Source organism: Rhipicephalus microplus, chromosome X (genome assembly GCF_043290135.1).
Source record: "Rhipicephalus microplus isolate Deutch F79 chromosome X, USDA_Rmic, whole genome shotgun sequence".
Lineage (NCBI taxonomy): Eukaryota > Metazoa > Arthropoda > Arachnida > Ixodida > Ixodidae > Rhipicephalus > Rhipicephalus microplus.
In genome coordinates, this window is record NC_134710.1 from 501,221,335 (window position 1) to 501,293,423 (window position 72,089).

The window sequence follows — 72,089 nt, forward strand, 5'->3', positions numbered from 1 at the left end:
TTCTGGCACCATCCCTGCTTCCTGTGAAGAGGCTATCGTCATCCCTATTTTGAAACAGGGCAAGAACCCTTCCTCAGTTTAGAGTTATAGGCCCATTGCGCTTACAAGCTGCCTTTATAAACTTTGAGAAGATGATAAACCGCCGACTTTTACATTTCCTCGAAACACACAATCTGCTCGACCGATTCCAGTGCGGCTTTCGAGAGGGCAGATCCACCACCAACCATCTGGTGCGCATTGAGGAAGAGATCCGAGACGCTTTCGTCCACAAACAATACGTCCTCTCTGTTTTTCTCGATATCGAGAAGGCATGCGACACAACATGGTGTCTTGCATATAAGAGACCTGTCTCATCTGGGTGTGCGCGGTAGAATGCTTTCCATAATCGAGAGTTACTTGTCCAATCGGACATTTCGTGTCCATGAGGGCAGTATTCTCTCTCTCCCAAACATTCGTCCAAGAAACGGGAGTACCGCAAGGTGGTGTACTTAGTAGTACACTTTTTATTATCAAAATGAATTCCTCCATCCCCCGCAACATGTTCTATTACACATATGTTGATGACCTACAGCTTGGCTTTGAGTCATGCAACCTGCCAATGTGTGAGTGGTAGGTTCAGTTAGGTTTAAACAAGGTCTCCAAATGGGCAGAGGAAAACGGATTCCGACTGAGCCCACAAAAAAGCACGTGTGTCTTGTGCTCCCGAAAGGGAGACATGAACTCAGAACCCGACATTGAACTGAAGGGTCAAGGCCTGTCTATTAATGCGGAACACAAATTCTTAGGCTTAATCTTGGACAAAAAGTTGACCTTCATACCGGACATCAAGTATTTAAAAACAAAATGCTTAAAAGCCATGAATGTTTTAAAAGTGTTGTCATGTACTACGTGGGGTAGCCATAGGCAATGTCTCATGAATCTGTATAAAAGCCTCATTCGCACCAGCTTAGATTATGGGCCCGTTGTTTATCGGTCTTCGGCTCAAAGTGCTTTGAAGATGCTGGACCCCGTGCACCATTTGGGCATCCGCCTGTCTACGGCTGCTTTTCGCCCTAGCCCCGTAGAAAGCCTTTAGGTTGAGTCAAATGAGTGGTCGGTTCACCTGCACAGAACTTACATGTTTTGTGTATATTTCCTTAAGGTTAAAGCAGACAAGAAGTACACCGCATACTCTACTATTAATGATTTGTCGAGCTCCATTCTGTTTCAAAACAGGCATTCGATGAAGCAGCCCTTCTCGGTTCGCCTGAAGGGTCTAGCTGAGGAAACTGGAGTGTCACTTGAACAGTTTAATCGCTCCTGTAGCATACCCGCCACCGTGGCAGTGGTAGACTATAGACTGCGATGTGTCTTTCCTAGAAGTTGCAAAACATGCGCCTACTGCCGATATCCGAACATACTTCTTGGAACCTCAACACAAATACACACGTCCTGAGTTCTTCACAGATGCCTCCAAGTCTAACTCCTCTGTGTCCTACGCTGCTGTCGGGCCATCCTTTTCGGATGCTGGCTCTCCACATCTAGGCACAAGTATCTTCACAGCGGAAGCTAACGCGGTGCTTGTGGTGGCTAAACACATCAAACAATTACAAATACAAAAAACAGTAGTTTATACGGACTCCCTCAGTGTGGTAACGGCTCTGCAAACCCTTAAAAACAAAAAAACACTGCCCTCGTCTCAATTTACTCCTTTTTATGCACACTCCACACACTCAAACAACGTGTTGTAGTGTTCTGGGTACCAGGGCACCGTGAGATCCAAGGCAACGTGATGGCGGATCAGCTTGCTGCATCCGTCCATAAAAGCACTGCCACTACACCCATATCAATCCCGGCCCTTGATCTGAAGCCGTCTCTCAAACGAATGCTCAGGGAATACTGGCAGAGCTAGTGGGATAGACACACAAAAAACAAACTACACATTATTAAGCCACAATTTGGCCATTGGCCACCAGTATCAAAATTACGTCATGCAGAGGTAATATTAACGAGGCTAAGGATAGGACACACATACACGACACACACATAATTTTTGTGCGGTGGCGATCCACTATTGTGTGACAGAGGTGGTGAAGCACTAACAGTTCTTTACATTTTAATTCAGTGCAAACAGTTATAAACTCTAAGAAAACAACGCTTTCCTCTATTCTACCGGCAACATATACCTTTACACCCTGCAATGTTCGTCGGTATAGTCATAAATCATTGTTAGCGTTTTTAAAAGAAATTCGTAGTTTTCATATCATATACCCGGGCATTCCGTAGCACGACCTCTCCAGAGAGGCTTTCGCTGTGGTGGCTACACTCAACAAAGCATTTGCCTCACGGCCCTTGGACGCATGGGTGTGAACGAGTGAGGCATGTCTATCATCGTTTTCTGTTATCACCAACTTTTGTCATCTATTCACACCACACACACCTTTCACGGCATGGTCATGACTTTATTACTTGTATGTTTTACCCGCCTTATCGCGAGGAATTTTATGGCCCTTATACAGCCGCTTATCACAATTATTGTCCATATCATTAGTAAGATGAACTGGCGCTCTTTGGCCGTAAAATGGCCCTTGCGCCACAAAACATCAAACATCATCATGAAAGCTCAGCAAAGCGAAGTTCATCTCTACGCTCAATTTAGCGCGAGGGTGCTGGCAAGTGCCGCAAACATAACGAGCAAGCGAATTGGCAGCTTTTGCGGCTCCTTTTGGCACCTTCCAACCTTTGGTTTTCCCATTCGGTCTTAAAAATGCCCCTTTATTCTTTTCGAGGCTTGTGGATCAGGTGCTAGCCGGAGAGGCGTTCGCACTACAGTATCTTGACGACATCGCAGTGTTCTCGACTACTTGGCCAGAGTATGTGAATCATCTGTGGGAGGTTCTAAATAGGCTTGGCGAGGCTGGCCTAACTTTGAAAGCCCGGAAGTGCTAATTAGGACGCGTGTAAGTCGACTACCTAGGTCACACTTTTGGTGAACGGTATCGAAGCCCACTTGATTTAAAGATTGGGCCAATCAAAGACTTCTACTAGCCAGAAACGAAAACGGAGCTCCGTACTCTCTTGGGTATGGTAGGCTACTACCAACACTATATCAAGTGTTTCTCTCGAGTGGATAGCCATCCCACAGACGCGCTGAAAAAAATGCTCCTAATTGGGTAAACTGAGACGAAGAAAAACAAGATGCGTTTGATTTTTTTAACCCTTTCGGCCCTGGCGGTGTCAATAGACACCACCGCACAACATTTTTCATAGTATCTCGGAAACGTAACCAATACTGCTAATTTTTGGGGGCATAGTTTTTCAATAATCCCCACTGTAATTGACAACAATATTGTGGTAAGTTTGTGGAGGTAGCAGCCACACAGAAGTAGAAGCGCGACCGAGATCTTCCGTGAAGCCGAGGCGCGTAAGTTGAGGCGGGTAAGCGCCATTTTTGGGACGACGCACCGAAGCTGTTTCAGTGAGTATTAGTCTGAAAAGTAAGACGTTGGTTTTTATATTGTGTACATCATTGATTGGCGAGAAAAAAGAAGCCAGTTTTTTTCCAATCACTGGGCTCTTATCACCTAGTTTGATGCCGCGTTATATTATTCCAAAAATGCTTGTACCAGTGGCTCAAGATTTTGTTTGTGGTCTTCTCAGGTCCTAACTACTAGAAAAACGCGCAAAAAAGTGTATCCGACCAAAATTGAAAATCCACGGCTGAAAGGGTTAAGGTAGCTCACACCACCAAACCCGTCCAAGCAAGTCCAGACTACTGAAAACCGTTTCTTGGGTAGTGTGACGCAAGCGAAAAAGGACTGAGTGAGGAAGCCGAGCATCCCCTTTTGTACTTAAGATGAAAGTTGTCTGCTCGCGTACAAGCTTAAAGCACCACAAAAAAAGAATGCGCGGGTCTAGTTTGGGCTGTAGAAAAACTTTCCTGTTATTTGGCTGGTTCTGAATTCATTTTCATCATGGATTATCGCCCACTCACGTGACTTCAACAGGTATCCAACGAAAACAGCAGCCCTTTCTTTCCCTCTTTAGTGCCACTGCGCCGGTAAGCACAGTGGCACTAAAGCCTTGATTCAGGATTCATATGTGACTGCCGCAGGTCCTCGACAGTGAATTTTGTTTCCAATAGGAAAGTTCCTAAAACACTCTGCGTATGAGAGTCTGGCCTGACCGGGCTAGGCTGTTGTTTGTGGTGTTCGCGCGGCTGCTTGCTGTTTCACCTAGGCCCACGACTCTGACACGGAACTCCTGAAATCGGCGACGCCTGCAGTTTTCTTCCTATAGCCAGGCACTCCACGTTTCGACACATCAGCTTACGAGACCTCAGAACTCTGCGCACGACCCTAAGGGACGCAACTTTCGACTTGGACACCCACCACTGCGTCATCTGACCTCAGAGGGTTACAGGTCTTATCGCTGGATTCTTCAGGACGTGGGTAGCCAAGTACTTCGACGCTGCATTTGGTCCTTCAAAGGATCATTTGATAAATTAATAAATAGGCGTGAAACCTCAAACAGGGTGTCGCCCTTGCGGAAAAAGCAGATGCAAAGTATGCAAACACATTCAGACAACGACAATGGCGGAAAGCACCCGCTCGGATTTTAAGCACTGCATAAGAGGTGCACTGGACTGTGACTTGGATAACGTCATACACCTTCTGGAATGTGGGGTATGTAACATGCAATGCGTGGGCCAGGCAGACACTTCGTTTAGAATTAGATTCAACAACCATCAGACACATGTTCGTTCTCTGCCAGGCCTTTCACTTTCAAAACACAGTATGTTAAAAGACCACAGCTTCGATGACATCAGGCTTACACAATTGGAAAGCAATTTTCGAATAATCAAAGAGCGGAAACAATGGGAATTTCACTTTATCTACTAATTCAACACAATAAAAACGGAATAAATGAACAACGAGGCACTCTGTCAGCGTCACGATCACTAAAAGACGCAAACACCTCTCTCTAATCAGTATTATGCCCATAGCCTCCCATTACAACAATAATATTACCCCCTAAGAAAGCTTTTAACGTATATATTTGACAATAGAGAAATGATTTGCCACTTGAAGCACAGCCGGAACGCACAGATGAGTGTTCCCGGATGTCGTGCAGCCCCCCCCCCCTATTTTTTTCTTTTTTCTTAACTTCTTTCTTCTTTTTTTCTTCTTTTTCTTCACTGACAGAAGCCACTGCATATAATTAATATTGATGGTGGCGCCACAATTACCGGCTCTTTCATATCCTCCGACGCCACCAACATGCACTTGAAGCGCGTAAGCTCTCCTCACTGATTTGTCATAAACTTCAAAGGAGGGCAAGCCATCAGCGGATTGCACCGGAAAGTGAAATACAAAAATGGTGGTCACAATGTCCCCTTAAGGAAAGGGTGGGTGCTTGGTAGGTGTTGTTGACAAAGATGGCATAGCTCGTTTACGTTTGCCTTACTTTGTTAAGTTCCTGTTCCTTCCTAATCCCGCCATGTCCCTCTTGCTTCTTTCTAACGTTTCTTACTCATTTTTTCTTCTTTTTTGTTGTTAATATTTTTCTTCTGTCCCCTTCTGTACTGTCTCGAGAAGCTATAAGAAGACAAGAAAATGTGTAAATATTAATATGCCTTGAAAAAGACGGTGCTCCCGTCGAACTTTTGGCTGAATAAACAAGTTGTTATGTCAAAGCGCATATACTTTTATACTTGTAACCTTCCGGCAACCCAAGTTATTCTTCTGCATATATATATATATATATATATATATATATATATATATATATATATATATATATATATATATATATATGGGGTATGGCACAACGGGAGCGTTGTCAACAAGGATAAATATATTTGTAAAGTTTCGGGAGGGGTCCTCCCTTCATCAGGGGATGAGTTATACTCATCTCCTGATGAAGGGAGGACCCTCCCGTCACGTGTCGGCGTCGGCGGTCAAAATGAGCCTTCGAGCGGTCTTGCGAAGCAAGAGTGCGCAAATAAGCAAGGCGTCTTGCTTCTTCGGCCCGACAGATGATCTCGGATATGCAGGGATCATGGTGGTTTAAACACGGGAAGATGGTATTCAGGGTATGACGAGGTGGTCGAGCATATAGAAGAAAGAAAGGACTGTAGACGGTAGTTTCATGCTGAGCGGTGTTGAATGCATATGTGATAAAGGGTAGAATACTGTCCCAGTCCTTGTGATCTGATGAAACATACATAGACAGCATGTTCGAGAAAGTTCTGTTCGTTCGTTCAGTTAGACCGTTCGTTTGGGGATGATATTGCGTAGAGTGCCGAAACTTTGAAGCACAGACACGAAGCATCTCTTCCATCACGTCTGCTGTGAATTGTCGGCCACGGTCACTGATTACAATTTTGGGAGGTCCATGTCGAAGAATTACAAAGCGTAGCATGAAGGAAGACACATCGGCTGCAGTTGCCTATGGTAAGGAGCTGTCTCGCAGTACCGTGTTAAATGGTCGGTGCAAATGACTATCCAGTGATTTCCATCAGAATACCGGGGAAAGGGTCCAAGTAGGTCAATCCCGACTTGCTCGAATGGAGTCCTAGGGGGTGGCCCCGGATGTAATCGCCCTAAAGGAGCACTTGTTGGGTGCTTATGACGTTGACACTCGTTACAGCTAGACACGTATTGTTGCGTCGTCTGGCGCATTTTGAGCCAGTAGAATCTTTCTTGAAGACAACAAAGAGTTTTCGTTGTGCCTAGATGACCGGATGTTGGATCATCATGCATAGCCTGCAAGACATAAAGACGAAGACTCTTTGGAACCACCAGAGAATATCGTGAGCCGGTTTTGGTGTAGTTCTTTTTGTAAACTAGCCCGTCTCAGATGCAGAAGCGCGTAGGCGATGATTTTGGTTTGGTAGCAAGAAGCTGTTGTATGGTGCTGTCCCTTTGTTGTTCATCCTTAAAGGCCTTGGTATCGGGAAATGGTTGGTCGAGCGATGCAATGTAGGTATCGAAGGTGTCCGCGTCACATTCCGTCATTGGAAGCGGTAGTCGCGAAAGACAATCTGCGTCAGCGTGACGTCGGCCGCTTTTATAGGAAACCGTGAAGTCATATTCTTGTAGAAGAAGTGCCCAGCGCGCCAGCCGACCAGATGGGTCACGCAGATTGACCAACCAGCATAGAGAATGATGGTCTGTTACGACGGTAAAGGGGCGTCCGTACAGGTAGGACCGGAAGCGCTGCACTGCGAAGACTACTACAAGGCATACTTGCTCTGTGACAGTGTAGTTACGCTCGGACTTGCTGAGCGAGCGACTTGCATACGCTACGACTTGTTCTTGATTATCCAAGCGTTGAACCAGGACAGCACCTACATCAATACCGCTGGCGTCTGTATGAAGCTCAGTGGGAGCCAGAGGTTTGAAGTGTCAAAGAATCGGATGAGATGTCAAAAGAAACTTCAACTCCGAAAAAGGAGACTCGCATTCTGGGGTCCAGTCAAACTGCGCACCTTTCTAAAGCAGACACGTGAGCGGGTATGCGATATTGGCAAAGCCAGGAATGAATCGGCGAAAGTATGAACAAAGTCCTTAAAAGCTGCGCAGTTCTTTCACCGAGTTTGGTTGCTTAAATCCCTCCACTGCGGCTGTCTTGGCGGGATCCGGTCGTATGCCTTCCTTGTTTACTAAGTGTCCAAGAACAAGTGTTTGGTGCTCTCCAAAATGACATTTCTTTGAGTTGAGCACCAAGCGTGCTTTGCTTAGGCAGTCCAGTACGAGGCCGAGGCGTGTGTTGTGCTCACAAAATGTGTGCCCAAAAATTACAACGTCGTCCAAGTAACACATACACACTTCCCACTTCAATCCACGCAGAATGTTGTTCATAAATCACTCAAAAGTTTCGAGCGCGTTGCAGAGTCCAAACGGCATCACATTGAATTCAAATATTCCATCTGTTGGAACAAATGCCGTTTTCTCCTTGTCTTCCTCGTGCATTAGAATCTGCCAGTAGCCTGACCTCAAATCCACAGACGAAAAGTAAGAGGCCGATGATAGACAGTCGATAGCATCATCAATCCGCGGGAGTGGGTATACGTCTTTTTTAGTGATGGCGTTGAGATGGCGGTAGTCAACACAAAATCGCCATGTCCCATCCTTCTTCTTCACTAGAATTACTGGAGCGGCCCACGGACTACATGATTCTTGAATTACATTTTGCTTGAGCATCTCGCAAACCTGTTCATTGATCACTGCGCGTTCCGAAGGCGATACACGATATGGTTTCTGTCGGAGAGGTCTGTGAGATGTCGTGTCGATTCGGTGCTTTATACGAGAAGCAGGAAATGACGGTGGAACATGCTGAGCGAAATCGAAAATACCGGCATGTTTGCCCAGAATACTCGCCAGTTCATTACGTTCCTTCGTGCTGAGTGACTTATCGATCATAGCCATAATGGTGCTGTCTCTGGCATGCAGATTATCGCAACGGGTCTTATCCGGGGAATTATTGCTTTCTGCAAGGGTGGCAAGCGAGAATACTTGGTGTTCACGAATCTTTGCAAAATTCAGACCCTCGGGCAGCACTGTAGGTTCATTAGAGCAGTTAATCACTCATAAACCAGTATGCCTTTGCGCAACCGACATCGTGCAGTAGGGTATTAAAACTGTCTTCTTTGTGCAACTGAGATGCACGGGCTCCAGAGTGGCGTCAAATTTTTTCTCGCTTGCAGGTGAACAGACAACACGGACACATTTTGCAGACAACGGCGGCACAGTTGTGTCCACAGACACGCAAAGAGCACTTTCTTGAGAGGGCGAGTTTTCCATAAACGCAACTGGGATATCGGAATCTACTGTAATTTGTCCTGTGCGGCAATCGACAGTAGCACCACATAGCTTCAAGAAATCGAGTCCCAGAATGACGTCATGCGTAGTATGAGGGAGAACAGCAAACTCCGCGACAAAGTTCTGGCACGCCAAACTAACAGTCACAGTGCAAACACCAACAGGTTGTAACACCTCTCCGCTCACTCCACGAAACGTATCAGGACCGTCCCAACGAAACATAACCTTTCGTCCAAGAAGGCGGGTGAAGACTAAACTCATCACTGACACGGTTGCACCTGTGTCCACCAACGCCATTGTTGGTACACCATCGATAAGCACTCGAACCTTATTTCTATACATGGAAGCTAACGGAGGTATATCTCTTGAAATCGAAGACTGTCCGGCGACCTCACCTCCAACGGCCGCACCGGCTAGTTTTCCGTAGGAGGCGAGGAGTGGCAGCGCTGAGGAGATGGTGATCAGTTGGCACGAGGGGCAGGCGGTGGTGTCACACTGCGGTCAGAGGCCGGATATTGGTTTCGTAGCGGTCCTGGGATCTCGTAAGACGCGCTTACCGGGAATGTCGGTGCTCGGGTAACGCCAGAATGGTTAAATCTCGGTGATTGGTCGTACCTTGGTGGCTGCCGGTAGTTGCAATACCTGGCAATGTCTCCTTCGAAGCCACAGTTGTAGCAGACTGGTAGAGGACGCTCGCCGAACCAATGCTGAGACCGCTCAGCTGTGAAGGGTCGGTGACGAGCTTGTTGAGCGGGGACTGCCCACCTCTGTGTGGCGGGGCCGTGACGACCGCGCATTGGCCATATCGCTGGTCGGCCGCGAATAAGTCACGACGTGGCCGCGGATTTCCAGTTTCGCTGATATCTGCCACACATACCGATGGTGGCAAAGGAGCTGATGGCACCGCCGAGTAGTAGGGTGGATTGGTAGGTGGAGGAGGAATGGTTTCGTCAACCCTACCACCTTGTCGCTGCAGCTCTTCACGCACATTTGCCCGAGTAGTAGCGACAACGTCGGTGGGCGGGCTCACGTCGATGCTGGTGACCGTTGTCACATTTGCCAGCCTACCAAATTTCGGGGCGATGCGACGAGTCTTCACTTTTTCAAACGTGCGGCAGTGATGTTGGTGTTGGAGGCAGAGGTGAGGTCATCCCTGCCTATCAGAAAGTTGTAAACGTCTTCCGCTATGCTTTTCAAGAGGTGTCCAACCCTGTATTCTTCAGACATCTGCGGGTTTATAATCTTGCAAAGCTTAAGAACATCCTCTATGTAAGCAGTGCACGTTTCTCGAGGAGTCTGGGCTCTTGCAGCAAGAGTCGGCTCCACGTTTTTCTTTTTTGAGTCGGAGTCGCCAAAACACTTCTTCAATTCTTGAGCAAAAAGAGCCCATGTTGTCAAGGACTCTTCGTGGTTTTCATACCACATCAGGGCAGTGTCCGTGCGAAACAGCGCGACGTTTTCCAGCTGATCGATAGAGTTCCAGTGGTTGTACCGGCTCACCTATTTGTAGTGCGTTAGCCACGCGTCCACATCTTCTCTTGCCATTCCCGCGAATGGGCGGGGTTCCATATAGTGATGCCTAGGTGTATCCAGCGTAGACATGCGCGAAGTCGAGGCGGTTGCTTCCTGACCTTCGCTCTGGGCCATGACGACTGCTGTCGGTGGCAGACCGGCAAGACAACGGCTTTGGCGAACTCAGAACAGCTGTGGCTCCAAGGTACGTCGACGTGCCGTACCCCGCAGCTCCACCATTCTGTTACGTCTACGAGAGGGGTTTATTCAGAGCCGACGTAACGGTCGACTCGACGGTATACAGCAGTGAACGCGCACCAGCGAGGTCTTGCCACCAACCGAACGTCCTCTTCTTCTGCCACCACCATGTTCCCCGCTACACAGGTGCACATACCTAAATTACACATGTGGGAACAATATATATATATATATATATATATATATATATATATATATATATATATATATATATATTGTCACGGGGTCGTGACGTGGCCGAAGACAGGAGACTTCGTGTTGGGATTTTAACTGTTTATTTGGGCGAACCTGTGCCGGTAAACAAAGTCCAATTACAGCAGCTGTCTCGCACAGATAGCAGTCTCAGACTGATAGCGGCGAACGGAGCGTCGGCTTTCGATCAACTACTGACAAGCGGCGAAGCGCGTTGGCATTTATACTCCCGCCGTCGAATGTTCTACCGCTGGCGGTGGCGTACGTTCCAGAACAATCTGTACCATTCGCACAGTGGGCGTGATCTTATCGAAATGATCTACTACAGTCCGGAACCCTCTCGAAAACTGCTGGCGCGGTTTGCGCTGAGAATCGTGTGGTGTTTTGGGACGATAACAAAAGCTTGGGAAATGGAACGTGGCATTGCCCCCCTCTGAAAAAGGCATCGTCTCGATGCTTTAACTAAAGATGAAGGTACAATAATAATGCAAGAAAGTACAATGAATAAATTACAATACAACAATAATACAAAAAACACTGTTTCAGTTTGTTAACGCGCATAAAACGGCTTTAGGCGTGCGACATGGACGACTTCAGGTCGCGATCGGCGTCGTTGAGAGTTCGTGATGCCGTCGGGGACAACCTCGTAATCAAGTGGGCCGAGACGTCGAACCACCCTGTACGGTCCGAAGTACCGTCGCAGAGGCTTTTCACTTAGTCCACGTCGGCGTATCGGCGTCCACACCCAAACACGTTCACCGGGCTGGTATTCCACGAAGCGTCGTCGAAGGTTGTAACGGTGCCTGTCGGTCGTCTGTTGATTCTTGATACGGAGCCGCGCAAGTTGTCGGGCTTCTTCGGCGCGATGAAGGTACTCGCTCACATCGATGTTTTCTTCGTCGGTGACGTTGGGTAACATGGCATCGAGCGTCGTTGTCGGGCTCCTTCCGTAGACCAATTTGTATGGAGATATCTGCGTAGTCTCCTGCACCGCCGTGTTGTATGCGAAGGTCACATACGGAAGAATGGCGTCCCACGTCTTGTGTTCGACATCGACGTACATTGACAGCATGTCGGCGATCGTCTTGTTAAGCCGCTCGGTGAGGCCGTTGGTCTGTGGGTGGTACGCTGTCGTCCGGCGGTGGTTTGTTTGGCTGTATGCCAAGATCGCTTGAGTTAAGTCGGCAGTGAATGCCGTTCCTCTGTCGGTGATAAGGACCTCCGGGGCGCCGTGACGTAGGACGATATTTTCGACGAAGAACTTAGCTACCTCGGATGCATTGCCTTTTGGCAGGGCTTTTGTCTCGGCGTAGCGGGTGAGGTAGTCGGTAGCTACCACGATCCACTTGTTTCCGAAAGCCGACGTCGGGAACGGCCCCAGTAGGTCCATACCAATCTGCTGGAAAGGTCGGCAAGGTGGATATATTGGCTGCAGAAGTCCCGCTGGCCTTGTCGGCGGTGTCTTGCGTCGCTGACAGTCCCGGCATGTCCTCACATAACGAGTGACGTCGGTGGTAAGACGCGGCCAGTAGTACCTTTCTTGTATCCTCGCGAGCGTGCGAGAAACACCGAGGTGCCCTGCCGTCGGATCGTCGTGGAGGGCCTGCAGGAGTTCTGGTCGCAGAGCTGAAGGCACCACAAGGAGGTACTTAGCCCGAAGCGGTGAAAAGTTTTTCTTTTGTAGAAGACCGTTTCGTAGAAAAAACGACGCAAGTGCGCGCTTGAATACCTTCGGGACTTCGGCGGTCCTGCCTTCGAGGTATTCTATTAGGGCCTTAAGTTCTGGGTCGGCCCGCTGTCGTTCAGCGAAGTCGTTGGTAGTGATCGTTCCCAAGAAGAAGTCGTCATCCGGGTCGTCGGGTAGCGGTTGGTCGACAGGCGCACGAGAGAGACAGTCGGCGTCGGAGTGTTTTTTGCCGGACTTGTAAATGACAGTAATGTCATATTCTTGAAGTCTCAGGCTCCATCGTGCGAGGCGACCTGAAGGGTCCTTCAAAGTGGCTAGCCAACACAAGGCGCGGTGGTCGCTCACAACTTTGAAGGGCCTGCCGTAGAGGTATGGGCGAAATTTCGACGTAGCCCAGATGATGGCGAGGCACTCCTTTTCTGTTGTGGAATAATTTGCTTCTGCTTTGAATAGCGATCGGCTGGCGTAACTAATAACCCTTTCAAGTCCGTCAGCCCTCTGCACAAGAACGGCGCCAAGACCTACGCTGCTTGCGTCAGTATGTATTTCTGTCTCGGCGAATTCGTCGAAATGGGCAAGTAACGGAGGCGTCTGGAGGCGATGTTTAAGCTCCTGGAAAGCGTGTTCCTGTGGCGTTTCCCACTTGAACTCCACGTCGGCCTTGGTAAGGTTAGTGAGAGGATCGGCGATGCGGGCGAAGTTTTTCACGAACCGCCTATAATAGGCGCACAGGCCCAGAAATCGGCGCACGGCTTTCTTGTCAGTGGGCGGCGGGAATTCGGCGATGGCGGCTGTTTTCCGTGGATCAGGACGAACTCCAGACTTGCTGATAACGTGCCCCAGAAACATGAGCTCTTCATACGCAAATCTGCACTTTTCTGGCTTCAGTGTGAGTCCGGAAGTCTTGATGGCTTGAAGTACAGCTTCAAGGCGTCGAAGATGCTCGTCGAAACTCGAGGAAAACACGACGACGTCGTCCAAGTACACAAGGCAAGTCTGCCACTTCAATCCTGCCAGTACTGTGTCCATAACGCGTTGAAAAGTTGCAGGCGCTGAGCAAAGGCCGAAGGGCATCACTTAAAACTCGAAGAGGCCGTCCGGTGTTATAATCGCCGTCTTCTCTCGGTCTCTTTCGTCGACTTCGATTTGCCAATAGCCAGTCTTGAGGTCCATTGACGAAAAGTACTTGGCGTTATGGAGCCGATCAAGTGCGTCGTCTATTCGTGGGAGAGGATACACGTCCTTTCTTGTGATTTTGTTCAGGCGGCGATAATCGACGCAGAAACGTAGGGTCCCATCCTTTTTCTTCACTAACACCACGGGGGATGCCCATGGGCTCTTGGACGGCTGGATAATGTCATCCCGCAGCATTTCATCAACTTATCTCTTCATGGCCTGACGTTGTCGCGTCGAAACCCTGTATGGACTCTGACGGAGTGGTCTGGCATTTTCTTCGGTTATGATGCGATGTTTCGTGATTGGGGTCTGCCGAATTTTTGATGACGACGAAAAGCAATCTTCGTATTGCAGGAGCAGGGCCTTGAGCTGTTCTTGCTTATCGTTCGGAAGTCTGGGATTGACGTCAAAAGCTATGGGAGGGGCTTGGTGCCTCTGAGCAGGTTCCGCAAAATCGGCGAGGGCGAAAGCACTGGTGGCTTCGACAATTTCTTCGATGTATGCGACCGTTGTTCCTTTGTTCACATGTTTGTACTCATTGCTGAAGTTCGTTAGCATAACCGTTGCTTTGCCTCCCCGCAGCTCTGCAATTCCTCTTGCGACGCAAATATTTCGGGTGCCCAACAGATGCTGACTGCCTTCAACGACGCCTTTGAAGTCAGGTGATTCAGGAGCGCCGACTGAAATAATGACGCTTGAGCGAGGCGGAATGGTGACTTGTTCTTCCAGCACATTCAAGGCATGGTGTCCAGACGGCGTGCGCGGCGGTAGTGCTTCTTCTGTGGATAACGTTATCGACTTTGTTTTTAGGTTGATGACAGCACCATGGAGGCATAAGAAGTCCATGCCAAGGATGACATCTCTCGAGCAACGCTGTAGGACTATGAAGTCTGTAGGATAAATACGGCCGCTAATGGTGACTCTTGCTGTGCAGATTCCTGCAGGCGTTACGAGATGACCTCCGGCTGTGCGGATTTCAGGGCCTTTCCAAGCTGTCCTAACTTTCTTTAACTTCGCGGCGAACGACCCACTGATGACAGAATAGTCGGCTCCAGTATCGACAAGAGCGGTCACACTGTGACCGTCGATAAGAACGTCGAGGTCGCTAGCTCGCCGTCTCGCATTACAGTTAGGGCGTGGCGTCGGGTCACGGCTGCGTCGGCTTGTTCCGCTGCTTCCACGTTGCGTCGTCAGGCCACCTTCAGTAAGTGAGCTTTCGCCATCAGGGCTTTGCCTGGTTGGCGTTGTGTTCGGAAAGCTCCGTCGCGGCGTCGTCGGAGGATCTTCGGTAGTTCGTCGCACAGCAACCGCACCTCCACCGGTTGCTGCCCTTAGTTTCCCGGATACGGGCTAGGAGAGCGGCCCCGCGTTAGGCCAGAGTACTGCCTGCGGTGCGGTGACGTGCGGCGGCTGGGCGACGGCGAACACGAAGGGCTTCGTGGTGTTCACCGAGTTCCTGTCAGGTAGTCGGTGATGTCACGTGGCTATTCTCCTGGCTGTGGACGCGGTGCATTGACGGCGAAGCCACGCAGTCCCATCTGTCGGTACTGGCAACGGCGGTATGTGTGTCCGGCCTCGCCGCAGTGGTAACAGAGCGGGCGATGGTAAGGGGTGCGCCAGACGTCAATCTTCCTCGGTGCACTGCGCTGGGCCGCTGGCGAACGGTATGACGTCGGTGGGGGTGGTGGCGGCGGTGGCGTCTGTCGACGGAAGTGCGATGGGGCGGCGTTTTGGCGTGGACAGGGAGGAGCGTTGTGGCGCAGTGCAGCGGCGTAGCTCATAGCTTCCGGCTCGGGCAGCGGTGCGCGGGTAATTTCAAGCGATTGCCGAACTTCTCCTCGCACAATGCCGGCAATCGACTCCACTTGAAGTTGCGCCGAAGGCAACAGCTTACGCAGCTCTTCCCGCACGATCGCTCGGATCGTTTCACGAAGGTCTCCGGAGTTACTGGCTTGAGCAGCAGCGCAGTCTGCAGTCGGGCGACGATTATACTGTCTGGTGCGCATGTCCAAGGTCTTTTCGATAGTGGTCGCTTCGGCTACAAATTCTTGGACGGTTTTTGGAGGGTTTCTCATCAGTCCCGCGAAGAGCTCCTCTTTGACCCCTCGCATGAGGAAACCAACTTTTTTCTCCTCAGGCATGTCTGGGTCAGCGTGACAAAATGGTCGGGTCATTTCTTCTGTGAAAATGGCGACATTTTCATTTGGTAGCTGAACCCGGGTCTCTAATAAAGAAGCGGCCCTCTCTTTGCGAGCGATGCTCGCGAACGTTTGCAGGAATGCGCCGCAGAAAACATCCCACGTTCGGAGCGTGGACTCCCGATTTTCGAGCCAGGTCCTTGCGGTGTCTTCCAAATAGAAGAACACACGACGCAGCTTTTCATCATGGTCCCAGTGGTTGAGGGCAGCCACACGGTCGTATGTTTCTAGCCAGGACTCCGGGTCTTCGAACGATGACCCATGGAAAATTTGTGGTTCCCTGGTTTGATGCATGACCATCGTGGGCTGGGACGTTGCGGTTGTCATTGTCGCTGCAGTCGCGGTCATGGCCTTGGTCTTCCGCGCCTTGTCTTCTAGAAGCCCGTACTCCGGTGGTAGCCCTTGCGGTCGGCGGCTTGTTCGCTGCTCCTGGTTGGCGTTGGTGTCTTCTTCGCGACGTGGGCTGGGTTCACGGCTTGACGGGGGCGTCCGGTACATGAACGAAGCAGCACCTCCACCAGATGTCACGGGGTTGTGACGTGGCCGAAGCCAGGAGACTTCGTGTTGGGATTAAACTGTTTATTTGGGCGAACCTGTGCCCGGTAAACGGAAAGTCCAATTACAGCAGCAGTTTCGCACAGATAGCAGTCCTGAACTGATACAAAGAGAAGTTTATTAACTTCAAACTCAAAAAAACTCTGTACATCATTTTATACATACAGTGCTCGTTTAGACACCCCTTTTGTGCACTATGGGGCATACAAACTCCATTATCCATAGAGGAAACTAGCGGCACATACACAGATCTATATATATACACATGCACATATATACACATACACACATACACACACACATATATATATATATATATATATACATATATACATATACACACATATACACATATACATATACATATATACAAGTTTGTGCTAAACTACGCATACATTCGTAAAAAACCACAAATATATATTTACAATCACATATACATATATTTACAACAGATCGTGAACATGGGTAGGCATATTTACAATACTTCGACTGGCGCTATACATACACTTGTAACACAATGTTTTGGGGAGAAGGGGTTAGTAGGGGATTATGGGGGTACGGACTTTCGCACCTCTGACGAAAAAAAACTTTGTGTGCCAGCGGCGAAGGAACTGGTCCTCCCCGCCAGCTTCCAGTTGCTTGGCCAAGTACTGCACTATTTTCTGCCTGATCATGGCTAGTGCTGGGTAGGCCGCTCTCACTGGGGTGTTCTTTACCTCAGCAAGGCACCGGCGTTTCCAAATCACAAAGAGTGTGATGGCAGTCACCAGCCTTGCGAAGCAGCCCCTATTCCTTTCGAGGGCCGGGGGAGGGCGGATGCTGAAGCACCTCGCAACCAGGCGCCATACCGACTTGGCCGCCCCGCATTCTAACAACGCGTGGGAGATCGTTTCCTCAGCGCGGCAATTAGGACACTGGCTATTCGGCGTGATGCCGAAACGGTGCAGGCGATGTCTCGTGGGCAAAACTTGCCACTTGCGCTTCCACTCGATGTCATGTACTTCGCGCGGTCGGTACTTATTGCTTTTTTTGTTTGCACAGTCCTACGCTTTTGATCTGCTCCTTTTCTTCTTCGGACAACTGGTTTTCTGTTATCGCTTCGACAATTCGGGCGGGTGGGTCCTTGTCAATGTCGCAGTTCGGGGCTTCTTTTTCTGTGATCTTTGTCGTAGTTGCCGCCATCCAGTAAAAGTGTGAAGGCGCTTCCGCGCGTGGGCCAGTGTGTTTGTGGTTTTCCAGATAGTGCGTGATGGTGCTTGTCAAGTAGTTGATTAGATTCTTCCCAACGTAACTCGCTGCGTAATAAAGCATGCGGGTAATCTTGAGGGCCAGTATCTGGCTGGTCATTTGTACGTGTGGGAGGCCAAGGCCACCTTTGTCCTCGGGTAGTTGAAGGAGGTGTCGCTTGACTGGTGCCGGTTTCCCTTCCCATAGCAAATCGGTGATCACGGCGTTCAGTTGGCTCGCGGTTTTCCTAGGGATCACCGCTACCCTACTGGCGTAGAACGCAAACGCGCAAACGGTGGTCCTTGCTGCCAGCGCTTTTTCACGTAACGTAAGGTTTAGGAGGCGAATGCGGTCAGCTGCCTGCTTTGCCCTCTCGAGGGCTCTCTGCCACGTGGCTAGTGCCACGCCTTCACTGGAGAAGTAGATTCCCAGTACTTTAACGACGGACACCACTTCGATGTTTCCTAGGGCTTCTCTAGCGAAAGTTCCAAATAGCATCGCTTTGCTCTTGTCCGCATTTATCGCCGCTCCGGATGCCTGCGCGTACCTTGTGAACGTCGCACTGAAGGCTTGGTGGCTGCTTTCATCCAGAACAAACAGGTAAATGTTGTCCGCGTATGCCAGCACTTTCACCTGCTCCTGGCCCGTCAGTGGGAAGCCCCGAATGCCTTCATGCGCAATAACACTTGTGATCAGCGGCTCACGCGACATGACAAAAAAGGTCGGGCCCAATGGGCATACTGGCCTTATGCCTCTGCTATACTTGAATGCCGGCGTTGCGACTCCGTTTATCACAACGGTGCAGGTTAGGTCCTCGTACAAAGTTTTTGCCACTTTTATAAAACTTGCCGGTAAGCCGAACTCCTGCATCACGTCGAAGAGGTAATGGTGTCGTACCCTGTCAAAAGCTTTAGCTTGGTCTAGGGAAATGAAAACACCATTGAAACCTCTTGTCGTCGCGTATTCGAAAGAGGCACGGATCACTGTGAGGTTCGCAAAAAGCGACCTTCCTGGAATCGTGCACGTTTGGTACGGGCTAATGATGTCCGGTAACAGGAGCTTGAGCCTGTTGTTCAGTATAGTGGCTACCACCTTGCAATCGGTGTTCAAAAGCGTGATTGGACGCCACGCCGTGGGCTCGTTTGGTTGTGCACCCTCTTTGTGTAGTAGGACAATTTTACCCACTCCGAAGGAGTCGGGTTTCTTAAAGGACCTGAAGATCACATTCACCATCGCGAGCAAGGGTTCTTCGAGAACTTCGAGAAAAGTCACATAGAAGGCTGCAGTCAGGTCATCAGCGCCTGGGGCAGAATTGGCGGTCATGCTTCTTATGGCTTCGCGAAGCTCTGCAGGGGAGACTTCAGCGCTAAGGGTTGCTGGCTCCTCCTCCTTATTAATTCGCTGCAGATGTTTGCAAAGTTCTTTGACATGGTCGGGTCCCCGATTGGTGTCTATTAGTTCGGTGTCTTGGAACTGTACGCTGAATTACTCTCTGAAGATGTTCTCAATTTCTGCTGGGTCGTCGGTTACAGAACCGTCTAAGTGCTTTGCCTCTGTAAGTCGCAAACAGCCATTTCCACGTACTTCCCTCACATCAACTCCGGTCGCCGTGCCCAACAGTCAATGCTCACTTCTAGGTCGCCTCATGGTATCTCTGAGGAGTTGGTTGTATTGCTCCACGAGCGAGGTCAGGTACTCTGTTGTACATGAGGTCAACGTGTCGGCTGCCTTGATGATCTGCATTCGGCGAAGAAGTTCTTTCATCTTTTGTGTATGACGTCTTTTTCTGGCTTTGCCTTCTTTTTGTAACTGGGCCTTCCATTCTTCCTTAAGTTTATTCCTCAGAGGGGGGGTAATATCTCCGGCATTTTCTACTGATGCACTGATGGCAGCTTTCAAGTTTTCTACGCAAGTCTCATCTCTCAGCAGCTCAACGTCTATTCTCCAGCTATTGTTATCAGAGTGCGGGCCGGGGGATCCCTTTACCATCGTGACAAGTGGGGCATGATCCGTCTTCTCTTTCAGGTTGGCCGGGAGCGCGAGTCGCATCCTTCAACCAAAGGGAGGAGGAGGTCCGGAAAGTACATCCGGTCTATTCTACTTCCTGCTGATCTAGAGGTACGGGTTGCTACGAAGCAGTCTTTATAGAGGTGTACCCATATGTCCGAGAGGTTTAGGTGCCGAAGGGTTTTCACCAACTCTTTTGCATTGTAGGTTGATCTTCCTTGGCTTGGCCCCCTTACGTCCCGGTTAGAATCTACCACGCAATTAAAATCACGGACCAGTACGTGGGGAATGGGCTCTAGGAGGAGTTGGTGCATCTCTTGAAAGAACTTATTCGTAACTTTTCTTGTCACGGGGGCATAGACGTTCACAATGCGTATCTTTTTGCCCTCGATGAAAATGTCAATCGTTATGTACCGACCATTCGCCCCGAAAATACAATGGGAGTTTGATCGAAATCTGCCTGATACGAATATTACTCCGACCCCGCATGCTTTCATGGTCGCCAGAGAGAAAAAGGCGCCGGTCTGATGATCTCGGCGGAAATTAACCACATCCAGCGGCGTTCGGAAATTCGCCTCTTGAATAAAGAGGAGATCTATGTTCTGGTTCCTAGCGAAACCTAGGATGGCTGCTTGTTTCGCCCTATCACTAAACCCTCGGATATTCCACGTAGCCAATTTCAAAAAGGCCATCAAAAACCTTAAAAAGAAGAAAACAAAACGCGGGAAGTATCGAGGCTAGCAAGCAGCGTGGCCGTCATCTGCCGATTGGGCGCGATGCCAAGCGCTGGAGGGGAGAAGGAAAGAAGGGTGAGCGAATGCACCGAGCAAGATAGGCGACAACCGCATGCCGGCAAAAAGGGGCGAGGAGGGTGCTGCGCCAGAAGGAGTAGAGAAGGCAAGTGGGACATAGTGCGGCCAGAGCGAACGAGAGGAAGGAAAAAGGGCCGTGAAGCCGACAGGGCAGGCGCGCCGCTTCAGTGACTTGCGTCTCGGGGCTTGGGGGTGGTTTCCCTTTGGCTACACCGTCTTTCTCGAGCTTCTGAGCCTTCGCGTGTGGTGGAGCGTCACTATCACTGCTTTGACCTGCTGACCCGGGTCTAGGCTGCCGGGCCTCCTTGCTGGCTGCCCTCTCACCCAGATACCCCTTATCGTCATCAGGGCGTCTTTGTGAGCGTGAGCGAGCTCTCTGCTCTAGCCCAGTGGCCATCTGTCCAGTTTTCGCGTCCGATTTCCGGCTTGGGCGTGCCGAACGGGAGGCGGGGGAGGAAGTCGGTGCAGCATGGTCGCATTCGCTGTCACCGGGTAGAAAGTAATACCATTTACTTTTTATGCGGGCGTCGTCGCCGGCTGGGTCTTGGGTGCCGGCCTCCAAGGCCAGGCTGGTCACTGGGGCCCGGACATTGACGGGTGTGTGGGAAAGCGAGGAGGGCCTCTCCCTGCTCGTTAGACTCGGGGGTCGCTTCAGCCGTGGTCAGCGAATTCCCGCAGTCATCCCGGCTCGCCGAGGGTGGAGGCGGCTTAGGGGGGGACGATTGCGCTGAACCCGTCTCGATATCGCTCGACTCTGTTTCCGTCGACCTGGTGGTAGTCTCGTCAAAACTCCCGGGCCTCTCCCCCTCACTGGCGGACGGATTGCCCATGCCACTGCCTGAAGTCAGATCGGAGTCTAAGTCGCGGTCCCCGGAAGGGGATCCCCTCTCGGTTGTGCGGGATGCGGACCTGGACGTAAGAACCTGCATACGCGGCGAGTTAGTTGCTCGGGCAGAGGCGGGGCCGCTTGACTGAGATTGCGACGAAGCGGATTCAGATAGCGAGGGGAAGCCGCGGGCAGCCGAAGCGTATGAGCGCTTACGAAAGCACTCGCGTGTTCCGTGGTGACCCCCGCAACGTTTACAGTCTGCCGAGCAGCCCTCAGTATCGTGGCCGAAGGTGCCGCACCGCTTACAGTACGCCGTAGTGCACGCAGTCGCCATATTCCCGACTTCACCACAACGCGCGCACACCCGGCGCATGCCTCTGTACTCGCACATGACTTTGTGCCCAGCAATAGTGATGAAGTTGGGGACTGGGCGGCACATCTCAATTTTAACCACACGTACCGCGTTTAACTTGGTCTGGCGAGTGGCTAGGGTGGCGAACGAAATGCCCTTCACATTACCAAACTGGGCTAAGGCGTTGCTAAGGGCCTCGTCTGATAGAAAAGCGGGGTAAGGGTAAACGTTCACATACGTAACTGGCGGCCCGACTGCCTCTACTGGCACCCTCGCCCCGTTCACTTCAAATCCTTCCGCCACCATTAGCTTCGTCGCCTGGCCAGCACTGCGGGTGCATACAAGAAATTTCGCGCCCCCCATATGTTGCAGTACTAATACGCTGTCGTCACCAGCTGTCTCTTCAATTACGTCAATTAACTCATCGACGGAGATATCGCCCTCGGGCGCGGAAAACATGAAACAATTCTCCCTCACCGGGAGTTCAAATGGCGTGGCCATTCTGGTGGGTGGACCCCGCAAGCCGCCGGTTGTGCGTGGCTCGTGGGTGACTTGTAACGTGCAATCGAGCTGCACTCTGGTAGGAAGCGGCTCAGCCGAGGCGGGTGCCGCGCAGGTATTGGTGGTACCAGGTGGACCGCAGGGGGACTCCGGGACGGCGGGCGTGAACCGGGGACCTTGCACCTCCTCCTGGCATGGGGTAGGCGGGCTCCAGGCAGCAAGGCCCGAGACCCAGGGGCGGCGGTCGCGCGTACAAGACGCCGGTGCCGCGTAGACTTCTTTTGCCGACTTGAAACCCTGGGGTCGACGTCCGCGTGACGTGACCCCGGGTCTCGCTTGAGGACTCGAGAAGAGGCAGCTAGACCGGCGAACGGAGCGTCGGTCTTCGATCAACAACTGACAAGCGGCAAAGCGCGTCGGCATTTATACTCTTGCCGTCGAATGTTCTAGCGTTATCGCTGGCGGTGGCGTAGGTTGAGAACAATCTGTACCATTCGCACAGTGGGCGTGATCTTATCGAAATGATCTACCACAGTCCGGAACCTTCTCGAAAACTGCAGGCGCGGTTTGCGCTGAGAATCGTGTAGTGTTTTTGGACGATAACAAAAAACTTGGGAAATGGAACATGGCAATATATATATATATATATATATATATATATATATAAGGGAAAGAGGTGTATACCTAAGGGCTCGTTTTCCGTGTTTTTAACACAATAATAATGAGATATAACAGACAGTAATGCCAAGGAATGTACAGGGGAAGTTATTAACATTAATGGAATGTAAATAAGAAGAAAGAAAAGTGGATGAAAAAATTACCAACTGTAAGCAGGAATCGAACCTACGACCTTCGAATTCGAAGGTCGTAGGTTCGATTCCTGCTTACAGTTGGTAATTTTTTCATCCACTTTTCTTTCTTCTTATTTACATTCCATTAATGTTAATAACTTCCCCTATATATATATATATATATATATATATATATATATAGTCACGTGCAGCATGATTTAAATAAAAACGGCGTTCCGTGAAGCACACATAGCGCATATAGTTCTCAACGTTCACGGCTATTAACTAATTAGTTTAAATATATTTCGACCTGAGAGAGAAAGTACTCGCCTAATTATCAAAATGGGAATGGGGCAGATGTGCACATGTTGAAACATTTGTCTCTACTACTTCCAACAACGTGTACCCTCACAGCACTAAGATAGAGCTGGCAACTCTCTTTGCGTGAGTAAAGCCATGCCCCATATTTCACTCTTTTCAGGAGTGCTGCTAAATCTCTTCTGTACAGAGTAGGCAGTGTCTCTTGACAGAGTGCTGGTACTCTGGCTTAACGAGAGTGGACGAGCTCCCTCGCTAGAGTGCAGTCACGCTTCTGAAATAGAGTTCGTACACCCTCTGCGGGAGTTGCGCTACTCTCTCGCAGAGTTTTACAATATGGTAGGGCTAGAGTGCATCAACTCCCTCCAAGAGTAGAATCAGTCCTTCTGCGCTAGGACTAACGTCTCAAAAAACAACTATGTCGAGCATTTTGTAAAAGCAGTGAACTGCATAGATTCATTTAGGCTTACGTCACATATGCAGGACGGACATCGGCATACATTATAATAGTACGCAACACACCGAACAACACTAAACATATACCTTTCCTGTTACGGACAACCATTTACACACCAACCGGTATTTATACTCATAATATCTATTCCCGTTCTGGTGCGGGTGGCGCTACATTTTTATTACACGTTTGGAAGAGCAAATATACATCTAGCGCGTGTAACTATTTGGTGATCGTTAGGTATTCTGTTATTCCGTCAACCTTTATTATAAAATTACATGACATACAACGCCGTTTTCAATACTAAATTCCAATTATCAACGGGTATTTTGCCATATCGGCTCAATGGGGTGAAGCCATTAGTGATCACGCCTGAGAGTTCTACTTAGGCACTTACAAACACAGTTGGGACGATCGGTCAGAAGTGCTGCCTGACAAATGATCTACGAACGTTACAATCCGGTGTCAGATCCGACTTGCGATGCTGCGTTGTGTACTAGTACGCCAGAAAAACAACACTGGTCGGCAGAACCACAACTCAAAGGCATCTCTGGCAATCCTTATAGTTTTGCTTAACTCGAATGCACTTTAATACAACAAGAGGCTTGCGGATTGCTCAAACGCCAACCTTCTCGAGACACCTGCGCCGAGATCGGTCCTAGTAAATGTGAGTACAACTCCCAGTGAATGTAGGTCTATAGCTTACCGGCCGAGTCCATCATACATGTCATCAGCGCGTCTGGGTTTAATAATGTGTCATACGAAAGACGAAGAATGACTGCACAGTAGACCCTTGCCAACGGTTAAATTGAATGAATCATTGTTTCTTACGTATGGTGTGCGCACAAGAAGCGATGAGCATCAATGCGACGCGCTTTCAGCCTGCGGGGCAGCGCACACGGACTACCGCCGACAGCTGCCGGGCGCACTCTTCCGCACTTCGCTGACTGAATTGGGAACGCAGGATTGTTGTTCGGTGTGCGTTCATAAAGTAACACGATGAGACACTTTCGTGCCCATTCAATATGGTTTTTTCGTTTTTTTTTTAGATATCGCCTATGTACTTCCAGCTATTAGTTTACGGATGCAAATCAGTACACTCTAACACGGCCGCTGCACTATAGCATTTCGTCACTTGCACACGAAAATACTCCTCATTCAATCTACTACGCGCGTACTTATCGAGCATTACAGTCGATATAAAACCTCGGCATACGTCAAGCAGCAGAAAATGCGAGTAACGACTATTGCACTCGGCAGTAAATCATCTGCGCCAGGTTCTCAGTAATTTTTGTATATTTTCTTTACTATGTTGTGAATTCTGAAAGAAACTTGGTGTCTTGACATTAGTGGCATGTAATGTGTTGACGCCAGTAGTTCCCATTTACACAGCAGCGAGCATTCCACAGCGTTGCGTAGTGGTAGAGTACCTGCCTCGACATACGTAGGTGGTATGTTGAAACCCCGCTGTGAAAGTTCTTTTAAACTTTTTTGGACATTATGTGCTGTCTCTTTTCCCTTACTCTAGTAGCAATTTGCTTGTGCCCCAAACTAAGTTTTGGCGATGCTTTAGATGTTGCCGCTGTTTCTTGCTTCGAAGGTGTTGGTGTTGGTGCTTCGGGAACTAAACGTTCATGATCACACAAGCATGCTTTTGTTATTAGAGAAAGTTATCCTATTCCTTGAGGCATTAAGCTTACATTTGGCGCGTCTATGCTCAGAGGCGTATGGTTACAAGACAGTTATATTGCTTTATGGCGTCAGTGGTAACATGCAAGCGCTCGATTGTACTGTGTTTGCAAAGATGAAGTGCCAGACCCTATTCACACCTCATCGGCACAAGAGTGCTATAGATTGGGAACTCCACTTGAGTAGTAGAGAGTGCTCAGTCTCTTTTACTCGGCATTAAACGAAAGAGTACGTTCCGTGGCCAACTCTCCCCCACGGAATTAAAGAACTCTGGGGAGAGTAGCACAGTCCCTCTGCTCTTGCAGTATGCCCTCAAATTCTGTAGTGTACATTGCGTGTCCATTTTTCTTTGTGAATATAAAAAGCCTGCAAAATATAAAAAATTGCGTCAATTGTGATATGAGTTATTGCGAAAATGAAACCAACATGACTGCGCTCGCACCCGCAAAATAAAGTAGCGCCCTTAGTAATATTCCTGGAAGCAACCACTTTGCCTTTTTTTCGTTCCCAAAGGCAGCGTTTTGCACATTGGCAAGAGTACAGATCGGGTGCCAACAACATGTGTCGCGATTTTGAAGATATTTCATCTGCTTGATTGCTCGCTGCCATCCCGAATCATATCTGACGGATCGCACGGTCAACTGCTCTCATTGATATTGTGGTCACTCCACTGTTATGATTAAACAGATCACAGCCTAACTGTGCCTGATAAAGGCAGTGCATGTCTTCGAACCAGAAGTGGCAGATAGCGTGAACCGTATTTTTATTGCAATAGAAATTACCTCATGGACAGTCTCAGCTGGTTTGTTCTTGTCGCCGTCATATATATATATATATATATATATATATATATATATATATATATATATATATATATATGGGATATGGCACAACGGGAGCGTTGTCAACAAGGATAAATATACTTATTTCCCAACAGTTTCGGGAGGGGTCCTCCCTTCATCAGGGGATGAGTTATACTGACATGAATTTCCAAACTTCGTTGCTGCCGCGTCCCTCTCGCCTTGAAACATGTTTGCGAGAGTGAGAGGAAACTAGAAAAAAAAGAGGGGGGGAAGAAAAAAAGAACAAGAAAGAAAAGAAAGAAAGTAAAAAAGAGGAAGAACCACTGTCAACACTGAGAACGAAACCAACTGTCCGTGTACGTCCACATACGTTTCTTATCACGTGCTGTTCAGTTCTCGACGTGTGTCGGGCCACCCAAGATTGTCGCCGCGGTGCCAGGAGGGTCCGTGACGGCGTGCGTAAAGAAAGGGTTTCCCCGTAATGGGTCGGTCGGCATGCGGCGTGCGTAAAGGAAGGGTCTCTCATTAATGGGTCGGTCGGCTCTTTTTACCTTTAATCTTCGTCCGTTTCCCTTCAATGGTCATCAAGTGGTAGGCGAACGAAAACACTTTGTATGTGCATGTGGAAAAAGGAAGAAAAGAAAAAATGAATGAAGAAAAAACGAAAACAAGAATGGACAGTGTACACGTACGAATCAGTCAGAAAAAAGCATGGTCTCCAGATATCAATCTTTGTCACCAATTTCCTCCTGGCTTACTTCTCGGAGGCAGTTGAGTTTACCGGGGTCCTCGTTGATGCCGGCTACTAAAGTTCGAAATTTGAAAATAAAATATGCCTCACGCTGTTCGCGCTCGCGTCTGTTTGAGAAACCGGACTGCAAAAGAGTTACGCTGATATTTTCAAAACTGTGGTTTGGCAGGCGCAGATGTCTAGATAAAGGTAGCTTCGGCAGTGAAGTGGCGTGGTACCGGTGATTATTGAACCGCAGCCGAAATGGCGTGTCTGTTTGGCCGATATATTCTTGTCCGCAGATGTTGCAACGTAGCATGTATATTACGTTACTGGAGTCACAATTAAGGCTTTCAGTTATGCAGACTTTGAAATCGGAGAAGTTCGCTTTGGATTCACGTGTTGTGACCATCTGTGGGCATACCTTGCATCGAGCTTTTCCGCAGGGATGGCACCCTGATTGAAATTTGGGGGTGGTTGTTTTTGCTCTGACAAAGATTATTTTTGCTCTAACGCGTTCGATGCGAGCATCGAACGCGTTATTCGAAGGTCGTAGGTTCGATTCCTGCTCACGGCTGGTTATTTTTTCATCCACTTTTCTTTCTTCTTTCTTCTTATTTACATTCCATTGGTTTTAATAACTTCCCCAGTACATTCCTTGGCATTACTGTCTGTTAGATCTCATATATATATATATATATATATATATATATATATATATATATATATATATATATATATAAGGGAAAGAAGTGTACGCCTAAGGGCTCGTTTTTCCGTGTTTTGAACACAATATTAATGAGATATAACAGACAGTAATGCCAAGGAATGTACAGGGGAAGTTATTAAAATCAATGGAATGTAAATAAGAAGAAAGAAAAGTGGATGAAGAAATTACCAACTGTGAGCAGGAATCGAACCTACGACCTTCGAATTACGCGTTCGATGCTCTAACCACTGAGCTATCACAGCGGCCCTCCCTCCATCCACTTTTTTGGGTTTATCTGTGAATTTAGAAGTAGGAGCGACAGTCAGCGCCATCTATAAGCCAAACAACGAGTGTGAAAACACTCTTATGCGCATGTTTGGCGTCACGTAGCTCAGTGGTGAGAGCATCGAACGCGTAATTCGAAGGTCGTAGGTTCGATTCCTGCTCACAGTTGGTAATTTTTTCATCCACTTTTCTTTCTTCTTATTTACATTCCATTGATTTTAATAACTTCCCCTGTACATTCCTTGGCATTACTGTCTGTTATATCTCATATATATATATATAAATATATATATATATATATATATATATATATATATATATATATATATATATATATATATATATATATATATATATATATATATATATATTATTCATTATTCAACACAATTTCGTAATTCTTCAGCATAATTAGCTATAAATTACCTACAAAATTCAAAAACCTCACTGTCCCCTGTAGAACTAAATTTTAAATATGACGTGAAAAAGAATGCTGGAAAGTTTTATGCAAGTATTACTCATCTGCGCACAACTCCGCAAAGCAATTTTTATTTTGTCTTTGGGAAGATAGATAATAAAAGTTACACCATCTCCCACTAAAGAGAACCATGTGGGGATGTGAAGCAGCACTGATTTTAACTTGTGTTTGCATTGCTTGTTTTCTTTTCCATGTTTGCATGTACGTTTTATTCGGGTGTGAAATTGATTAAAAGTTAAGTACCCCTTATGTTAGCCCCCTCCCATTTTTCTGAAGTACCGTGTGTGTGTTGAGCAAAATTAACTGCCAGTGCTGCTAAGAGCAGGCAATGGTGCGAGCACGCACAAAATTATATATACTAGTGCACGCCTGTGGCGGAGAGATAAACGGAAGAGGAGAAAAAAAGCGGAATCAGCACTCTGCCGCCATGTCTACCCCACCTCAACCTGCTTATGCGACAAGAGGGCCCTCGGCAACCGTCCGCTCCCCAACTGCGCATGTGCTGAGTTTCCCCCTCTGCTCGCGTGATGACGATTAGAGGGTCCTCTCACCTCTTCACACTCACACAAGGAGAGGGGTAGCCTGGCGCATGCGCAGTAAGGGTGGACACGCCGCACACTGGACTGAGCTCCTTCATAAACTGCTTCGGATATAAAAAGCTCGAAGTACTTGCAATACAAAAAATGCTTCATAGTATGAAAATAATCAGGTGCGGAGCAGAATTAAAACCTGAGCATTGTGCATGGCCGTCTTAGTGTATGGCAGGCATTTTCAGCATCTATCTATCTATCTATCTATCTATCTATCTATCTATCTATCTATCTATCTATCTATCTATCTATCTAGCCGCCTACGTCTGGGTAGGGCTGTCACCACCTTTCGAGTAAATGTCACGCCATGGCGACAAAAAAGAAGTGGAAAAGCACCATTTTACTTCAAATCTCGTCAAAATGTTGCTACTTTAGATATGTGTGTGGCACGCCTAATAATAAAATTGCAAATTATGCATAATCTTACAGAATGCAACGTCATCTATAACCCATAAGTTATACTGACATGTCTGACGGTCAGTCGCACCACCCGCTTCACCAAGCGTGTGCTTGGTGCGCCTGGGTTCCAACTAGCCGTGATGTTGGCGTGATGGCGACAGGGTTACCACTCATTATCAATGGAACGCTCACGGTACACTTCTATCGCAATCCGCAAGTTTCAAAGGTGAATTTGTGGTACAGCTTGGATACAAAGCACTGAACTGTTGTTTGTAGACTGCTTCACGTTCCCATATATGAATTGAAGGTTTATTCAACGTAACACGACAGCAGTCATAAAGGAGCACTCCGCGGCGGCGGTCTAGTGGACAAGAGACTCGGCTGCTGACCCGCAAGTCGCGGAATCGGAACCCTACTGCGCCGGCTGCATTTTCGACGGAGGCGTAATTGTTGTAGGCCTGAGTTCTCAGATCTGGAAACACGTTAAAGAACTCCAGGTGGTCAACACTTCCCGAGCCCTGCTCTACGGCGTCACTCATAATCATATGGTGGCTTTGCGACGTGAAATCCCACATATCAATCATCAATCAAAACCATGAAGAGCAAGTCATAAGTAATTCTTACACCTTTTCAGTAGTAACTACTATACCGGGTGCCACTGTCTATTTCTTTTAGTCACTATTATTTACACGCGTCAACATGATGTGTCTGAAGCATAAAATGTAGGAACAGGTATACTATTGTCACGAGGCTATTTATTGGGCAAACTCTCGTGTAGGTTCGTGTAAAGCAAAAAGCACCAATCACATAACCATCATCGAGAAATGAGCCGACGAGACCATTTGCTTCCACCAAATCTCTAACACTCAATATACTTCAGAAACCTCTAAAAGATGAACAACAGAAAAAGAACACAGCATGCAAAACTAGAAAGAGGTTTACGAGAATAACGAATGGCCAAAGACGCGAATAGTACGTGGAAATAAATGTTCAGTGGAAAATAACCCTTATCGAAACATAGTGGGACGCGGTGCTTTGAGCGGAGGCTCTGCTATTAAGGCATGGACGCACTCACGCAAATGGTGACAGTGCTGATGCGGGTCTTGCAACTGATGCGACGACGTAGCGATGAAGACACACTCGTGCAGCAGGGGAAGACTGGCGAATAGGTTGAGACGCTCGCGTCATTGACTGGCACAGAAGGAAGCGTCGGGCTGGTCGAGGTCAGTGACCTTTCGGCGTTCGGCAGCCGCAGCACGCCCACGAAGTCAGAGACGTTTCTTGACCAATGCGAGAAGACCAGAACAAGCCTGGCCCACGTCAGCGACGAGAAGAAGCTCTGTGTCCAGGTGGGAGTCCACTCCGACCTTGATGCAGCAGCTGTGCTGGCCGCCACTCCCACGACCTCGCCACCTTCGTTAGTCGGTCCCAACTCAGCCACGTCTGCCTGGCTTCGCTGCTCTTCTTCCGTGGCTCTCCTAAATCTCCGTGGAGGCACCTTATTGTCTTAAAATGTTCACGCCCACACGTGCTGCAACCATGCGTCATTTTCATCGCCCACTTTGGTTCAGGCTCATGGCGTGCCGCACTTTCCAAACGCGCACAATCACAGCACAAAAGCTTTTCTTTTGAAAAGTTTTGCCGCCATGAAAACACTGCAGACAAGTGCGCGTTTCACCACACACAACACGCATCCTGCCCAGCGTTCACCACAATCCTTCAATCAATCCACTTATTATACCTTGCACGTTCACACAAAATCTAATGAAAATCTACTACCCAGTTCACAGCCAAGCTGCAGCGTCATGCGCAAAACGGAGAAAATCACACTTCCCGCCAAATTGTAGTGTTAAACCCAAGATATACAAAAACGATATAAGTTCTTATCGCGTTGTCTAAATCCGGATGCAGCAACCGGTTATTTGAACCCAACTCTCAGGTTATAACGCCCCACACCACACGAACAGAATATTTGTTTCTGTCATCTGAACGCAAAACAAAAACCTTGTAGCGTTTCCGATCAGACATCTGTCTGTAGTTCTGCCTCACGATAGTGCGACAGTCCGACAAGTTGATTGCCTAAGTGCGGCAATGCTTGGACAACGGCAGTTGTATCCTACAAGTGTTAGCAGTCTGGAACACCCCACTGCCCCGTTTAGTCGCATCATCACCTCGTCTAGGCTTAAAATTCTTTGAGAAATCAAAAATTGTAACCTGAACGTCTTCCTGGTCAGCTGACGCCAGGGAGGGCACCTGAGCTTCCTTATTGCTTAAAGAGCTTTGTAGTAGAACTGTATTGCTTAATTCCTGTTCGATTCCTGCAAGGCCAGCCGTTTTACTGTGAATACAATCTAGCTTTATATTTAGGCCTTCCTGGCATTCTACTTCATCATTGGTCACTGGCTCAACTTGTGACAATGCCATATTCACTTGGCCAGGTGTTTCTTCCCTTTCTGTCAGCTCATTTGTGTGAATCTCATTGCAACTAAACTTGAACTTTTGTCTGCTAATAAAATAGTTATCCACATGACCATCAGTCATGCCAACGACATTCGTTACTGCAACTGGCTGCACGGAGACAGACCCTGCTACAACCCTCTCTGGGTTTTGTACTTGACTTGCACACAGCTCACATGCTCCTTCATCTAACTTCTTTTTGTTTTCTAAACTTACTGATTTCGTAGTCGATTCCTGCTTTTAGCACGAAACGCTGCACTCTCCATTTTGACATGACTTAATCACGGCGCCACGTTGAGGTGAGCTTACTGTATGTTCCTCGACCATGCCTGTGCCACTGCTTACATCTGCTAGGGTTACGCAGGATGACTCCACGGCTACCGCCTCAGAGTGGTCTACAAGGTGTACACTCCTTGCTATGTCACTTTCTTTACTTCGTGAACCGGTAGAATCGGCATCTCTTCTAGAGACTGCCGCTTGGTTTTTAGATGTGCACTCTATGTGAACATCAATCGCCCTTTCATCAGGATTGTCTAGAGGACTCCATACCACTTCTAATAATGTGCATTCAGTTGCACGAGTTCGCGTAGCCACATGGATATACTAGGTACTCGACTGTTCTTTCTCTTACAGTTCCTGCGAAGCCATGTTAAGCATGGTCACGAAACCTCGACGGTCTCGCCCTCGATCTTCTCTTCCTATCTGTCATCTACTTGTAGAGAATGTAGACCTAAATATCATCACAGGCGTTGTCAAGTCTGCCGTCGAAAAGAGAAACTCGATTACCCATAAACGTCCTACCATTGGAGACCCCGCAGGGGCGCCTGTTAAAGCAGGCGTTTGGTGTGTAGCGACACCACGGACCCGAGCTAACGGGGGAGTTTCTACTCCCTCCCACGCCTAGCCGTGCGTGGCTTTGCCGTGTCCGGGGAAAAGGGGATCCTGGGGGTTGAGCTGATGCTGGGTGATTGGACCTTTAAGGCCCCCCGGCAGAGGCAACACACCCCTTTGGCCCCGGCTTCACGTAGACGGCACCCCTGGGCTGACCCACCCAGGGGAAATCGGCAGTCGCCTTTTCCTATCTCTCTCTCCCTACATCTTCGTCTTTATCTCTTACTGTTTATCTGTCATGTCTTCTACTCTCTTCTGTTTACTTCCAAACTTCCTGGCGGCGAGGGTTAACCCTGTGCAAATAGCCTACCTTGGTCTAGGCGCATTGGGTTATAGTTGCGTTGTACAGCTGGCGTCTGCAGGTTTTAGCATCCACAAACTTGTAGCGTCCCCTTGTTGGGCTCCGAGGTGGGTGGCCGCCAACGCTTCTGAAGAAAATTAAACTGGCATGCATAAAGCATTTCCCCTATTAAGTGATCGTACCGCCTTAAAGCGTGTACGCACCGAAGACTTAGGCTTTTTCAACCAATCAAGTGAAAACTTCCCCCATTTTCATGTTATACATAGTGAAATAAGCAGCAAGCAAGCCAGAACCGTATCACCCTTTGTAGTAGCCAGATGTCTCACAGAAACTCTTGGAGCCGGGTACAAAGTTACCAAAATGGCCAGCGGAGACCTCCTCCTTGAAGTCCGAGGAAAAGAACAGTTCGAAAAGCTACAGAATCTTTCAACTTTTGGTGACACTCCCATCACTGTAACGCCACACAGATCCATGAACACAACCCGTGGAGTAGTATCTGATGCTGATTTGCTCAGCTTGACTGAAGAGGAACTTCTGGAGGGGTGGAAGAGTCAGAATGTGACCAATGTACAAAGGATCACCATTAGAAGAGACAACAAGGCAACACCAACAAAACACCTAATACTCACGTTCGCTTCCAGTAATCTCCCAGAAGTATTCAAACAGGCTACACTAAGACGTCGATCAGACCATACATACCTAACCCACGTCGTTGTTTCAAATGCCAGAAGTATGGCCACGGCTCACAAAGCTGTCGTGGTCACCAAACTTGTGCACAATGTGGAGTGTCAGGCCACAACTCTGACAATTGCGAAGAACCATCACACTGTGTGAACTGTGGCGGAAATCATGCCGCATACTCACGGTCTTGCTCATTTTGGAAAAAAGAAAAAGAAATTATCACATTGAAAATTAAAGAAAATATTACATTTAAGGAAGCAAGACGAAGAGTGTCGCCATTTTATGGCGCTACATATGCTGATGCGGCGCGTCAGGGGGCAACGCCGCAGCAGCCCTCGTCACTCCTTCGGCCAGCGCAGAGCGAGCCGACGGCTGTGGCACCTGCCCCCAAGGCAGCAGTAGTTCAGTCTACTCCGCCGCCTAGCGAATTGAGGCCGGAGACTCCAGGGTCCTCTGGTCTCAAGGCCTCCCCACACCAGGCGAGGCCTAAAATCCGAACCACCAGCTCGCATGTGCGGGCAACCAGTGCCTCTGCGGAGGCAATGGATACAACGGTACCCTTGGTACCAAAAGAGCGGCGCGCCTCCTTGGAGCGCGTTAAGAAAAATAAAAAACCAATAACGGGGCCGGACGACCGTCCTGCCACCTGAATTATTGACCTCACTCCAACACAGGATACTCTTTGTACACACAGCAGCATCTCTCTTGTTTAAATATGCAGACAGAAATATTACAGTGGAACATCCGAGGCCTTCTTCGAAACCTCGATGACTTACAAGAACTCCTCCATGAACACAATCCAAGAGTGCTGTGTGTACAGGAGACACACTTAAAACGAACTAACACAAACTTTTTACGTAACTATATAATCTTCCGAAAGGATAGAGATGATGCCATGCTACCATACGGTGGTGTAGCGGTTATAGTAAGTCAAGGTATAGCATGCACACAATTACCCCTTCAAACTTCCCTCGAGGCGGTGGCTGTCCGAGCAGTTATTCTAAACAAACTTGTCACTGTTTGCTCTTTGTACATACCTCCGCACCACCGTCTCGAAAAACTTCAATTCCAGTCTTTATTCGACGAACTACCTGAACCTTATCTGGTCCTTGGGGACCTGAACGCACATAATGGTCTGTGGGGTGACTCTCGCTGCGATGCCCGAGGTCGTCTCATTGAAAAATTCCTCCTTTCATCGGGTGCTTGTCTGTTGAATAGGAAAGAGGCAACATACTATAACCTTGCCAACAAAACTTACTCTTCCATAGACCTCAGTATCGCATCTCCTTCACTTGTACCATTACTTCAGTGGAAAGTCATAAATAATCCATACGGAAGTGACCATTTCCCTTTAGTTTTGAGTACACCAATAACAAATGAATGTCCTCCACATGTTCCCAAATGGCTGGTAAACAAAGCCAACTGGGAACGATTTCAAAAGCTTACTCACCTAAATTGGACTGACATATGCGGGTTAGGCATAGATGAAGCTGTGCAGTACTTCACGGCTTTTCTTACTGACGCAGCAACCAAGTGCATTCCACAAACATCTGGACTGCCCGGCAAACGACACGTTCCGTGGTGGAACACTGAGTGCCAGAATGCGCGAAAGGAACAGAACAGGGCATGGAGGTTGCTGCGGAACTCGCCGACAGCGGAAAACCTTGAGAGCTTTAGAAAAATAAAATCTCGAGGCAGGAGAACGCGTCGGCAGGCCAGAAAAGAAAGCTGGCACAAGTTTTTATCAGGGATAAATTCATATACACAAGAGGCTAAAGTCTGGAACATGGTTCGTAGGGTAGCAGGAAGACAAGTACACTCACTCCCACTCGTAAACACACAGGGTGACAGCCTGGAAGATCAGGCGAACTTCTTCGATGCATACTACGAGCAGGTGTCTAGCTCGTCACACTATACTGAAGCTTTCCAAAGACACAAAGCAAAGATAGAAAAGCAGAAACTAGAATCCAAGTGCACAAATTACGAGGAATACAACCAACCTTTCAACTTAGCTGAGCTACAAACATCACTAAACTCTTGCAATAATTCCGCTCCAGGCTACGACCGTGTCACATATGAAATGTTGAAAAACTTGCCGCTCGAAACGCGAAAAACTTTACTCTCTCTATACAATGCTATCTGGGTTTCAGGTACCATCACTGCTTCTTGGAAAGAGGCTATTGTTATCCCTATTTTGAAACAGGGCAAGGACCCTTCCTCAGTTTCAAGTTACAAGCCCATTGCACTAACCAGCTGCGTTTGTAAACTTTTTGAAAAAATGATAAACCACCGACTTTTACATTTCCTTGAAACACACCATCTGCTCGACCAATTTCAGTGTGGGTTTCGTGAGGGTAGATCCACCACCGACCATATGGTGCGTATCGAGGCACAGATCCGAGACGCTTTTGTCCACAAACAATACTTCCTCTCAGTGTTTCTCGATATCGAGAAGGCTTACGACACAACATGGCGTTTTGGGATATTAAGAGACTTGTCTCACCTGGGTGTGCGCGGTAGAATGCTTTCCATAATCGAGAGTTACTTGTCCAATCGGAAATTCCGCGTCCGTGTGGGCAGTACTCTCTCCCAAATATTTGTGCAAGAAACGGGAGTACCGCAAGGTGGTGTACTTAGTTGTACACTTTTTATTATAAAAATGAATTCCTTGCACCTGTCCATCCCCCGCAACATGTTCTATTCCACATATGTCGATGACGTCCAGCTTGGCTTTAAGTCATGCAACCTAGCAATGTGTGAGCGACAGGTTCAGTTAGGTTTAAACAAGGTCTCCAAATGGGCAGAGGAAAACGGATTCCGGCTGAACCCAGGAAAAAGCACGTGTGTCTTGTTCTCTCGAAAGAGAGGCATGCACTCAGAACCCGACATTGAACTGAACGGCCAACGTCTGTCTGTGAATGCGGAGCATAAATTCCTAGGCTTAATCTTGGACAACAAGTTGACCTTCGTACCACACATAAAGTATTTAAAAACAAAATGTTTAAAAGCCATGAATGTTATAAAAGTGTTGTCACGTACTACGTGGGGTAGTGATAGGCAATGCCTCATGAACCTCTATAGAAGCCTTATTCGTACCCGCTTAGATTTTGGGGCCGTTGTCTATCAGTCTGCCACTCAAAGTGCCTTGAAAATGCTGGACCCCGTGCACCATCTGGGCATCCGCCTTTCTACGGGTGCTTTTCGCACCAGCCCCGTAGAAAGCCTTTACGTTGAGTCAAATGAGTGGTCGCTTCATCTGCAAAGAACCTACATGTCCTTTGTATATTTCCTTAAGGTGAAAGCAGACAAGAGGCACCCCTCATACTCTACTATTAATGACTTGGCGAGCTCCATTCTTTTTCAAAATAGGCCTTCAATGAGGCAGCCCTTCTCAGTTCGCCTGAAGGGTCTAGCTGAGGAAACTGGAGTCTCGCTTGAACACAGTTTAATGGCTCCTGTAGCATACCCGCCAACGTGGCAATGGCAGACTATAGACTGTGATGTGTCTTTTCTAGAAGTTACAAAGCATGCGCCTATTGCCCATATTCGAACATACTTCCTCGAACTTCAACACAAATACACACGTCCTGAGTTTTTTACAGATGCCTCCAAGTCTAACTCCTCTGTACCCTATGCTGCTGTCGGCCCATCCTTTTCGAATGCTGGCCCTCTACATCCACGCACAAGTATCTTCACAGCGGAAGCTTACGCGATACTGGTGGCAGCTAAACACATCAAACAATTACAAATACAAAAAGCAGTAATTTATACAGACTCCCTCAGTGTGGTAACGGCTCTGCACAGTCTTAAAAAACAAAAAAACCCAGTCCTTGTCTCACTTTACTCCATTTTGTGCACACTCTACACACACAAACAACATGTTGTAGTGTGCTGGGTTCCAGGGCACCGTGAGATCCAAGGCAACGTGAGGGCGGATCAGCTCGCTGCATCCGTCCATGAGAGCACCGCCATTACATCCATATCAATCCCGGCCCTTGATCTTAAGCCGTTTCTCAAACTAAACCTCAGGAACTACTGGCAGAGCAAGTGGGATACACACACACAAAACAAACTACACGTTATCAAGCCACACCTTGGCCATTGGCCACCAGTATCAAAATCACGTCTAACAGAGGTAACACTAACAAGACTCAGGATAGGGCACACATACACGACACACACACATCTTTTATCCGGTGGGGACCCACCATTGTGTGATAAATGTGGTGAGGCTTTAACAGTTCTTCACATTTTAATTGAGTGCAAAGAATTGGACACTGTAAGAAAACAACACTTTCCATTACCCTACCGACAACATATACCTTTACACCCTGCAATGTTCGTCGGTAGGGAACCGCTTTTTAGTCACAAATCATTGTTAGCGTTTTTTAAAGAAATTCATAGTTTTCACATCATACACCCGGGCATCCCGTAGCATGACCTCTCCAGAGAGGTTTTTGCTGCGGTGGTTACACAAGAAAGCACTTGCCTCACGGCCCTTGGACGCAAGGGTATGAACGAGTGAGGCACTTGTGCTAATGCCATAAATATCCACCATCGTCTTTTATTATCACCAACTTTTGTCATCTATTCACACCGCACACACCTTTGACGACATGGTCATGATTTTATTACTTGTATGTTTTTACCCGCCTTACCGCGAGGAATTTTATGGCCCTTATACAGCCGCCTATCGCAATCATTGTCCATGTTTTTAGTAAGATGAATTGGCGCTCTTTGGCCGTGAAATGGCCCTTGCGCCATAAAACATCAAACATCATCATCACCATTGGAGAACACATCGATTTTCCGCTCTTTGGAGCTCAGATACAAAAATTCATCTCGCCAGTCTGTACCTTTTAGTCCCCACGTTTCGGCCTCTATCAGTTTCAGCCGCGACTGAAGCGTCTTTTGCCTTAGCTCTTCAGTTTCATTTTCCTTCTTTCTCAGTTCTATTTCAAACTCCATTTCCTCCTCCCTCTCTTTTCGAATGCGCCTGTCGTGTTCCTCACACTAAGCCACCATTTCATCACCTTTTAAACCCATGTGTCTTGCCAACTTTTCTAGGTCTGCCCAACTGAGGTTCCTGTTCTAGTGTGGAAAGGTAATTGGTAAAATGGCCTTGTCCTGTCGTGGACGCCAATTGTCACGATTCTATTTATTGGGCAAGCTCTCGTGTAGGTTTGTGTAAAGCAAAAACCACCGATGACATAACCATCATTGAAAATTTTGTTGAAGTGCACTAAAAAACAGACGGACAGAAGAGGCTAACAAGGACAGCGCTTGCCTTTGTCAGCCTCTTCTGTCCGTCTGTTCTTTAGTGCGCTTCAACAAAAATTTCAATTATGAACGTCATTCAACAGGCCCAACTTGCCATTTGCTGCGACATAACCATCATCGAGAAATCAGCCGACGAGACCATTTGCTTGCACCGAATCCCTAAAACTGCATATATTTTAGAAACCCCTAAAAGATGGACAACAGAAGAAGAACACAGCATCCAAAACTAGAAAGAGGTTTACGAGAATAACGAATGACTAAAGACAAGAATAGTGCGCGGAAATAAATGTTCAGTTGAAAATAACCCTTGTCATATCATAGTGGGACGCGGTGCTTTGAGCGGAAGCTCTGCTATTAAGGCATGGACGCAATCACGCAAATGGTGACAGTGGTGATGCGGGGCTTGCAACTGATGCGACGACGTAACGATGATGACACACTCGTGCAGCAGGGGAAGACTTGCGAATAGGTTGAGACGCTCGCGTCATTGACTGGCACAGGGGGAAGCTTCGGGCTGGTAGAGGTCAGTGACCTTTCGGCGTTCGGCAACCGCAGCTCGCCCACGAAGCCAGAGACGTTTCTTGGCCAACGCCAGAAGACCAGAACAAGCCTGTCCCACGTCAGGCGACGAGAAGAAGCTCTGTGTTCAGGCGGGAGCCCACTGCGACCTTGATGCAGGAGCTCTGCTGGCCGCCACTACAATGCCCTGGCCACCTTCCTCACTCGGGCCCAACTCAGCCACGTCTGCCTGGCTTCGCGATTCTTCACCCGTGGCTCTCCTAAATCTCCGGGGAGGCACCTTATTGGCTTAAAATATTCACGCCCACACGTGCCGCAACTGAGCGTCATCTTCATCGTCCTCTTTGGTTCAGGCTCATGGCGTGGCGCACTTATCAAACTCGCACAATCGCGGCACCACTATGTAAAATATTATACAGCAATTCTTATTGCATACTCACCGACAACAGTAGAAAATACCTAAATAAGTAATTTGTTCAACGCATGCAGGCTACGTATTCCCCACTTGAGCATAAACATCCTTACGTGACCGCGATGCACTTGCCGTGTTTCGTGGAAGAGACACTGCTGGTAGACACTGAATGACCCAGGATACTTTGCCGTCATTTGGCGAATAACCTTCTTTAGAACTACGCAACTTGTCAACGCCTTTTGCTGCACACAAACGCCACACTTTAATCTCAAAATGAACTGCAGAAGGTGCAGCTTCCCGAAATTGTGAATTCTTTGGTTATTCAAGATGACATGAGAAGCCCCTCTGCCTCGGCATTTGAAAGCAGACGTCCCAGGATTTTGACGGCTGCAGGGGCGACCGCTGGAAAACCCGCAGTGTTTCCGAATGCTAAAGTCTTATAACAAAATCTTCTGGCAGAATCGGTTGCAATTGTCGCAAATATAAAACAAATCAGTCGATGCAATTATAGGGATGGCGTGCGCACTCTTCCTGCATATAAATTGTCGAATTTGATTGCAGTGGAGTCATATTTCTAATAATCAAACGACTTAATTAGAAAAAGCAACGGAAAAATTTGGCACTAAACGTGCCTTCAAAATCGACGTAATGCGAAGCATGAGGAGGGAAGATGACCATGTTGTAATTTTTTTCATTGAGTGGAACGTTGTGAAATGACGCTAAATATATGTACAAATGGTCACGCACAGACATATGTTGAACAGTTGCAGGTGTTTATGTAACCAGTTGTATGAAATTCCACAACGACGCCAACAGGAAGATGAGTTTTAGCAACAGCATAAGCGATAAGGTAATATGAAACGCTGGTGCTCCAGAGGATGGTAGGTAGCCCTGAATAGTGCTACATAATCAACTTCAGTGCATGACACCTAACTGCAATGGACGTTAACGCCCCATGATGGTTGTATCATAGTAGTATGTATGTAATGTATACTACAAAATTGGATAGCCCAACAATGCAACAACAATTGACGTTTCAAGAACACTAGAATCTGTTTGAAAAGTAGTCCTGAGACCTGGCGTACCTCTGTTGCAGAATACCTGATTTCTACGCAGAATACTAGAGTTTCATTCCGGCTGAGGCAATGACATTTACAACTCGCATTCGCTCGGCCGACGCCGCATATTTAGCCTTTTCTTAACGTTAAGCGTTAAAATTACCCCTGTGCGTCTTGCCATTCCTGGGTAGCTGTAAAATGTATATCACGTGTGGCACGTACCCTCATACTAGTGGCACATATCCGCCCCTTCCTATTTGCCACTGTTTTTTTTTGGAAATTGTTTGACGATGTACGCGACGAGATTATGATGCATGTCGTAACCAGCGCGTCGTTTTCAACAAACCATGCCACCCTCCCGTACTAATTTTGGTATACCGCACGTTAAGGGGGTGATCCCGAAAACACCCAGACATAGATAGATAGATAGATAGATAGATAGATAGATAGATAGATAGATAGATAGATAGATAGATAGATAGATAGATAGATAGATAGATAGATAGATAGATAGATAGATAGATAGATAGATAGATAGATAGATAGATAGATAGATAGATAGATAGATAGATAGATAGATAGATAGATAGATAGATAAATAGATAGATAGATAGATAGATAGATAGATAGATAGATAGATAGATAGATAGATAGATAGATAGATAGATAGATAGATAGATAGATAGATAGATAGATAGATAGATAGATAGATAGATAGATAGATAGATAGATAGATAGATAGATAGATAGATAGATAGATAGATAGATAGATAGATAGATAGATAGATAGATAGATAGATAGATCAGCGTGGACGCGCCCCAGCGTTATTCCATGCCTCTCGTAGCACTGGTAGTCTCTAATACTCTTCGAACGCCACTAAAGTAACCAGTGCCACGAGTATCACTTCTTTGCATAAATGGCCGCAGCCAGTGACTTGAACAGAGAATTCCTGTATTTTCAAAGACCCTGTGCTAGTTCGGTTGTCTTTACGCGGTGCTGACGAAGCTTGAAGAATTTCTGGAAAAACGTGATGTGACCGATTTCTACATAGCAAGGCACCTTAGACAGAGGGAAATTGAGAAAGCTATCATGAACGTGGATACAACAATTTTATTATCTTCTGTGAACATTCATACTTTTGTACAAAAAAGGGATGTGTCACAAAAATAAAAGAATAACACACTTCAGTTAGGCCTATTATACAGCAGGAGAACTGGAAACATTCGTTTTTTTATAAAGCAAACATGCAACTTTTTGTATATAGTACACAAATCACGTCAACCAACAATGCCAAAGTGTTCGCACGATTTATGTTGCTGTGCGAGTTGCTTCAGCAAACATGAAAAAAAACTACAAAAAGAGTAAGGTAACGAAACGGCCAGTTCTAAGAAAAATTAGAAACGCTACATGTGTTATTCGTTGGAAACCTTGCAGAAGACCAGTTGCCCACACAACTTTACCTATAAATATGCCCATCTTTTGCAATTTTTGCTCAGTTTTGCAGCTTACAACAAATTCAATGATTCTCGTTCGCACCTAAAGGCCTTAACTCTGTCCCTGATTTAGAACTGACACACGTGGCACTAACGAACAGCAAGCGCATTCATATGACGCAGTCACAATACAAACGTACCTTCAGGCCAACACCTCCTATTCAACAGCATAGAAATTTCAAGCAAACAATCGCCGCTACATTTAAAAAAAAACGTCCAAAAGTAAACAAAACTATTTGAGGAATGCCAGTTACGGTTGTGATTTCGCTGGCAGGAATTTCGCAGATTTTATATGTCATGACAGAGGAACTCTTTCGCTATCTCATCTGCCATTCTCTGCTGCATTCGTTATCGTTGACGTTCGTTAGTGTGAACAAAGCGATAATGAGACACTACTTTGTAGATAGTATTATTAAACACGCCGACATCACGTCTTGTCGAATAAGACAACGCCAACGTCTCTACGAACAATGTTCGGTTTTGAAACCCAGACTTCATGTCCATGCCGGCTACTTATGGGCATTCGGAAGCATAGTGCTGCGGGCGGCACTTTGTGGAGTTTGCGAACGCTGAAAGATAACGCTGACGTGAAAGAGGTACTGTTCTAGTCAAAAGTTTCCAGGCCACGCTTCCATAACAATATATGGGATACTAACTTGGAATTTTTGACTTCCCCTGTACGTGTGCGCTAAATTGTTTTTTTTTTCCTTCTTGCTATTCCTAAAGTAAGCGTTTGTAAGAGTGACTAAATTTTCGAAGCACTTCAAAGACACCAATAGTAACACGGAGGAACGAATGCCACACAAGCAGACACGCACTCTGATCGCTGCTCTGTGTGCTGTTGAAAAATGCCTCATCGGGCAGAAAGTATCCAGCACAAAGGCACGTATCAACCCAGAAATATTGAGGCTATTTTCCACTTATGAATACTTATAGGAAAAAAATCAAGCTGAAATGGTGCTCAGCTCCATTTGCACGATATTTGAATTCACTGTGTGCTGAAGCGAAGGGCCCCGGCATACGTGATGAAAATTTGAACGCAGATGTGGCTTTCTGTCAAATCATCTCTCATTTCAATTGATAACGTACATGTCTTACGCTAAAATAGCCTGGGCACTATGATTGGGGCCTGCAGTGTAACCAAATCTGAAACATAGTGTCAATCTCTATTTCGACTGTTTACATCGGCGAACTTGTCAACGGGCTACAACATTTTGAGTGGGATACAATGGGGCTTTTTTGAAGATAGAAAATACCAGTTAATTTTCCACTGTTATGGTACTCATCAAAAAGCCCACTTAACGTATGTTCAACTTGTTTTTCATAGCATAGTGAACAGAACTTCTCGTTGACCATGAACACCAATAGTAAAATCATTCGAACTGATTACTTGAAACAGGCTCAAATCGTCCTCCTGCACTGGAAAGACGAAATGCTCAAGGTGGGAGCCTACCCTGAAAGAACGGCAGAGTAAACGTTGTACTATCCGCTAGGTTCGAATTTCAGTGCGAGGCCTCCTCGAAATGAAATCCGATCCCAGTAGCCTCGCTTAGTAATCGTTCACGTACAGATATGCCTCGGCCTTCTGGTCTCCCTCTGGCTCGGCCATGGCGTGTTGGACTGGTTGCTCTTGCGAGCCGTACGCACCCGGCAGGAGTGCGCAAATCTTCAGCCTGCCGTCCACGGTGAGGTTCGAGGTGATGCTTTCAACATCGACGCCTTCGGGCAGCGAGATCTCGCGATGGGTCTCCTTGGTGCAGCCGGCACGCTGGCGCTTGCAGTGCACTAGCAGACGGCCATCGATGGCCTTTACTGTAATCTCCTCGGGCTCGTACTCGTGCACGTCTACCTCCATGAGGAGCTTGTTGTGTTCATCCACAGTAGTCTTGACTTCGCGGAAAACCTTCTCGAAGGACGGGAACGTGGGAGCCGGCACAATGTCGCGGAAAAAGTCGTCGAAGTCATCGAAGCCGTATAGTAGGCGCGACCTCATGGGAAACCGGTTGAACATTGTGCTCAGCTCACGGCGTAAATCGTGCTCAGGCCGTGCTGCGGCTCGCTCCAAGACCTGCTGAACATGACGGCGCACTTCGGTCCGGTACGACTCTTGAGGAACGCTCCGTAGTGAGTGGATAGGAATGACGATTTCGCTGCGCGCCATCGGAGACTCAGGCGCTTCTCGTCGGGACCAAGGCGACCTGTCCATTGCGAAGCGGCCCCCACTTGGGGTATTTATGGACGAGTGAAACTCTCTCGCGAAGCTGTGCGTGCTCGCGGGCAACCCCCCGGCGAGATGTGGCGCGCCGCAATGGCGTCCCAGAACCTTCGCTCTACTGAGAAACGAAGGTTGAAGCGGGGACCCTTTCTCAATTTCTTCTCACCTTCCAACAGCTCCGTCACGAAGTCTAACTTAAGAAACGTCTGGAAGCAAGCCGCGGTCTGGCGAATGGCACTTGGCAAGGTCTAGAACAGGACAACAGTGGTGCCCTCTCTTGTTTCTTTGGCTAAATTAAATGGAAAACGTATGCACAGCGTTACGGCGGCTGACGTCACAAGGAGAAATTGTGCGTTCGCAGAACTAATCACCGCTGTCGCGAGGAGCGCCACGAATGGGACCCGCCCGGTTTTGATGTCGGTCCGCCGTGAGCACTGAATGTCAGACGACATTACTCTGTACGGTAGCGCGGAAATGTCATTGCAGCATTTTAAAAATTATCGCTCTTGACTAATCTCGGAACCTGGCACGAAAATTACACAGTCATTCTACTTGCGTTCATGCTTAGCTTTGTAAACTAGTGAGCATTCGCTGAGTGTTGCAACAGGAACCGATTCCCACAGTCGAGAGCAGTGAAATGGTAACGTCTTCTAAGAATGAATAGTCCGATGAATTGTTTAGCACATTCGTGGTGCATCGTGAACTGCTGAACCTTCACAGCAAACGCAATGTTATTAATAATTTTCGACTAGCAATAACTGATTTTTTTCAATTAGTCGATCTAGGTTTACCGTATATGGAGAATTATGTTTTGCACTATGTAAAGTGTAACTGTCCTCTGTTGGGCTGGATAGTGGTTTTTGTATTCATTATATTGGCAGTACGCTTTTGTTTTAGTGATGGCCTTCGAATGTGATCCCTTTTTATATTTGTCTGCTCTGTACTTGCAGTTCTGTTTTTATCATGGAATTCATGTAAAATCATACCTATTGTTACGTTTTAGCCTTTGGTGGTCTCTCCGAAAGCATCTTGTCACAATTATGTCTTGAATAAACGAAATCCAATCAAATATTGATCATGAAAGTATTGAAGTTTTGCAAATGTTGGCATCATTCATTTTTAATGAAACCACACGCACATTACGCAAGCGCACATTAGCCAAACACCCCTGAAAAACTACGCCACTGCTGACATTCTTGTGCTGCAGCTTTTTCACTTGCGGTGCAATAATGAATGCGCAAGAAGAGCTTATTACTACCTCACATCGTGATCCGCTTGTGATGTGAACGATACACGCATAAAGCAAAGAATAGTTTACAACATTCATACTGTTTGAAACGCTGCATATCAGCCTGTGTATTAACACTTGAAGGCTTCATGCTTGCACTTTTTTTCCTGTGATTTATAATCGAGATACAAACGAAGTTTTGGATACTTGTATATACTTTTCGGCTGACCACAAACAAGCTCTCTGAGCACCATACTATCACATGGACCTCACAGAGTACACCTTCTGATGAATTGCTCATTGAAAGCTGGTAACTGTGTGCTCAGTGATTTCATTTGATTACAATAAGAAAAAAAGCTGTTGCACTTAACTTGATCATTCCTGTGCTGTCTTCTTTTGGTAACAAATTTAGCTTTTTGCAGTGTGTACATCGTGTAGCTCGTGAACTTAACTCAAATTATCTTATGCTGACACAAATATCACTAGAATAGCGTACTTTGAAGTAACTTGAGGACAATATGTAAGCTCCTATTACAGCATTCATTCACTCGAAATATGCATTCCATAAAGAAAAAGAAATGCGCTCCTGTAATTTTTTGTATTGCTGTAGAGAATCTGGTGGTTCACACAAACATTACTTTTTCTCGCTGCGAGCGTACCACTTCAAAAGCATTTAATTCCATTATTTTACAAGTCATTGATTGATTTGTGGGGTTTAACGTCCCAAAACCACCATATGATTATGAGAGACGCCGTAGTGGAGGGCTCCGGAAATTTCTATTTTACAAGTCAGTTGCTGGAATCATTACCTTCGAAACTCTTGCGAAAATGCGTACACATATGTAACCTATATGTTTTATCGTGCAAGCCGTGGTAAAACCTAGTAACTTTTGAGTTTCTTACTACGCATCTCACTTGCAAATCAGAGTGTTAGGTCGATGTATCATCCAGCCCAAAGAATTCAAAGAGAGATTTTCTGGGCGAAACCGAATTTGACGTTTTACCATGTCGCTATATTCGTCTTGGCGGCGGCTAGAGTGTCGCTACGTGCCACACGAGGGTCTTCGACATTTCCTTAAGGTCACATGGTGTCTTCTATTTTGGACCTTCGTCAGAGCCGGCTTCACGTCACGCTGACGCTCTGTAGGTGCCTGCCGAGAAGCATGACCGGTCTCAGATTCCAACGTGCCAAAATTAGAGGGGCCGAGGTATTTTGCAGTAGGGGTCTTTCGGAGGGAAGCACTATTTCGCTCGTCCTGAGGATTGACCTAAGTCTAGCGGGGAGCTAGCGTGTGCGGCGTGAGCTAATTAAGCGAACCTCACCTGAATACAACCACCGAATTTATCTGGAAGGCCCCGGACATTCTTGTTGCGTTCACCATTGCCCACAGAGCGAATGGTCATGACGAAAAAAGAGAATTCATAGCTATGAAGATTGAACGCACCTAAAGGACTAAAAGTCAGCCGAGTGGGTGTTCAATATAGGTTATAACAGCAAAATTTGGCCCCTGAAAACATAGACAAATTTAGATGGTATTTAAAAGAACTTATTGTGCACAAATAGCCTGTTTCATTAAATTTCCGGCAATTCCAGAGTTTAGGATTTCGACGTAAATGACCACCATCGGCAAACAGCGCTGGTTAACGTGAAAGTTTATGACTTCTACTCACTTTATAAGATTATATTATACTATTTTGTCACTCTATAAATTGCGCTATCACATTAAATTGGTTTCCGGCTCAGTGCAGATGGTAACCCAATTGCCTGCAACGGAAAAGTAATCTGACAGCGCTGTGTAATTATCAGAATTACTATGAACGCTCGCGTCACATTCTGCCAAAAATATTTTCCTAAGAAGTGTAGCCATCTACACTTTATAGCAGCGTAATTAAGTAAATTAGCGCCATCTACATCCACCACGTAAATCGTGTTCGTCGAACACTGTGGAACTACAAAGATCCCGAATTATTGTCGTTACAACTTCAATAAAGCTTATCTGAGTTCGCCTGGCGAAAAGGCGCATTATTTCTAAAGAAAGGTACACTCTATACCTCATGTTTGGCGCATGACACATGAATAATAGAACCTGAAATATATTTTGACTATTAACGATCATTTTGTGCTGCTGATGACGACTTGTACACGCATGAGAGCCAATGAAAATTTCTTCTCATGGGTAACATAGTGATCGTAGTTTAATGCGTTTCTGTTTATTTCCTCTGAAAAGGGCGTGGTTTACACTATCAGCGTAGTCAGGTCGTCATAAGCATTGTATGTTAGAAAGCAAACGGCAACCAAAAAAATGAAATGCTTACGTTTAACAGCCCTACGGTTGACTGAACAAATGAAGTCATTGACGTGGAAGATGGTAGTTGACCCAAAGCTAAACAGTATGACATGAACGTTTCTTTAGGTGGTTTTTTTTTCAGACATCGGATTCGTAAATATTTTGCCTACACTTCAGTTTGAGGGTCTTCTCTTACGAGGCGAGCTCTTGAAGCACAATGAACAAAGCAGCCGTTAGAACAACGAGATTCCCTTCATAGCAACACAGCGCCGTTTGCAATTGACTCACAAGAACACGTTCAGCACTGTAATCAGAGGAACACCAAACAACAATGCTGGATAGCCTTGACATAGGAACATAAACACAGTGTCGATGAGTAAATAAACAACTTCATTTCTCACAGACTTGGCGCGAGTGTACATCGATGTCCAAAACAGACAACGAATAATGGCAGCTACAATAATGAACGCAATATGCCAGAGAACAACAAAAAGAAATGGTGTAGCACAATGGCGACGACGGAAGCACAAACTTCTGTTGCCGCTAATGAGCTTTTACTCTTTACCGTTGAAATACAAAGTCGATCCCGGTTGTTTAGGTCATCTAGAGCGCATGCATATGCAGATACTGGAAAGGTTCACGACAAAAGCAACAATTAGGCACGAATTTTTTTTCGAGCGTCGCTTTTATCTATTTGTGGGCGAAATCTGTCTGTCGGACGTTCTCTGGCCGTGCTCCTTGCAGTTCATCGGTCGACGGCCTTGGCTCCGGCGCCGAAGTTGTCGCGGCTCACGCTGCGCTCAATCTCGCAGCGAACGGGGATGAGGTACTCGATTCCCTGGCTCTTCTCCACAGGTAGTGGGATCTGCACGACGAGCTTGTTTTCGGGCGTCAGCTTGCAGGCGATCTTCTCCACATCGACGCCCTCGGGCAGCACAACGTTCCTCTTGAGCTCGCGCCTGACGGTCGTGTCCCCCTCGGTCTTCTCGTTGAAGGCGCGGATGGTCATGTTGCGGCCAACAGCCTTCAGCGAGATATCGTCTGCCTTGAAACCCTCGACGTCGAGCTCGACGGAGATCTTGTCCTTGTCGTCACTGGGCAGCACCTTCACCTCCTTGACGATGCTCTGCTGGCGCTCGGGTCTCGGTGTTCCACCACTAGAAGGGAGAAGCTTGTGTTCAGGGAACATATCGTCCAAGTAGCGCATACAGTCCGGGAACTCCTTGGCGAATTCATCCATCTGGCGCCGCACGTCAGCAGCAGTGGAGCCCTCAAACACCCGGTGGACCTTCTTTACTTCAGTGTGGGTCTGGGTCGTGGCGCTCGACATGTTGGCGGTGGCGCTTGACGTAAGTTCTTGCACGGCGACGATATCTACCGCGGGACACGGTCGTCTGGAGTCGACGGCGCGCAGGTCTCGAGCAGTGGCGGTACACTGCACGTTCTGAAGTCGGTCGCGAGGAGATATATGTCTTGGCTCGTTGGCCGTTCCTCTCTTTCCTTTTTTCTTCTTTTCTCTTTCTTGTTTCGCTTCCTCTCGACGACTTGCTCACCCGTCGAGAACTTTAGCAGGCCAGAGTGTGCAGCCAACCCCTAAGTGCGCCGTGGTTCAAGTTTTATATATAGCATTACAGGCGCCGAAAGGAGGTGGGAGGGTGGCCCATGGCGGGTCGCTTCCAAAAAAGCCGGCACACCCTCGCAACCTTTGCACGCTTTCCTTGCTTTCCTTGTATTTTAACGGCCGAGAACCTTGTCGGTTAGTTCATCTCAGCGCCGGCGGCAGCCATCTTGAACACCGGCAAAAGTGACGAACGACAGAATCTCCGCTCACAGCCCCGGACGTAATGGCTGCTGTGGAGCCACTCGCACAGCCACGACGGGAGTGGAAAGCGGGTCGGTCTGTGCACATGAGTCATTTCGAACCATATATCGATGAGAGACGAATGAACACCCCTCGCAAGACATGCTTTTGTTGTCTCGTTGTCAACGCCCTGATTTATGGCACAGCGCCGATTTTTTTTTTCGTCATATCGTCATATCATCGTTTGGGAGGTGGAGCGTGTGACCTAATCTGCCGAAATGCGTTAGCTGGTTTCTCTGCTGTTTACCGCAGCGCTTCAGTTCATGCCACGTTTTCGGAAAGTCAATGAAGGATGACCTCGGGCGCAGGTGTCGCTGTTAATAAAGGGGGAAGATGGACACAAGCGAAAACATGAAAGCTTACGTTCACACAGCTTTAGGGCACACGAATCAGGGGTAAGAAGGGTGTTGCTGTGCCTTTATCGCGTGTGCGCCTATCGCAAGTCAAGAAGTGAAATTCGAATGGGGCTCTTGAGGACTGCAACACTCTATTGGTGCTTGAATTAAATTTATACAAGCCTAAATCTTACCGCATGAGCAACATATCAATATTTTGTGACAAAGTTAACACCACCTTTGTGTTTTTGTTGGTGATTTCTTGCATGGCTTTAAGGGCGATGACTAGACTTTTGGAGTAAGTGATCCTTCCAGGCTAAAAGCGCAGTATTCTCAACTTTCGGCAACATTTTTTCATTGTTAGAAACTATAGAAGGCCTTGAAAAAATGCTGTAGCTCTACCTCTTCTTAGCTCCATTTAGATCGTTTCGTTTCGGATCACTTTTTCTTCTTCAAGGAATAGAGCAGCGCTCCATATATTCATTTCTGTTGTGTTATATTTAAAATATACCTTGTGAGAGAGAATGAAGGACATGATACCATAGGGCAAATCTCCAGAAAAACACACCAATGTCCTAAAAAAGTAGCAAAGTCGGTCTCTTGCTTTTTATATTTCAGTCGTGCCCTTTAACATCATTTCCTTCAATAAGTACCAACATACTCATAAGAAAGTGATCCTAGAATAAAAGCGACAAGAACGCAAATGAAAGAGGTTGAATACACCCATGTTGGTTGTTTTGGTCAAGACTTTTGATGAAGCGCTAGTTTGATAGATCTGGCCTGTTTGATCGATATGTAACTTTGACCTCTAAAAAAACTATGTGATTATGAGAAACGCTGTAGTAGAGGGCTCCGGAAATTTCGACCGCCTAGGGTTCTTTGAAGTGCACCCAAATCGGAGCACACGGGCCTACAGTATTTTCGCCTTCATCAAAAATGCAGCTGCTGCAGCCGGAATTTGATCCCACGACCTGCGGGTCAGCAGCCGAGTTACCTTAGCCACTAGACTACCGTGGCAGAGCTAAGAAATTAGGCTCAGTTTCATTCAAACAGATGCAAGGTTTCCCTCATTTTGTTTACCAAGTGCTTCTTTAACTTCACGTTACATCGAGTAATCACACCATTTTAATTAGGATTGTTCTGAAAGTGAAATATACCTAGGCGTCTTTCAGGTTTCCGCGGATTTTAGCCGGGTTTCGGTTTCTGAATTTGTCTCTGTTGGAAGGAATAATTGCACGAATATTAGATGAGGTGCGGCGTAAAGAGTATTTCATAGAAAGAAAACATTTACTTGTTCTATGGCTCATTTCCAGTTTGGTACCGCACGCAGTACTGCTTGCGTGTTGCGGTGACGTGAAACTTACACAGTTTGAATCTATAAACGAGAATATAAAATAAAATTACTGGCATTTAAATTGGTGGTAATAATGTGCGATGCTCTACAGCAGTGTGAACGTGGTCTTAATGCTGAGGTATTATTTAAAAAAAATTTTATTCGGCAGATTCCACGTGGCTTGCGAGTCGATGTTATGCGAAGCACTTAGATAGAAGGTGACTGTGTTGCAATTTTTTTATCGAGTGGAACATTACAAGGCGTTGCTAAGGATACTTACAAACTCACGCACTGCCATACGTTACACAGCCGCATATGTATTATGTAGCCCGTTGTTTAGAGTTGCATAACGATGCCAGCAACAACATAGATAATAGCAACATCAAAACAGTTAGCTGATTGATGCGCTGGTGCTCGCGAGGAAGGTAGCCCTGGACACTTCTACATAAATGAACTTCCGGGCATGGTGGCTAACTCCAAGTGACGCAAAACCGACGTGACTGCTGTATCATTACATTTAGGTAAAGCAGCTTTACTTAGAATAACCAGAAAAACATCCCATTCGAAGTTTCCTACACTATTGCAAACAGTCAGCTAACTCCAGTTCACCCTGCTATCATGGCTTAATCATATGTGAAGATCTAAGATGGGAAGCACACGTAAGCAAGTAACCTCATCTGCAATAAAAATGGTTTTTTTTCTAAGAAAGCACCTATATAACTATATTCGACACCGCATGCAGCGAAACCATTTGCCTGTTACGCATTTGCCAGACCAGTGCTTTAGTAAGCAAACGTCGTCTGGTTACCACCTACAAACAACCTAAAAAATTCGAAAACGTGCAGAGGAGAGCAGTCAGGTTTATTTTCAATAACTACCACACATCTGAATCTCACTCCGAATAAATGCAAGAAGCAGGAATACTGACTCCTCGTAACCGCGTTGAACGTGCTTGCCAAAAAATGCTGTTTCAACTTTTTTCGCAATAGGCTTCGTATTGGTAGAACCAAATACATCACCCAGAAACCAGGTCTTTGCGTCATAAGCACCCTAAATTTCTTCAGGAATACCGGTACAGAGCTGAATATTTTAAACTATCTTTTTTTCCTACAAGCTATTAGAGTATGGAACAGTCTGCCTACACATATTACTACTTGTTATAATGAAGTGAACTTTTTGTCACTCTTTGCAAATTACCTATGAAATTCTTAATCATGAACTCTTTCTATAGCCCTAACTGTGCCGTTTCTTTTTGTGTGAAGACATCGTGTTCATCTGTTAAGGACATATTTACACGTAACAAACGTCTTCCAAGTGCAAACTACGTTTATTCTTATCGTTACTTTTCTCTTTCTTTTCCATGGTTCGTTCCTAGTAGGTCCGTATAGGTGCATTTTTCGTAATAACATATGCGTTTGGTAAATGATTTTATGTTGAAGTTGCTCATAGTGGTTACATATTGTTAACTATAAAATGTTCACTCTTGTATATCCCAAGTTTATGCATGCCCTTCCGGCGAAAAATCCTCGTTGAAATTGGCATTATGTCTGAAGGTAAATAAACAAATTAAAATGAAGTACTTATGTAAAATTGGACAATCAGCCCTATAACCACTATTGGCGTTGCACGAGCACTAGAGGGTATTTTTGAAACATAGCTCCGAGACTTGGGATGGCACATTAATAGAATCCTTGATTGCCACGCAAATAGTTGAGGGTCGAGTCTTGCTGGAACCCGGATATTTAGGCCTATTCTTGTCATTCGTCGGGTTGACGCCCCCGATGCCAGTTTTTCCCTTAACGCTCACGGGTTCACATTACCGGTCTCTAGTCTTGCCGTTCCTAAATAGATATAAACTTTCATGCACCTATGGCACATACCTGCATACCTGTGGCCTGCAGGTATGTGCCACACGTCTGGCGGGCAGGGTATGACGACGTACGCGACGGGGTGGGGATATTATTCATGTCATGACCAGTGAGTTATACTCGTCAAACCATGTTGCCCTCCCATATTAAATTTATTTACTCCAAGTGAAGAAGTGGATAACAAAAACACACAGACGTAGGCGGCTAGATAGAAGGTATATCCGTAGACAGAGGCTAAAACTCCCTGCAGTACGCATAATAATGCTTCGCATTTACTTCATAGCGCACGTGTACGATCATCATACAAAAAGAGAACACACGACAGCGCCGACTAACCACAACTGATAAGAGGATTTTTCTCACTATATGCAGCAAATCGGCCATTGCATTAACATGTCAAAAATGGATGTATTGATATTTTTACATTTTCGAACTTTGATGTAGTTTAGAGAGCCATCCCTTAGTCAGAAGGAGGTCTTTTTTATCATTTGAAACGATATATACTATTCATTTTCTCAGGCGGCTTTCTCAAGTAACATTGAGGGAGTTAGTTCTTAGGCGTCGAGGTAGGTAGCGTTGAGGCAACCATACATTCCCAAAATAAATCTGGAATCGACGTTACTAGTCTTTGGTAGCTTTTAGCTTTTTAGTGAAAGTCACGTTAGTAACTTGTAATGAACAAGGATTGAACCACAAAAGCAAGGCGTATCTCCTGAATCTACTAGAACACCGGTGCTACGCGGTCGATATTTAGCTAACTTTGAGTATGACCTGTGCAGCACTTTTCAGCAATGTTTTGTTAAAACGTTTTTAGGTTGATTGATATGTGGGGTTTAACGTCCCAAAACCACCATATGATTATGAGAGACGTCGTAGTGGAGGGCTCCGCAGATTTCGACCACCTGGGGTTTTTCGGCGTGCACCCAAATCTTAGCACACGGGCCTACAATATTTCCGCCTCCATCACGAATGCAGCCGCCACAGCCGGGATTTGATCCCGGGACTTGCGGGTCAGCAGCTGAGTACCTTAGTCACTAGACCACCGCGGCGGGACAAAGTTTTCAGGTTCGTAGATGGCTATTGCATTTTCAGTCTATGTTGGAAAATTTAGTAGACGTGCACCGAAGGACATGGACAAGAAGTAGACCGGTCAGCGCTCTCAGTCACGGTAGATGTTTTAATAATGCGGATAATAATGGTTTTTAAAGATTAAGTTGTGAGCATAGGCGCTGCCCTGTCTACTTCTTCTTGTTCGTGTTAGGTGTTTGGTGTGCTTCAACTAAATTTTGACACACGAACATATACAAACTTGCTTGTCCAACTTATCATCTTTAATTCTAAACTCCCGTTCCTTAAGTGGGATATTGCTCATATTGTTAACACCACTCGTGATTGTTTTGATTGTTCAACCATTACCAGTCACCTTCCAGTTCACAGACTATTTCGTTTTCTTCACCTTCATCACATTAAAGTTGAGCAGCGTTCTACTGAACAGCATTACAAGAAAGGACTTCACATAAACTGCTTCCTTTCCGAACGACTGTAGGAACGAAATTCGGGATCGTTGGAACCCTACCGGTAACGTGTTACGTCTGCAAAGAAACGGCCGAAGGGGCGGCGTTCCATCTAGAAACGTTACACAACACTCAACAAAGTACATGCACGCGCGCAAGACATTACTTATTTACTTTACTCATAGATAAAGTAATGTACGATAATTTGGCAGGGTGGTACCTACTGTATCAGACAGAAAAATAACAAGAGAAAAATGGTCAGTGACTTTGTTCGCAGATGTGTTTTGAACGACAAGAGAAGAAAGGTAATAGACGTTATTTGATTAATTTTTAATTGAAACAGACGATCTGGTAGAACGTGTCAAAGATGAATAACGAAACGCACGATACATCTAAGATAAGAAAATCCTTCCTTCTCAAAGTGTGATGCAAATTCCAACGGCGATTGAAACTGCACATCACGCACAAAGGGGTGGATGGCCGACCACGTCATACACAAAAATGTACCGCTCACCTGCTACCTGATCATGCTGCATCCTTTCTTTTATTTCATCAATTCAAGCGGCCTGCTGGAGGAGCAGGGAAGCATGCGATGCAGAGACCTTTCGCGTGCAGAAAGTAGACTTGCTTTTTTTTTAAGTGAAAGCTGTTTTGAGATCACAACTCGGGTCACGCGCAGGTGTTCGTCGCCGACGGTGTCCATAACACATTGCGCGAATTTAAAAAAGAAACCTAGCACCATTGGCACAGTGTAGCTAGATCCCGGGTCCACTGGGTGCCAGCCCAGTATTCTACCACTGAGCTACGCCGATGATTGTGACTTGTTGGCAAACTTGCCTTACGCAGGCTTGATGTCGGGAAAGCAATCGCGTTGATACGACTTCTAAAGTGTTTTAAAACAGCGAAAGAAGAAACAGTCGTCGAACAATGCGAATAGCGTAACGAGTGGGCCGTTCAATGCTCCAACCAATTACAAAAGCTTGTTCTTGATCACCTATGAACAGTGATGCATGTCCACTTCAGCCATAATTCCTTATTTTTGTCAGCCACTGCAAGAACTATTGGCACAAAGTTCCTTGCAAGTGTTTAGCAAATGTCATGCTTCTTAGAAGAATGACAAAAAAGCATAGCGAATGCCGGCCTACTACCCAAAAGTTTATTATTATTGCCCTAGTGGGTATCAAGCAAGTGTGCTTCCAGCAATTACCCAATGAGTGTTTAGAAATGAGTGTTTTTGCCGTCGGTCGAAAAAAGAAAATTTCTATCACCATGAACCAGCACACGTTGTCTTAATCCTCTTCCTCTTCTGTTTCACTCTAATAACAAGTCCACTGATTTGTACAGCGTGGGATGCAATTACCCCAATTAGCGTCAGAACAAGCAAAGAGAGAGCGAATGGCAGAGATATAGAGAAAAAAATTCTTGGTGAAAAAACATGCTCGTTGAGGCCACATTCTAAATCACCTATCCACGATCCGAAGGCGAGCGTCAAAATGATTCGGGTTTCAATTTCTTCCATTTCGCGACGAACAATGCGTGTCAGGTCTTCCGGTGGCGACGGTCGTTGTGGTGCGGACTGGTCCTCGCAAGTCGATGTTGCAGCGGTGTTTGGAAGTTGGGCGAGTGTTTGCAGAATGCGGCAACTTTTTACTTGCTGAAAGTGACGACACTCTTTGATGACCGCGTCCAAGGTGGAACAGTTCTTGCACAGCAGGAGATTGAACGCGTGGTTGGCAATCCCTTTCAGGACATGCCCTACCTCGTCACCTTCTGGCATGTCGCTATCGGCCTTTCGGCAGAGGGCCAGCACGTCTTTAATGTATGCGAGGTATGATTCCGTTGGGGTCGGGCATGGCAGGCCAATTCCTTTTTGGCGGCGATCTTACGACTGGCGGTTTTGCCAAACACCTCTCGCATCTTTTCTTTGCATTGGTCTTAGCTTGTGAGTTCTTCTTCGTTGTTTTCGTACCACACCTTCACCGTGCCTCTCCAGTAAAACAGCACATTAGCCAACTGAAGTGTGGAATCCCATCTGTTCGGCATACTCACTCGTTCGAACATGGCCAACCAATCGTCAACGTCGACGCCATCGGTCCCGCAGAATGTACCGGGATCCTTGAGTGGCGTGAAAACGTATGGTTGCGACGCCATGTTCGTCGGAGACGCTGAAGTTGACGCGGAGGGCTCAGCATTGGTCATGGCTGGAAAACCGATGTGGCATCCGCTGCGGAACTCCGTTGCCTGATGGTTACCCAGCACCTCTAACCAATATGTTACGGGGTCAGTGACTTCTGTATAAACGCAATTACAGAGGAACAACATCAGGCGAGAATAACAATGGCTGATTGGCACACTCGCGCGCCTGTCAGCTGATTCTGTCCTTCATCTTCCTTTACTTCGTAACAATATCAACGGATATTGCTCCAAACTACGTGAAAGTCGGATTTGGCAGCGGCTATCACCGGCCACGCCAGCGTGTCAATGACATGTGCACTTTTTTTTTCGAGACCATCTAACTCACAATCACATACCTATTTTATTACGCTGAATGAACAGCAGTCGCGAGGCCTCCCAACCTCGGCCCGGGGACGCACGTGTTTCGACGCCTTTCTAGCAAAAGGCGGTTGCTCGGTACCTGCCTTCTGCCCGCGCTGTTGTCAGGTCGCTCTGCTCGTGCAGCATCTCCTGTGACTTGCTTCGAAGGTTTAAAAAGATTGTAAAAACGTTTTCACAGTCTCACTATAATCGAGAGCGATTCATTAACAACCTTTGTTGGACCAAGCAAGTCAAACACGATGTCCTTGAGCGACTGCTATGTGCATGTAGAGGGTGAACAGCCGCCTTTCTGTGAAATTAAAAGTGAGCTGACGGCGCGGATTCTCCATGTATGTTACTGCTAAAATGCGCATTCGCTGCGGCATTCGTGTCTTCTCGGAGCTGTCGGCAAACCACCACGGCGCTTTCGTGTGCGTTTGTATATAGTGTTCGGATTTCTACTGCTTGGTCGCCAAGTTTGCATCGGGCTTTAAATTTGTTAGGAGATCGGTGTAAAAAGACTGAACTTACGTCTGCCCTGTTGAGTCCTTGGCACCATCGAAATGCACAGCATTCAGTTTCTCAAGAGTTTAACTTTTGCTGAGGTTTTCATCGGTTGTGAACAACGTCGTATCGTAAGTTCAATGCCACCTTAGATTTTTTTACTGCTCCTGTGAAAACATATTGATAAAGTATTTTAAGCCCACTTCGACCATAACAGTTTCCTGCAGTGCAAGTTTCATTTTTAATAATATGGATGCCATTGATCATGCAGTGTGTTCACTGATTCGAATGTCGCTTTGGTTGTTTTGGCAGCTCACATGGTCTTTGTCATGTTATACAATACCCACTAGGATTGAGCATGTTCTTGGTTACGCCGAGATTCGCCCCTGATAACCGCATGTAATTTCGCGGCCATCGAAAATTTTTTTGCCATCTTGGTTCCCTTTTCAACTCGTTTTCATAGCGGCAGCTGTATTAGCCCTGAGTACGAGCACTGGCGTCGCTACAGTTGTGGCAAAGTGACGTCACGGCAAGGACTCACCTGCTCCGCCGCCGACACGTGCCGACGGTCGCTTCTTTCTCTGTCACAAACGAGCACTCAAAAAAGCGCACACCTCCGAATTTTGGCGACAGCGATGATAGCAGGCGCCAGGCAGTTGTGGCGAATTTCGAGTAAATGAAGAAAACAAGCATCGGGGGGTTCTTCGGGTGCGCCGCCCTTCCCTCTCGAAAAGCGTCGCCACCACCAGCCAACACTCAACGGACCCACCTCCTCGGTTGGTGTTTGATGTTTGGTGGCGCAGGGGCCATTTTATGACCAAAGAGCGCCAGTTCATCTTACTAGAAGTATGGACAATGATTGTGATAAGCGGCTGTATAAAGTCTATAAAATTTCCTCGCGCTAAGGTGGGCAAAAACATCGAAGTAATAGAATCATGACCATGCTGTGAAAGGTGTGTGGTGTTTATGGATGACAAAAGTTTGTGATGATAAAAACGATGGTGGACATGTATGGCATTAGCACAAGTGCCTTATTTGTTCACACCTTTGCGTCCAAAGGCTGTGAGCCAAGGGCTTTGTTGACTGTAGCCACTGCAGCGGAGACCTCTCTGGAGAGGTCGTCCTACAGAATACCCGGTTATATGATATGAAAAGTACGAACTTCTCTTAAAAAATCTAACAATGATTTATGAGTAAAAAGTGGTTCCCTACTGACGAACGTTGCAGGATGGAATGGTATCTGTTGTCGGTAGGGTAACGGAAAATGTCTTCTCAACGTGTCTAATTCTTTACACTGGATTAGAATGTGAAGTATGGCAAGTGCTTCTCCACATCTATCACAAAAAGATGGATCGCCACCAGAAAAAAGAAATGAATGTGTTGTGTGTGTATGTCCTGTTCTTAACCTTGTAAGGATTCCTTCTGTGTGGTGTGATTTTCATACTGGCGGCCTATGACCAAGTTGCGGCTTGAAGACATGCAATTTATTACCTGTGTGCGTGTCCCAAGTGCTCTTCCAATAGCCCCTGAGCCTTCCTTTTAGAAAAAAGTTTCAAGTCGAGTGCAGGAACTGGTATCGATGTATTGGAAGCGGTTTTGTGGGCAGATCCAGCTAGCTGGTCCACCAGAACGATGCCTTGAATTTCGCGGTGTCCTGGCACCCAGAAGACTACAACATGCTGCTTAGATGAGTAGACTGTGCATAGGAGTGAATAAAGCTAGACAAGAACAAGGTTTTTGTGCTTTTTAGGTGTTTTCAAAGCTTTTACTATGCTTTGGGAATCTGTATATATTATTGCCTTCTGTAGTTTCATTTTTTTAATATGTTTGGTGGCCGCAAGTATCGCAAAAGCTTCGCCAGTGAAAATGATTGAATCAGAGTGCAGAACGCTGGCTTCCAAAAAGGATGGGCCGACAGCTGCGTACGAGGCATAAGTGTCGGACTTTAAAGCATCCGTGAAGAACTCAAGACATGTGTATTTCTGTTGAAGTTTTAGGAAGTATGTCTGGATATGTGCAATTGGTGCATGCTTCGTAACCTCCAAGAAAGACACGCCGTATCTATCACCTGCCACTGCCACGGTGGCAGGCATACTGCGGGAGCCATCAAACGGTGTTCAAGTGGCACACCGGTTTCCTTCTACAGGACTCTCACACATAGTGAGTAGGGCTGTCTCATAGAAGGTCGTTTCTCAAACACAGCAAGGCTTGACATGTCATTATTTGTGAAATGTGATGGGTCATCCTTATCTCAGTTCACATTAGGATAATATTTAATTTAAAAAAAAAATCTAACATTTCTGTATGTGGAGCGAGCATTCGTTCGATTCCACGTACATGCTTTCCAAGGGGCTAGTGCGAAAAGAACCCGTAGAGAGACGGATGCCTAGATGATGAACAGGGTAAAGCATTTTAAGAGTAGTAGGTGTCGCAGACTGATATACTATTGCCTCATAGTCTAGGCGGGTATGTCTAGGCTTTTATACAAATTCATTAAACTCTTCTTGTCGCTTCCCCACGTAGTCCGAGACAACACATTAAAAACGTTCATGGCTTTTATGCACTTGTTTTTTGAACACTTGATGTATGGTATGAAGGTTAGCTTGGTGTCCAAGATTAGGCCTAAGAATTTGTGTTTTGTATCAAAGGAAAGACGTTGTCCATGCAGTTGAGTATCGGGTTCGAAAAATGAATGCCTCTCTTTCTGGAGAATAAGACACACGTGCTTTTCTGTGCATTCAGTCTGAACCCATTTTCGTCAGGCGACTTTGTTCAAACCAAGCTGAACCTGGCGCTCACACATGGCCAGATTGCAAGATCTAAATCCAAGCTGGACGTCGTCGACATATGTACAAAAAACATATTGCGAAGAATGGGCCAGCGCAAAGAATTCATTTTGATAATAAAGGTGTGCAACTAAGTACACCACCTTGCGACACACCTGTTTCTTGGACAAATGTTTGGTAAAGAACGCTGCCCACTCGGACACGGAATGTCCGATTTGACAAGTAACTTTCGACTATAGTAAGCATTCTGCCACGCACGCCAAGGTGGGACAGGTCTCTTAGTATTCCTAAGTCCCAGGTTGTATCATATGCCTTTTTGATATCCAGGAACACTAAAAAAATGTATTGCTTATGAACGAAAGCGTTTCTGATCTATGGCTCGATACGAACAAGGTGGTCGGTAGTGGATCTACTCTCTCGAAACCCACACTGACATGGGTCAAGCAAATTGTTCATTTCGAGGAAATGTACAAGTCGGCAGTTTATCATTTTTCGGAGGAGTTTGCATAAGCAGCTTGTAAGCGCAATAGGCCTATAACTCGAAACTGAAAGAGGGTCTTTGCCTTGTTTCAAAATGGGAATAACAAGAGCCTCTTTCTAGGAAGTAGGGATAGCGCCTGAGAACCAGATAGCATTGTACAAATAAAGTAAGGTTTTTCGCGTTTCAATTGGTAGGTTTTTACATTTCGTAAACAATATGGTCAGAACCTGGAGCGAAATCACTGCAGAATCTTGGTTGTACGCCTCGTATTTCGTACATTTGTGTTCGAGTTTTTCCTTTTCAATTCTTATTCTGTATTTTTGGAAAGCGTCAGTATAGTGTGACGAGCTGGACACCCGCTCAAAGTGTGCATCGAGGAAGTTCCAAGGTGTCACCCTGTGTGTGGGAGTGCGTGTGCTTGTTTTCCTGCTACCCTACCAACCATGTTACAGAGTTTTGCTTCCTGTGTATATGAATTGATCCTTGATAAAAAAAACTTCTGCCAACTTTCTCTTCTGGCCTGCCGACGCGTTTTCCTGGCCTAAGACTTCATTTTCTTAGAGATGTCATGATTTTCGGCTGTCGGTGAGTTCCGAAGCAACCTCCATGCTCTGTTTTGCTGCTTGCGCGCATTTCGGCACTCACAGTTCCACCACGGCACATGCCGTTTTCCAGGGTGTTATTTGTTTGTGGGATGCACTTTGTTGCAGCATCAATCAAAAGCGCTGTGAAGTAGTTGACAGCAGCATCAATGCTCAAAGTACATATGTCACTCCAGCCTAAACGAGCAATGGTATCAAACTTCTCCCAGTGGGCTCTGTTTATGAGCCATTTCGTAATCCGTGGTGAACACTGAGTTGCTGTAGTTGTGCTCAAAACTACGGGGAAGTGGTCACCTTTACACAAATTATTGATGACTTTCCACTGGAGTAGAGGCATAAAAGACGGAGATGCTATGCTTAGGTCTATGGCAGAGTCGGTACTATTAGCGAGAATATAATAGATTTGCTTTTTTCAATTCAGAAGACATACTCTCGACGAAAGAAGGAACTGTTCAATCAGTCAACCTCGCACGTTGCAACGAAAGTCACTCCGTAGCCTGCTATGCGCATTCAAGTCTCCAAGGAGAACATAAGGCTCCGGAAGTTCATCAATTAAAGATTGTAAATCTTGTTTTTGCAGCTGATAGCTTATAGGAATGTAAATTCTGCAAATTGTGATCAGTTTACCAAAAAGAACAGCTCTAAATGCCACTGCCTCAAGGGACGTTTGGAGTGTTAGGTGTATGCATGAAATTCCTGGATTCACGATAATTGCAACACCTCTGGATGATGTCATGGCATCATCGCGGTCCTTTCGGAAAATAACATATTTACAGAGAAAGTTGGTGTGTTTTTTTAGGTTAGATTTTTTTGGTGAGTGTTTGTGTAAAAGTTCTTGGACGTCGTCAAGGTTTCGGAGAAGGCCTCTGATGTTCCGATGCATAATTTGAGTGTTCATGGTGAGTGTGAAGTAGTGCTGTGTGTACGAAAAGTGAGTGGTTGTTTAGGTGGGTAGTTTGAATTCAAGTAACAAAGTCGTCAGCAGGCGCTCTTATTTGCTTTTTTGTTTTCTTGGCGCGCTCCAAGGAGCCACGCCACTCTTTCGGCTCCAAGGGTACTGACGTATCCATTGCCTCTTCAGAGGCACTGGATGCCCGCACGTGCGAGCTGATAGTTCGAATTCTGGACCTCGCCTGGTGAGGCGAGGCCTTTAGACCTGAGGACCCTGAAGTCTCCGGTCTCTGTTCGCGGGTAGGCGGAGTAGTCTGGACTACAACTGCCTTGGGGGCAGGTGGCACAACCACGGGCTCGCTATGCGCGGGCCGAAGGAGTGGTGGTTGTATGGATGGATGGATTGATTGATATGGCTGTACCCTTGATATCGGGCGGCGGCTAACGGCACCTAGCCGTACTGCTTAGTAAACCAAAAACTAGATTCATCTTTTTTTTTTCTCCTTTAAATAGGGAAGTTGAGGACTGGTACTTTGCAGTGAAGGGTTTAATTTTCACTCGTGCTTTGACTTTAGCCACCAATCAGATAACCTCCTTCTACCCACTTAAAGTCTGTTTTGCCCTCCCTGTCCTTAAACCCTAGTGCAGTGAAAAACTCTGCGCTATCATCCTGAACTATAGGGTGCAGTTTTTTTACGGAACATTATCAAGTGTTCTGCAGTTTCCTCATCCTATCCACATGCACTGCATACCGTGTTTACCCCTTCGTATTTGGCCCGATATGTCTTGGTTCACAATACTCCCACCCTGACCTCAAACAGTATAGAACCACTCCGAGTATTATCGTAGATCATTTCTTCGGCAATTTTCTTCTTAAATGTTCGATAGATTTCTAGTACGGACTTCTTAATCATGCCCACTCTCCACATATTGGTCTCCATTTCCTACACCTTCTTCTAAACCAATACTTCTTTTCGCTTTGGCTCCTGCTCTTTTCCAAGTTTTTTTCGTCAGTTTTCTGGTACGCTTCCTCCACTTTGTATCGACATTCCTCAGGTACAAGTAGCTGAAAACATTCCTAGCCCAACGCTCCTCCTTCATTTCTCTCAATCGCTTCTCAAATTTTATCTTGCTGCTACCTTCCCTGCTCTCAAGTGATGTCCATCCCATATCACCTTGTACTCCCTGATTTGGTGTATTCCTGTGAGCTCCTGAAGCAAGCCTATCTATTTCGCGTTGCTTAATTTCTAATCTTGCTTGAACTTCTGATCTCATGCACAAGACTGCATTGCCAAACGTCAGACCAGGAACCATGACCCCTTTCCATATTTCTCTCACAACATCATACCTATTGTGAGTCCGCAGTGCCCTATTTTTCATCACTGCTGCATTCCTGTTACCTTCAGTCGTTACGTATATTTCGTGTTCCCTTAGGTACTTGGTCCCATTGCTTGTCCATAAACCCAGATATTTGTATTTATCTGTTATCTCTAGGGTGACCTCCGGTATCCTAAGCTCAGCACCTTCATTATCATTTAAAATCATGAGTGCTGATTTTTCCTTACTGAACCTGAAATCTAACCTATTTTCCTTATTACCGCTGATGTCAATCAATCTCTAGAAATCTTCCTTGCTCTCAGTCATTAGCCCTATATCATCTGCATACATCAATGCTGGTAGTGCCTGATCAATGAGTGTTCCTTGTTTGACGAAAAAGAAGTTGAAGCCAAGTCCACTTTCTTCTAATTTAGCCTCTATGCTTGTAGGTACGTCATGAATAACAAGGGTGACGGAGGACACTCCTGCCTAAGCCCCGTTTCACCTCTGTGCGCTTGGATACCTGTTTTTCAAAATTTGTAACTACTTTGTTACTTTTATAGATTTCCTTTAAAAGATTAGTGACTCCATCTTCCACACCTAGTGTGTCAAGTGTTCCCCACAAGTCCTCTTGAACGATGCTATTGTAGGCTCCCTTGATATCTAAAAATGCTAGCCACAGGGGCCTGTGTTCCTTTTCTGCTATTTCTATGCACTGCGTCAGTGAGAACAGATTGTCTTCCAACCTTCTGCGTTTCCAACATATATTCTGCAATTACCCCAGCACCCCTCATCCTCTATCCATGCCTGCTGTCTTTCCTTTATAATTTGCATCGCCAGCCTGTAGACCACTGATGTCACTGTTATAGGACGGTAGTTGTTTATGTCAGCTTTGTCCCTCTTTCCTTTATAGACCATGCTCATTCTGTTAATTTTCCATCCATCAGGGACATCACCATCTATTATTGTTTTGGACACTGCCTCTCTCAAAGTCTGCTCAGACGGGGGCTGGTACGGTGGTGCACCCTGACGCGCCGCATCAGCATATGTAGGTCCATAAAATAGTGAGACTGTTCGCCGTGCTTCCTTAAATAAAATGTTCTCCTTCACCTTCAATGTAATTATCTTTTTTCTTTCTTCCAGTATGCGCAGGAGCGTGAATATGCAGCATGGTTTCCTTCACAGTTTATACAGTGTGGCTGTTGTTTGCAGTTCTCAGATACGTGCCTTAGGGCTCCACATTGTGCACAAGTCTGGCGACCACGACAGCTTTTAGAGACATGACCATACCTCTGGCATTGGAAGCAACGACGAGGGTTTGGTATGTATGGCCTGAGAGATGTCTTCGCGTACCCTGTTCGAATAGATTCCGACAGTTTACTGGAAACAAACGTGAGTATTAAGTGTTTCGGTGGTGTTTTCTTGTTATCTCTTCTGATGACGATTCTCTGTACATTAGTGACATTTTGGCTCTTCCACCCCTTCAAAAGTTCAGTTTCGGTCAGGTCAAGGTAATTCTGCGTCAGATACCACTCCACGAGTTATGTTTATTGATCTGTGTTGTGTTACGGTGATCGGTACGTCACCAAATTTTGAGAGGCTGTCTAGTTTTACAAATTATTCTTTGTGCCGAATTTCGAGGAGAAGGTCCCCGCAAGCCATTTTGATTACTTTGTATCCAGCCCCGAGAGTTTCAGTAAGACACCTGGCAACTACGAAAGGAGATACTGTCCTGGCTTGCTTTCCAGTTTCCTCACAGTGAATGACATGGAAGTGAGGAAATGTTTCCATTGGCTGGTTGAATAGATTTGTGTCATCGGTGCGTACCCCCTTTAAGCGAGTACGATCAGCAGATCTACCTACGCTCTGCGATAGAGCAAAAATACATCGGTTGAAGTTCTTTTAACAATTGTTGAACGGCCACTTTAAAACTAATGCCTCCGCCTTCGCTACTATAAAAGCAAAAGGGAAAGTGCGCCAAAAACATGACCTGATCTTCGAAGAATATTTCTGCCGTAACAATACCTTCAGGTTTTAATTTTTCCCTCACGTAATAAGGGAGTGGAATGCGCTTGATTCAGCTACTGTAGCACAGCCAGCACTTCAAAAATTTTAAGAAAGCGTGTGAAATCTCATGTCGGTGCCCCCAAGTTCTATGTGCTAATCTAAGCATACGAATGAAAGCATTCACAATCTGACAATTTATTTTGTTTTCTTTATCATTTGGGTGTAGGCAATGTATTGCTATTTTTGTATGATGTATGCATTAGTTATTATCATGATCGTGACGCTTGCACGTCATGATGTCATTACTCTTGTGTTGGTTTCTTATGTACTCTTCTTGTATTGCCACTGCATTGCCTTGCTTGTAAAAAGTGTACTTTTTCACTCCTGTACTTTTTTCCACTCCTCAAGGAGGGCTGACAGTATTTTGTAAATAAGTAAAAAATAAATAAGTGGGAGGAATTCTCTATCCACGCCGGTCTTATTTTATTTCAGCAATGTTGGCGGCCACCTACCACGTAGCCCAACAAGGGGACGCTACAAGTTTGCTGATGCTAAAAGCTTGCAAACGTCATCGGTACAACAATGCCATAACCCAATGCGCCTAGACCAAATTATGCTATTTGCACAGGGTTGACCCTTGCCGCCCGGAAAATTGGAAGTAAACAGACGAGAGAAGTAGACAGGACAGTCTGAAAGTGAGAGATAAAGACGAAGTTGTAGGGGAGAGAGAGATAGGAAAAAGCGAACTGCCAACTTCCCCTGGGTGGGTCAGCCCAGGGGTGCCGTTTACGTGAAGCCGGGGCCAAAGTGGTGTGTTGCCTCTGCCATGGGGCCTTAAAGGTCCAATCACCTGGCGTCAGCTGAACGCCCAGGATCCCCTTTTCCCCAGACACAGCAAAGCAATGCACGGCTAGGCGTGGGAGGGAGTCGAAACCCCCCCGCTGGCTCGGGCCCATGGTGTCGCTATACACCAAACGCCTGCTTGTGCAGACGTCCCGGCGGGGGGTGTCTGCGCAAGCAGGCGTTTGTTGTATAGCGACACCGTGCTACGCGTGTAAGCGACACCACCTACTCGCATCCATCGCCGACCGACCTCCAGAATCACCGAAAAGGAAAACGCGAGTCACTCTCTTGTTGCGTCAAGTGTGGCGGACTTGCGCGGACAGTTCTCGAAACGCCTCGCCCTTTCCCGAGCCTTGGTTGTGGAGCGCGACGACGAAAAGACTAGAAACGTCTAGAACCTAACGCGAAGGTATTTAAGTAAGCAGCGAAGAGGTGAGGAGGAGAAGAAGGAAGAGTCTGTGCCAGCATGCATAAAGTGTTTCCGCCGTCGGGCAAAAGCTTTTGTCCTCAGTGACAAAGCAGGAGATGAAGGTTTCCACCTGTGGGTCAAGACTTGTGCTCAAGCAGAAGAAGACGGTGTGATTACCGCCAGTGGGTGAAGACGCGTTTTGCAGCCACAGCGCGTGAGAGGCTGACGTGTTACCGGCTAAGATGTTTGGTCTTGGAGTGCAGACATTTGAAGACGCGAGGTTTCCTGAAAGAGAAACTTTGGGGGCAGGGGATTGACAACAGCACTGGACTTTGAGTTAGTGGTTATTGAACGATAATCTTTCAAGTTTTATTCCAAGAAATTTAGACTGAATAAGTTTCTCGAACTTTTTAGTCCTCAAGTGTCTTGGTTTGTTTAATGCATGAGATTGCATTGTAGCGCATGTTGTTGTTTGTGACCGTTGCTTTGAGTGTATCTATAGTTTGTAGACCGTTGGTTCATTGGTGACAAATTGTATTGGGCTATTGCCGAGTGTGCATATCTGTGTATTGTTTGATCTGTCGGGTTCGAGAATTCATTTTTCACTGCATCTAAATTGTTCGTGTTTTCATGGTGTAGTTCGGGGGGCCAATGCTTTGGTCCTTGGAATTAGCCCGACGATTCCTCCTCAATTAACGACACCAGTGACACCCTTCATTTGAGCCCGCCGCGTACCCGCTCTTCAGCGATACGGCGTTGATTTCTTCATGATTTCGAGTAGTAGATAACCGAAGGCACAAAGTAAAGGTATTTATCGCTGTTAAAACTCAACTAAACTTCAGAAAGTTCGATCCATTTTGAAAATGAAGGTGCAGTCGTCAATATTAGATAGTCGCATACCTTGATTTACGTGAACATTTGACTCGATCTACCATCACTTCATAAAAGGTCACTTCATGTAGGAGCACTGCTAATAGCAATCGTTTTCAAAACAAACGGCAGAAGGTCGAAATGAACTGTTTCGAAGGCGCACACCGCTTCGTAGCCCACGTGGTAATGAAACGTCCTTAACCTCAATGAAGCAACGATTTGTCTCGCACGCCATGTTCATATACAGATTGATGCTATTCTGGGGTAATCAACCATGGGGAAAATGTATTCATTAGGTGGGAATCTAAACTAATACTTACAAGCATGACAGCAAAGTTGCTAGGATGCCGCACGTAGACGCTATATCTGAAATTAGTTGCAGTTTCTGCAACTCCAACTTGCTCTTCTAGTGAAATTGAGCACCGGAATTATTCCCCAAAACATGAAGCTAAATAACGTGATCAAATATAAGCAAATACACACAATAAAATCTAACGTAACAGCTGCGGCGGTATTCTCGGGCGAGCGCATTTAAAATATTTTGCGACGCCAAATATTAACTTGTTATGAACTTTCATGCGCTATTTACGGCTGGTATACCCTTCTACCTTTTACTCTCAACGCAAATAGACTGTGCGAAAAGTGCTTCGCTTTCTTGAGCGGCCATATAAGGATATGCACTGAGCCTTGATTGCAAGGCGGCTACACCATCACCGGGCCATTTCGGGGGTCCATTTGTACGTGCTGTACAGATATAATCACTTTGCCCTAGAGCAGCGGAGTGCGCGCCTGTCGACACTGTTGTTGGCCGCGGCTTTTATCTGACGTTAGCTACAAGGTTCCGTTGATGCTTACATTACAACACAATGGCCTAACACACAGTATGACCATATTTAGTAGCATTACGGCATCTCCCTTTACATATATATGAAGAAAATGCCAGCTGGAGCGGCCGGCTGGGTGCTATAGACAACTAAGTCTCATTTCATCTGTATGTGCATCGGCGTGCAAGAGATGTTTGGGGAGTTTCTAGTCACTCAAGTCGCGGATATCGAACACCGCAGGTGCAACAAGTTTCTGCGAGTGCGCGGACCTTGGAAATGGCAAACCCGCCGCTAGCGCTTCTCACGGTTGACGTCAAGCCTTATTATTTAGTATATAAATATAATTTATTGGTATCGCATTCATTGCTAAGAGCATAAGTTAAAATGAAAATTGTATCTTTTAGGTCCGATATTGCGTAATTAAAAGTACGCTGGCTAAAGGGACAATGATCACTATTTGCCAAAGCTTTCGGGCTGTCAGTTACCTAAACATGAAGCAGATGTTCGTAGCACAAAACGTTCACGAGCAGTCTCATTATGTCTCGAGGGAGCACGCGCCAGCTACTTCAGCGAAGCGGCAGCCTCCCCTCCACCTCTCCCTTCAAAACGAAGCAATAAATGCGATGTTGTGTTTGCGTTTTTTTTAACCGTCAGCTATTAACCTTGGGAAGCGAGAGGTGGACATGTAACAAGGCGTAGCTGCTTCACAGGCCTTCCGGCATCAGAGCCGACAGCGATAGCCTCCAGGCTGCGTGTATTAAAACCAAATTGTGGCTGCTCTAACCAAGACACATGCTTTTATAATTGAGGTGACATTTAAAAAGAAAACACGCGAGATTTTTCAGTACCGGCACATTCAGCATGGTTATGGCCGATGGCTATGCGAGAATTTTCAATGCGGACCCTAGCAACATAGAGTTCAAGTCTTTTAGGAGCTTCTACCGCTTCAGCGATTATAAACACGAATGATCTGGTGAAAGGAGTTATGGAACAGCTCTTCTGTATGATGATCCGTGGGTGAAGTATATTAGAGGAAAAGTGGCAACACATTCCCACCATTTACTTGTATTTCTTCAGAGAAAAGCACTTTGTACTTCTCTTGAAGCTGCTCTATTGACGAATAGCTAAATGCGTGATGAACTCCGCCAATGACCACTTCAAAAGGGGTGAATCCAATTCGTTCTAAATGGCTTGATCCAGAACCATGTATATAAACACGAATGTTCTGGTGAAAGGAGTTATGGAACAGCTCTTCTGTATGATGATCCGTGGGTAAAGTATATTAGAGGAAAAGGGGCAACACATTCCCACCATTTACGTGTTGTTCTGCGGACGCGAAGCACATAAAATCAGATCGCAATGTCCAGGCATAGACGTGACAGACCTTCTGGTGGCACGCATGCAGGTACTAGTGAACCTTGCTTTATTACATGCCGCGCAACTCTTCAAACGAACTATCAGCAGCGTTTCTGGAACGGACGAAGTCCGCCGATGAATCGCTGCCACAGTTTCACGCTACCGATTGGACTAGACGTCGCCAGCGCCTGCTGAGAGCGCGATTCGCCGTGAAGCGGACTCGCACAAAAAAGTTGCGTCGGCACCACGTGGTCGGCACCAAACATAGGAAAGACCAGAAAAGACAGGCTCAAGTTTGCGCAGCGCCGTTCGCCGCCCTAGCGGAGAGAGGGCAAAGCTCCGGTTGCTCCGATGGGCCGCGCTTGCTTGGTTTACCCTTATGGCATGAAAAACGTGTTCTATCTCGCATTTCCCGCGCTATGAGCGCCGCTCTCTCGTCATCCTGGAAAGCACACACACTCCTGCTGTATTGAGAGCTGCTACAAAAAAATTTTTTTAAATGTCTCATTGCTGAAAACTGCGCGTCAAGCTCTACAGTTGCTAATGCAAGCAGAGCGAAGAGCAAATGCATCAAAAATGGATTATGGCTGTTCGTCGATACTTCCGCGGTCTTGTCATATTGAAGAATTTTTTGTCATGCACAGTATTTCCAACTATTAACGGGGAGAAATGTGATTGTACATTTGTAAACTGAAGCTACAGCAAATAGACAACCGCTATACATTTCGAGATTGGGCACCAGCTTTCAGAGACAACCATGTTGTATTGCAAAAACAGCTGAGCTTGCTAGCTTAATACACCACTGTTAAAATACCATACCGTGAGCCATGCAAGTGTTTTATTCAGCTGATGGCTGGAAACTTTTTGTCGCCGCTCAGTGCCAACAGATTTATGCTGCGTGTTCGCGCTCAGCGTTTATACGAGGTCTTGCTAGCAACACCCACCGATAAGTTGGGAGGCTTAGGTGTTGCGATGCTAGGATCGAAGTCATGAATTTGATTCCCGCATACACCCGCTGCATTTACATCAGAGCAAAACGTAATAACTAGCACTGTGCCTAGATTTAGGTGTAAGAATAGCACACAGGGTGTGTTGGTTTTGCACATTTGAAGCGTATGGTGGGGTGCCCCGCCACGGTAGTCTAGTGGCTAAGGTGCTCGGCTGCTGACCCGCCGGTCGCGGGTTCAAATCCCGGCTGTGGCGGCTGCATTCTCGATGGAGGCGGAAATGTAGGCCCGTGTACTCAGATTTGGGTGCACGTCAAAGAACCCCAGGTGGTCGAAATTTCCGGAGCCCTCCACTACGTCGTCTCTCATAATCATATAGTGGTTTTGGGACGTTAAACCCCACATATGAATCATCAATCAATCAGCGTATGGTGAGATGACACTCGGTTTGTGTGCACCCTCTGTCTGTTGTCTTCGTTGCACCTTACACCTCAGATAAAGTTATATAGGAGCACGTTAAAAAACACTTAGGTGGCCGAAATTGATTTGGAGTCTCATACCACAGTGTGCTTCCAATTATGTAATGGATTTGGCACGTAAAATGTTATATCTTGCCTCATTCTCTC

General features: G+C 46.5%; 2 protein-coding genes and 1 non-coding gene across 3 annotated transcripts; all 3 read right to left on the reverse strand.

Annotated features, from left to right (window-relative positions):
* Positions 1-27,794: 27,794 nt before the first annotated feature.
* TRNAT-CGU (transfer RNA threonine (anticodon CGU)) lies at positions 27,795-27,867 on the reverse strand. Its single transcript has one exon. It is a non-coding gene; the product is annotated as a tRNA-Thr (tRNA).
* A 14,181-nt stretch (positions 27,868-42,048) lies between these two features.
* LOC119160750 (heat shock protein Hsp-16.1/Hsp-16.11) lies at positions 42,049-47,681 on the reverse strand. The gene has a single exon (XM_037412968.2). It carries the CDS (start codon positions 44,653-44,655, stop codon positions 43,999-44,001), a length of 657 nt encoding a protein of 218 aa, XP_037268865.1. The 5' UTR covers positions 44,656-47,681; the 3' UTR covers positions 42,049-43,998.
* Positions 47,682-48,549: 868 nt separating this feature from the next.
* Positions 48,550-49,770, reverse strand: LOC119169952 (alpha-crystallin A chain-like). Its single transcript, XM_037420950.2, has one exon. The coding sequence runs from the start codon at positions 49,508-49,510 to the stop codon at positions 48,926-48,928; it is 585 nt and encodes a 194-aa protein (XP_037276847.2). The 5' UTR covers positions 49,511-49,770; the 3' UTR covers positions 48,550-48,925.
* Between the last annotated feature and the right edge of the window lie 22,319 nt (positions 49,771-72,089).

What these genes read in the sequence shown, in the direction of transcription:
- LOC119160750 (XM_037412968.2), bottom strand. Translation starts at nt 44,655, where the DNA reads ATGGACAGGTCGCCTTGGTCCCGACGAGAAGCGCCTGAGTCTCCGATG.
- LOC119169952 (XM_037420950.2), bottom strand. Translation starts at nt 49,510, where the DNA reads ATGTCGAGCGCCACGACCCAGACCCACACTGAAGTAAAGAAGGTCCAC.